Below are 72,089 nucleotides of genomic sequence, written 5' to 3' on the forward strand. Positions count from 1 at the left end.
TCACATAACTAACTGTTGGGCTGAAGTTTTGTTGAAGATTGCGTCTTTGGGCTCGTCAGTTTATTCATTTATTTGTATTCCGGTTTGGGCCTGTCCAACCGAGAGCCCATTATGTTTAATATATAAGTATATGCTTGCATGCATATTAGGTTAATGATTAGAAGATTAATCTAGAGTGTAACGATAGTTTTACAGATTTCTTTAATCGTTCTTGTAACCTACCAATCCTCTACAGTTGATGTTCTTAATCGAGCTCTTCTGAGGATTTTGTTTTAATCATTCGACATGTTTGATTCACTTTCGACTTGTTCTTATTTTCGTGTTCTTACAGTTTTATATTTACTTACCTGTTTAAGATCTAATCGATCTTCATAGATTAAAGGTTTTAAATCTCATCAATTGGTATCAGAGCAGGAGGCTGTGTAATCGATACACATCTTTTCTGTGAAAAGGTTACAATTAGGGTTTTTCCGTAATTAATAATATTTATTGAGCCGTCATCTCATTATTGACGTATCTTGATATTTATTGTTTTGCCCTAATCTGAGTTATTACAAGTCTGATCTTTTAACAGGTTTTTTCGATCATAATGGACGAGTCGCAATCAAATCCTATCAATATCTCTAACAACATCGGTTCGACGACAAAGATTCCAATCCTATATACCCATGACTATGAAGTCTGGGCGCATCACTTCGAAGACTACGTGATAGGATCTGAGGATAATGGATACCTCATATGGGAAGCTATCATTAATGGACCGTTCTCATTCAGCAACGTCCAAGATTATTAAAACTCAAAAGGAGTACAATGATCTGCTGAAGGATGTTAAAGATATCGCACAAGACGAAAAGGACAAATTCCAGTGCAATATCAAGGCGTTAAGGTTAATCAGATTCGCCCTTCAGTCCGACACCTTTAGGTTGGTCATCTCATGCACGACGGCAAAGGAAGTTTGGGATAGACTTCGCGAACTGTACTCTACAGACGAGGATCTTGAACATTCTATCCAAACCTTGCTCTTATCTGAGTTTGGAGAATTCAGGCAAGGAGCCGAAGAAACTGTGACCCAGATGTTCGATCGCTTCAATCATCTTCTCAGCAGGATGATCAAGCATGACATCGAAAGGAAGCTTATCGAGCAGAAGGTTACATTCTTAAATGGTCTAAGGTCTGAATGGAGAGTAGTGGTGTCCACAGTCAAAGCCCATGAGCAGTTTAAATCATATTCTTTGGCGAAACTGGTGGGTATTCTCAAGTCCCAGGAGAAGATTGTACTGCAGGAGAAGAACGTTGTGTCAAGCCTTGGTTCGCTGGCCCTCCTATCAAAAAGTAAAGCTGCGGTGGAGGATGAAGACCTTAACTTGGAGGAGTATGACCTCACGTCTGAGGATTATGCTATGATGGTGTCTAACCCCAAGAGGTTCATAAAGAAGAGATTCCCCAGCAATAAAAACCGAAACTGGCAGGGGAGTTACAGTTCAGAAAAGGTTAACAATGAACCAAAGGTTGAAGAGCCCAAGAAGGAACCGAAGGCTGATGGTGATTCTGGAGTAAGCTGTTACTACTGTGGTGGGAAAAACCACTATGCTAAAGATTGTGTCCTTAAGAAGATGGCTGAAAAGGATGATGAAAAGGATGAGGAAGCTGTGTTGCAGAAAAGGTTGGATGAGATGAGAAAGAAGAAGTCTGCCGCTAACCCTTCTATGAATGCTCTTATTGTGCAGGGTTCGGTTGCTGATGACGAGTTCGGTAGCACGGAAGTTTGGTCTACTGACTCAGAAGACGATGAAGTTAGGAAGCCTACTCATGGAAAGGCTTATGTAGCAAAGGAGGAGAGCAGTGGAGGACGATGCTTCATGGTGTCTGATGTATCTCAGATAAGGGGATACAACACCGATAGTGGAAGCAAGGAACCGAAGGTGCAGGAGGACATGTGCTTTACGGCCAAGCCACTCAGCCAGCAGTTCAATGAGCTTGATAAACTGATAAAGAAGGTACAATCGGTTTTTGTTTCATTTAAAGTACCACCATCCTCTTATGAGAAAGAACTAAAAAATGTTAATACAAGAATTTCTCATCTAGATAGTAGCTTAACTCAAACTCGAGTCACCAATTCTAACCTAACTGATCAATTAAGCAGGGTGTCATCGAAGAGTGAGGAGCGGCGCATGTGGATCGAGTTGAAGGAGTCTGAATTAGTTAAAATAAAAGACGAAAACATTTATTTACAAAGAGACAATTTAAAGTTGTTAAAACAGCGGAATGTTTTTTGTTTAATTGCAAAACGTCTATATTCTAATATTACTCAGCTTCACTTGGACTGTGAAATAGGCCAAAAGATCCATCGCATGATTTTGCCCTTCCTTGAGTTTAAGGAGGATGAAATTGATGCCGAAGCTTATAACTGTGAGAGTGTGATATCATCTGATGACGTCAATCCGACCTACATGTATGGACTGGACAAAATTGAGTCCTTCATTAAATCCAAGGACCACAAGGACATGCTTAAAAACCTTTTGGATGAAAATGATAGACTTAAACTGAGAACCGAAACCGTACAAAAATTTGACTCTTTAAACGCCAACGTAAGCTTAGAAAACAAAATTGATGTTGAAAATGCATCTGAGCTTAACGAGGACGACAACATGAGTGAAATTTCTGTAGAGGACACGGTTGACTGCTCAGAATTTGTAAAAAACGAACCTGAAAACCACAAGAATCTAATTTCTGAAAATTCAGTGGAGTTCGCTCGATTGTCCCAACAAAAGTCCCCGATCTTAGTAGAGAAAGCAGTTGTGTATCAAAAGGTCAGGACCACTCCGAATCAAGTATACAAGGTCACTGGAGTAACCGAACATCAGACGGCTGAACTCATGGCTATTGTGAACGAAGACAATGCTGATGGTTGTGATGAGTTCTTCTGGACGGCTCCAATCGATAATGCTGATGAAACAGTAGGCCTGTCAGAAAGAACTTCCTGGATGAGTAAAGGTAGATACATACCTGAACCCTTGAATAAGCCAGATAATTTCGATTTGCCAAGCACCAGTGGTACGAAAGACATTCCTCAGGAGGATGAAAGTTTGGCAAAAGAAGACGTTCCCTCTACTCCCTCAGCTCAAAGTGAAACTCCTTCAGTTCAAAAGGAACCAGCCAAGGAAAAACCGAAAATGAAGGCAAATATTCATCATCAACCAAAGCAGATGAGGAACAAGAAACGTGAGAGGAACCAAAGATACAGGAAGAATCTCTCTGAAAGGAGGCAATTCTGGCAATCCAAGAATGCATACTTCTCACATCAAGACAAGAATCTGAAGTATGAAAACAATCCTGTCGGAAAGCCTGAGAGCCACAATAATCGAAAGCCAAGGTTCGGTTCACAAGAGAATACCAACCGAAAGCAAAGGTTTGGTTCTGAGAATGACTCCAACCGAAAGCAAAGGTTCGGTTCAAAGAACAATTCCAACCGAATGCAAAGGTTCGATTCTGAAGACAAAAGAGAACAAAACTTTAAGGTCAGTCCCTCCAATGATCAAAAGCAAAAGGGTCACCTAGAGTCTCCAGTCAAAAAGTCCTCTTAGTTTAAACCCACTTCTTCGAGTTCTTCTAATTCTTCTACTTCCACCAATTCATCTCCATCTTGCTCTAAAGCTAATTCTATTCGTCCTCAAAAATCTCATTCGTCAGCTGAACAAAAGGGCAAACAGAAGGTCAATGAATCCAAACCAAAGTCCAAACCGAACGCACCCAATCCTAATAAGATAAAAGTTTTTACCATTAAAAAGAAAGATGAAACAACACTCATAAAAAGAACATATCTAGTTGACATCTCACTTATTGTTCCTGTTCCCATGAAAAGCTCACGTGGACCCAAGAAACTTTGGGTTCCTAAATCTGCTTAATTTTGCAGGTTATAAGTGACGAGCAGTTCGACGAAGAATGGTACATCGATAGTGGCTGCTCACGTCACATGACAGGGAAGAAAGAGGAGCTCAGGGAATATAGATCTCTTGCAAATGGTGGCAATGTCAAGTTTGGAAATAATTCTTTCGGCACCATAAAGGGATACGGGATGATAACAAATGGTGACTTTACTATAAGGAAGGTGGCTTAGGTGGAAGGACTCCAACACAACCTCATCAGTGTATCTCAGCTTGTTGGAGGTACAGGTCTCAAAGTATCATTCGATGATGAAGGTTCTGAAATTATTGAGAAAAAGACAAAGAAAGTAATTCTCAAGTCGGAGCGAAAGGGTGAAATGTTCCCTTTAAACCTTAAACCCATCAAAGGGAACCCAGCTATTTGTTTGCTATCAAAAGCTCAATCTGACGAAAGCTGGTTGTGGCACCGAAGACTCTCTCATCTCAACTTTAAAGATATCAACAGACTTGTCATTGGAGGTCATGTTAGGGGTCTTCCATTGCTCAAGTTCGATAGAAATCACTTGTGTGCTGCATGCGAAATGGGGAAGCAGAGTCGTCAAAGTCACCCATCTATAATTAACACAAAAGTTGTTGAACCACTCGAATTACTTCATATCGATCTGTGTGGTCCTTCATCTATCGAAAGCATCGGTGGTAGCAAGTCTATTCTTGTTATTGTTGATGACTTTTCACGATTTACATGGGTGTTCTTTCTAAAGCACAAATCTGAAGCGACTCACAAGCTGAAAGTGTTCATCAAGCAGATTGAAGTACAGCTCAGGAAGGTCGTTCGCAACATCAGAAGCGACAATGGTCTTGAATTCAAGAACAAGGAGTTTGAAGAGTTTCTAGTAGAAAAGGGAATAAGTCACAACTTCTCAGATCCCTACACACCTCAACAGAACGGAATAGTCGAAAGACGAAACCGATCTTTGTGTGAAGCTGCCCGAACTATGCTAAGTTTTGCTTCCTTACCTCTTTATTTTTGGGCTGATGCTATTTATGCTGCTTTTTTTACACAGAACAGGTCTTATCTCAACAAGCGATTCACGCTCACACCTTATGAGATACTAAACAACAGAAAGCCCAATGTGAAATTTTTCCATGTGTTCGGCTCACGGTGTTTCATCTTTAACTCTAAAGAACACCGCAACAAGTTCGATGTCAAAGCCGACGAGGGAATCTTTCTAGGCTACTCTCTCACATCCAAGGCATACAGGGTCCTAAACAAGCGTTCAAAGAAAATTGAAGAGACATACTATGTGACCTTTGACGATGGCTATGTCAAAAAGCTACAAGCCAAAGAAGACACCGCTGGGGAAATCTTTCCTCAAACTGGGCAAGTCACAGTCTCGATCGCTAATTTATACGATAAATTTCTGGAGCTCTTTGATGAACCAGAGAAAGCTTCTCTCTCAGAAGCAGGTGCAACAGACAACAAGGTCGACCACATGAAGCAAATTGTCGAAGAAGCTGCCAGGAGGATGAACGAAGGAGGATCGAAATCTGATGAACCTCCATCCAATGATGCTTCAGTCGAGGGGGAGCCAAGCTCAAAAGTCGAGGGGGAGCCAAGCTCAAATGTCGAGGGGGAGTCAAGCTCTACAACTGCAACCGAAAGTACTTCTCCAACCAAAAGTACTTCTCCAATCGAAAGTGCTTCTCCAACCGAAGGTGCATCAACGCCTGCAAGTCCAGCATCACAAGAAACCTCTGAACCTCAAATTTCTCAAAGTTCATCAATCGAGGGGGAGCATGATGATATGACGCCTGACTACGATAGCCAATCTGAGCCAGAAGACATAATTAATGCTGAACTAGACCCAACCTTTGATCCAAATTACCCTCCTCTTACCAAATGGACCAGAGATCATCCTATCTCTCAAGTGGTTGGCGATGTCTCTGAGAAGGTTCTGACCAGATCACAACTGAAGGCAAAACAGACATCCTTATTTTCAAAGGTTGAGTTTTGTATGTTTAACTCATTCGTATCAAAAGTTGAACCGAAGACAGTTAACACTGCCCTCGATCACTCTGACTGGGTTCAAGCAATGCAAGACAAACTGAATGAATTTGAAAGGAACAAAGTCTGGCGCCTCATTCCAACTCCACCAGATGCTTCGGTTTTTGGTCTTAAATGGGTTTTTAGGAACAAAATGGACAAGGAAGGGAATGTTATAAGGAACAAGGCTCGTCTGGTTGTAAAGGGATACTGTCAGGAGGAAGGGATTGATTATGAAGAGACTTTCGCTCCTGTGGCTAGGCTTGAATCTGTACGAATATTTCTTGCTTATGTTGCCCACAAAAACTTTGAAGTTTTCCAAATGGACGTCAAGTGTGCATTTCTTAATGGAGAACTCGAAGAAACGGTGTATGTGGAGCAACCTCCTGGGTTCGTGAACGAAAAATATCCAAATCATTGCTACATTCTGGATAAAGCTGTGTATGGCCTTAAACAAGCTCCGAGAGCCTGGTATGAAACGTTAACAAAATTTTTAAAAATGTCTAAATTCAAACAAGGTTCGGTTGACCCAACCTTCTTTCGCAAAAAGGAAGGTAACCACCTTATGATAGTTAAAATTTATGTCGATGACATCATCTTTGGCTCAACGAATCCCAGCCTAACAGCTGAATTCAGAAAGCTGATGGAGACTAAGTTTGAAATGAGCTCAATGGGTCCTATTAACTTTTTCCTTGGTTTAAATATCAGACAAGGACCCGAAGGCATCTTTATCAATCAGGAAGCTTACACGAAGACTCTCCTAGCAAAGTTTGGCATGATGGGAGACTCCAAAGTCAAAGTCCCAATGGCATTCGGCACCAAGCTAACTCCATCCCTAGACAAACCGGTTGTCGATATCACGCTCTATCGTCAAATGATAGGCTCACTAATGTATCTAACTGCTAGCAGGCCTGACATCATGTTTTCTGTGTGTTATTGTGCTCGATTTCAGGCAAACCCACGCGAACCTCACATGCTTGCAGTGAAGAACATTCTACGCTATCTCAAGCGAACCACCTCCTTAGGTCTATGGTATCCATCCAACTCAGGCTTCTTCGTTCAAGCCTATTCTGATGCTGACCTTGGAGGATGTGGACTCGACAGAAAAAGCACAACTGGTGGCTGTCAATTCCTTGACGGGAAGTTGGTCAGCTGGCAATCCAAGAAACAAACGTGTGTGTCATTGTCTACTGTCGAAGCGGAATACATTGCCGCTGCATCCTGCACATCACAAGTGATTTGGATCCAGAATCAACTTCGAGACTATGGACTCAATATGAAGAAGATCCCACTATATTGTGACTCTGAAAGTGAAATTAGGATCTGTCATAACCCAGTGCAACACTCTAAAACCAAACACATAGCACTGAGGTATCACTTTATCAAAGATCACGTGGAAGATGGAAACGTCGAAGTTCATTTCGTAAGAACCACTGATCAACTGGCTGACGTCTTTACCAAAGCTCTTCCTGAAGCATCATTCAATAAAATCTTGCAAGGGCTAGGTATGATGGAATCAGAGTCAGTACCTCACACTACCTCTCAACCTCAAACGTAAGAAGCGAAATCAACCGAACGTTCGGGTTCGGTTAAACCATCTGACTCGCTTATTACTTCAAAGGTAGTTTTTCTTGGTTGTATATTTCTTGTACAAAATTGTTTTTCTTTGTGTTGAAAGTATTTTCCAAATTGCATGTTTAAATCCCTTGGTTTCTCAAAATTTTCCAAAACCGAAACCTACCGAAGGCTCGGGTTCGGTTTTTCAAAATTTTGTTGAACCGAAACCAACCGAACGCTCGGGTTCGGTTTTTCAAAATTTTGTTGAACCGAAACCAACCGAATGCTCGGGTTCGGTTTTTCAAAATTTTCTGGAACCGAAACCAACCGAACGCTCGGGTTCGGTTTTTCAAAATTTTCTTCAACCGAAACCAAACGAACGCTCGGGTTCGGTTTTACATTTTTTTTACCAAAGTTTTTTTTTAAATCTTATTTTTTTTCTCTTACTTATTTTTTTTATTTTCTTTTATTTTTTTTCTTTAAATAAATCTCAAAAACTCCAAAAATATTTTCCTCTTTTATTTTTTTTTCTTGTGTGTTCGTTCATTTATGGGGGTATAATTGATGAATTACTTAAGTGTCCCTAGAAGCATGCTGCTGTATGTGTCCCAAGTCTCATAAGATTTTGAATAATAGCCTTCATGACCTGGTATAAACAAACCTTGTCTTCCCAATAAGGCTAACATATTTATTCTAATCGTGAGCTACCTCACTCTCTTCTCACATGAGTTAAGAGTTTTTCTGCTTGGTCCTTATTTTCGCAGCAGAGGTACTTTATCTTCTTGCACCATCTCTATTACACTTCTCCATTACATTCGTTTCATCATCGTAACCCTTGAGACTCTCAGAAATTACCACTGAGGTTTATGGTTACACAACATCTGTGTTTATGATCTTAGTTTCGTGTCACTACGAGCTGAGTGAAACCCAAAATTCAACACCAAATCTGCATTGACGGTGATCAATTAATTTGCTCAAGTTTTCACCAAAGAATTGACGGCTGTACTTTCATGAAATCTCAAATTTTATTTTGTATGATTCCTATGAAATTGTTAAACACCATAACTTTTCTACCCTTGGAATCCAGTTTTTATTTTATTTTTTTTGAGATTTTATATTTTTCCACGCCACTTTAAAATAAATTCCTACCTACTTGTTCAACAGACTACACTGGTCTCACAAGTACTTTGATCCCTTTCTTTCTTATTTCAAGATTAGAATTGTGCATCAAAGAGAAAGCCACCCCAATGTAGCCTAATTAAAAGAAGCCTTTCAACATTTCTTAAAAAGTGTTTGATCGTAATTCAACGGGATTCCACACTAACACTTTAAGGTCTCTCTTGACCTTGAAGGAAGAGATTCGTGCCCGGGATCATCAGTTTCGTGTCATTATTGACATCACAAAAAATCCTTAAAAGGGTTGCTTTATTTCTTTTCTTTTACACTCTTTGCACGAAAATCTTTGATTTTCCAAAATTCCGTTACTAATTAATTTCAGGCTGATTTATTACTTTGGTGGTTAATTATGAAGTTGTGGTAAAAAATAATCCACGTGGTTATTTAATTCAAAAAGATGCACTTTACAAGATAAGACAAAGGGTTGCTGACTCAGGCGGGAGATAAAAGGATTGAATTTCAACCGGTGGTAAAAATTCAAAAGGGGCGCGCGTGAATTTGAAACGGCCATACTTTTACTGACAAAGTGGACGCGTGTGCGAAATCCAAGCGTCATCTCTCTGGCATTAAAGGCGCGTGAGGAATTGAAACGGTTTTCTCCCTGAAACGGCGCTTGTTGGGCGGCGTGATCCTAGGAATCTGAAATTCTCTCTCCTACGTGATCATCGCACGCCTCAACTGTCATCCATCTATCACTAAGGAAACCTTTTCGTATTTCCATTGAAGATTTGAAACGATTTTTCTCTCTCCTATCACCCACTATAAAAGGCCGTCTTCACCACCATTTACCTCTTTACTGCCTCCGAAATTTCAAGAGAACTTTTACTCCCAAAAAGCTTTCCTGTTCATCATCTTCTTCATACCTTCAACAATGGCAGAATCCTCTTCCGTCCATGATACTTCACAAATCCTTCCCATTCGTCCGCAACAATGTCTGGTGATTGACCTCAACCCTCTGGCGTACGACTCCTACATGTTGCCGATCATTGAGTGCTTGAAGTACTCCCAAATAGCTCCAGCTCTCTCAAGGATTGAGTCTGTGCCAATGGTGGCTCTCTCACAGGTGTATGCGACTGCGTATTACGACAAAGCAGTTGAGCGGGTATTCTTTGAAGTTGCTGATCACAAGACCTCGATTTCTAGGCAGCGATTCTGCACAATGCTAGGGTTGGCTGTTGACCCATCGAGAATAAATCCGGAGACGATTCCGGTTGGGCATCTTTACAGCATGTTCTACAATATGGGGTACACGGAGGTCCTCACCTCCGTCGCAAAGTTCAAAAAGTCCTGCTTGCTGCCACAATGGAACGGCTTGTTTACAGTCCTCTTCAAGGGCTTGTCGGAACGAAGCTCAGGATCTGACGGTGTCAGTCGACTTTTCTTGTCGATCATGTACGCAGTCTACAACGGGGTCAACTTGGATTTCGGGTTGGTCCTCTGGCAACAGCTCATCCAGAGCCTTTCTTCATCATCACGACATTCTGAGGTGTCGCTGGCCCGGTTCTGGATCTTAATCACAAAGTGGGCGATGGACAAGTTCGACATTCCCACTGCTGCTGATGCATCGATGTCTTCTATTGGTACGTTTCATACCAAGAAGATCATCGTCTCTGATGCATCTAAATTTTCGTTCATTGGCTCCATTCCGGAGACAATGTATGCCGACGTGCCCTCTGACAGCAGGCTAATACGGACGATCAAGGAATTCAGGGCAACTGGTCCTAGGGAACTTACACCGGATATGCTCAGGTCCATCCACGATGCAGATAAACCGGTGCCCAGGGGCAAAAAGGTGGACAAAGGGAAGCAAGCGACCAAAGCTCCTAAGGGTCCTTCTCCCAAGAAGAGGAAACAGACAAAGGCTGCACAGTCACCACAGCCGAAGAGGAGGAAGACACAACCGAAGCGCAAGCTTGTTATTCCCTCTTCATCAAGTGACTCAGAAGATGAGCATTCGGGTTCGGATGGCTCTCAAGGAGGCGAAACCCCTCAAAGAGGCAACACACCACCTCGCTCACCTACCCCAGAGATGGAACTTCATAATTCACCAATCCCTTCACCTCCTCAAACCATTCCTACTTCCATTCCGACCATAATCCCCACTACCACTATTCCACCAACCTCTTTCCCTATACCACCACCCATTTTTACTGATACAACAACAACCACTGCAACGGTTACAACCAACGTATCTGATACGGGGGTTCATACCAGTGCAACCGAAACCCCACCCATAACCGAACCACCTCAAACCGAAACCCATACTCAACCACCACCCGAAACTACCCCACCCCATACTCAACCTGAACATACCCATACCACAACACCCTTAGCTTCACCACCTCCACCATCTCCAGATAATGCCTCTGATGGTGATAACCCTTTCCTTGGTGGTGATCACATGACCTTTGATTCGGTCTATTTCAGTCCGTTTCAAGTTCAGAGTGATGAAGAGGATGATGCTCCAGTGACAAAGAAGCATCTTAAGGAGCTCAACGAGAAGGTTGACTTACTTCTCGCCTCCTCTTCCAACCAACAGTCCTCTTTCTCTAAAGTTGCACTTCATAAGCTTGTTGATGCCTTCTCCAGGGCTCAGCATGATTCGGTAGCCTCAGCCACTGCCGCCATCGAAGCCTCAACCAAAGCCTGTGAGGCTGCGACTGAAAAAGTCGATAAACTATTCTCTGACGCTTCTATCCTGTTGAAGTCCTTACAGGAAAGCGCCGACGCCACAAAGACAACTTTGGAACCGGTTGTTCGGCAATTGGCCAAGTTCGTCTCAACGGAGTTGACCTCGTTCGCTGCCCTTCACCAATCCCTAAGCGACGACAACTCGGCCCTTCGTGCCTCCATCGATGAGCGCCTTGCTAAGCTTCAAGAGGATCTTGCGGCTGAAAACTCTTTGATGGATGTTCTGGCGAGCAAAACAACCGCCCTCAAGATCAAGAGCATGCAGCTTTCAAACTCACAACAACAATTTGAAGCTCTTCGATCCAAAAGGGAAGTCATCAAGACATGTGTTTCGGATGTACACACTGCTTTATTAAACATCCTAGAAGCACACGATCCTATTCTCAACCACTCGGTGAGGCGAACCCTTGCTGAAAAGCTTTCTCCTGCCATAGACCTACTAAGCAAAATAGAAGGCTTACCATGTTTCGTGTCCATTCCGAAACAAGGGGGAGAAGAGAAGAAGACCGGATCGAAACCACCTCCTTCCTCCAAAGCTACTCACACAACCGAACCACCTCCGACTGGTCAAGCTTCGGGTTCGGGTGTGAAGGACAAAGGGAAAAACATAGTTGAGGAAGAAGATGAAGATGAAGACGATGAAACCATTGCTGACATGTTGAAACGAAAGAACAGTCGCAATGTGGATGATGATGATGTTAATCGTGTGGCGCGAGAGGCTGAAGAAGCCGAACGCAAGCAGAAGGAAGCCCACGATCTCCTCGAGAGCAGGAAGACTCTCTTCCCTGCCTGGACTCGGGAGCGCTTGATTAAAGAGGCCATAGATACTCCCAGCATCTTATGGCTTGAGCCGGTGATTTCGTTCGACTGTGTTAATTCTGTCGATTCGCAGTTCGACATGCCGTTGACTCGAAAGGCATTCATCTTCCATGCCTTCTCAAATATCTTTGAAGTCCCTCATCCCAACGCTGAACTTGATAGGGAGCTCATTGATTTCTATCTGAAGGTTGCTCGTCCTCAGTACTTAACTTGGAGCGCCTAGAAGATAGTGAACGTTCGGGTACTGAAGCCTTACACCGAAGGAAGATTCATAAACGTTCGGTTCAAGGTGATTCGAGGGTCTGCGAAAACTGAACACCTTATATCTCTGGCGGATCTACCGAATTTAAATCCTCATGATTGGATTGTTTTGCAGAACATCCTCTTGACAAACGAAGCTGAATATGGTCCGATTATAGACCATATCAAGAGGATGATTGTCTGTTATATCATGGAGGTTGCCCTTATGGATCAGGAGGTCGCTACCGTCTTCAAGAAGAAACTGAAGATAGCTCCTGTAGGATCAGCTAGTGATCTCAACCAAATGAAGATGGGCAAGATCGACCCGAGACGCAACTCGGTTATGTTCACTAGAGCCGAAGGACAAAAATGTCTCTTCGCTTTAGCTGACAAACATCTTTACACCACAGCTTGTCTGGAGCATGTGTTATCGATCATTCGAAGGTGTAAAGAGAATGCAGCGGATGATGTTAAGTACTTCAACGACATGATCCAATGGTACATCAGGTTTAGGCAGACGATTCTGGCTCTAATCTCTCGTCTGTTCAACACTGTGAAGAAGAAGGTACCTGGCTCCGCTGTTGGCCCAAGTAACAAATGAAGGTCTCGCTCCAATTGACGCAGAGGGGGAGATTGTTGGGCTGAAGTTTTGTTGAAGATTGCGTCTTTGGGCTCGTCAGTTTATTCATTTATTTGTATTCCGGTTTGGGCCTGTCCAACCGAGAGCCCATTATGTTTAATATATAAGTATATGCTTGCATGCATATTAGGTTAATGATTAGAAGATTAATCTAGAGCGTAACGATAGTTTTACAGATTTATTTAATCGTTCTTGTAACCTACCAATCCTGTACAGTTGATGTTCTTAATCGAGCTCTTCTGAGGATTTTATTTTAATCATTCGACACGTTTGATTCACTTTCGACTTGTTCTTATTTTCGTGTTCTTACAGTTTTATATTTACTTACCTGTTTAAGATCTAATCGATCTTCATAGATTAAAGGTTTTAAATCTCATCACTAACTTATAGTCACATGCAACGTAGAAAAATTCTATGGATTCTTTTTCATAATAGAAACATACTTTGAAACTTTTAAATAACCCTAGCTCTTATAGAAAATTATAAAGGTTTAAACTACATATCTTATTGTTATTATCGCAAATAGGAATGTACTTTGAAGAACCTTCTTGGAATGTTAGCCCCAATAGTGTGGAAGCCTCTAATCAATCACACCTAAACACTAGGAAAACCCTAGTATCGAAATAAGAGAGGGGGAGAGGAGAATTTCAAATTTTCTTGTGATTGTGTAGGTTTCTGAGTCTTATGGAGGTCCCTATAGCTGTAGGAAACCATAATTTGAATTCAAAATAATAATATTATGTTGCAATTCAAATTCACTTTTCTTATTAACCAAGGAGGCTTCCAAAATCCCTAGAAGGGCACCTCAAAACCGTCCCTCCTCAGGAGGTTCTAGAATGTTTCCTTGTTCAAATTTTGAACAATTACACTCTTACCCTTAGACTTGTTAATTAATTCTAATTAATCTAAAACAATTAAGTAACTTAACTTCAATTAACTCCTAATTAATTACCTCTATTTCTAATTAATATATTAAGCCAATTCTATATTAACAAATTATTAATCTTTCCCTTAATATCAATCCAAGCCATTTCCTATTTGTTAAGGTAACCCAAAAAAGACTTTACTATTATTCAATCCATACACTAATTTAGTTAAGACCTTAGCTACCCTGATCCAACAAGCATTTATCTCACTGAACTTCTTTAATACTTTATTATTATAGTTCAAAGCTTTATAGTACCAACAAATTTGTTTTTAACTATGCTTATGATCGTAATCTATCTGCCAATTTGTGACAACCCAAACCTTTTTTCATTTCCGTTATCCAAATTCTGTTAATAAAATTTGAATTTTTATTAAGTTTCCGTCAAAACTTCATGGTTTAGGAAATCATCTAGTTTTATAAAATTAAATTTATATAAGTGAGTTGGAACCAAATCACGCGAAAACCTAAAGTCCTTGAAAAACAAACCCGTTTTCGGCCTAAGTGAGTGTACGGCCTGTCGAGTATTAAAGGTGCGTCATTGGGCTTAATGTTTGGTTTATTTTGTACATCCAGTTTGGGCCTGTCCAACCGTGATTATTTTATTAGGGTTTAGTATTTAAGGTGCATGCATGCATCCGTAGAAGATAACGCTTTTGATAATTGTTCTCATTGATTATACTGAAAACCCTAGCTCACCTCTACAGTGGAAATTCTTGATCGAGCTCTGCTGAGGCGTGACTACTTTGAATCATTGAGCAATATTTTGATTCTATCTTGTGTTATTTTGTTTGCTTGTTAGTTTGTCAATTTGTTTTAATGATTAACCTGTTGAAGATCTAATCGATCTAAGAGTTTCAAGATTCATCAATTGGTATTAGAGCAGGAGACTGTGTAATTCATACACATCTCTTCTGTATAAGAAGATCTTAGGGTTTTTCCGCTTTGATTGATTTTGCTAGATCCGTAATTCTCAATTGACGTAGTTCTTTAAATCAATCTTACCCTAACGTTATTTACAAGTCTAATCTTAGACAGGTTTTTAATCAAACATCGTCATGTCCATGGATGATTCTCAGTCAAACCCAATCAATATCTCAAATAACATTGGATCAACGACAATAATTCCTATACTGTACACTCAAGATTATGAGGTATGGACGCATTACTTTGAATACTACGTGATTGGTTCAGAAGATAATGGATACTTTATCTGGGAGGCGATAAGTGTTGGTCAATTCGCTCACTCAAGCACTTCAAGGATTCTCAAAACTTAGAAGGAGTATAATAAACTCGTTAATGATGTGAAAGACATTCCTCAAGATGAGAAAGAGAAGTTTCAGTGCAACATCAAAGCTTTAAGGATGATTAATTTTGCTTTACAATCGGACACATTTCGATTAGTAAGTTCATGCACAACAGCGAAAGAGATTTGGGATAGGTTGAAGGAACTATATTCTACAGATGAAGATCTTGAGCATTCCATCCAAACGTTATTGCTCTCGGAATTTGGTGATTTCACGCAGATGCCTGAAGAGAAGATAATTCAAGCTTTTGATCGCTTTAATCATCTCCTCAATAAGATGATAAAGCATAGGACAGTCAAGAAAGTAATTGAACAAAAGGTCACATTTATGAATGGCCTTAGAACCGAATGGATGGCTGTAGTATCTAATGTGAAAGCACATGAACAATTCAAGGCTTATTCTCTTGCAAAGCTAGTAGGAATATTAAAGTCACACGAAAGTGCAGTAACTAAAGAAACGAACGTGGTTTCCAGCATGGGTTAATTAGCTCTAATCTCCAAAGGAAAGAATGTTGCTGAAGAAGAAGAAGATTTGGATCTTACTGAGTATGATTTAACGAGTGAAGATTTTGATTTAATGGTGTCCAATCCTAGGAAGTTCATCAAAAGAAGATTCTCAGCCTATAAGAACCAAAACTGGTAGGGAAGCTACAGCGCCAAGAAGGTAAAGGAGGAACCGAAAGGTGTCTCTCTGACCGAAGAACCAAAAAAAGAAGCTACACTTGGTGGTGACTCAGGTTTAAATTGTCACTATTGTAGAGGAAAAAACCATTTTGCCAAGGATTGTATGTTGAGAAAGCAGTCTGAAAAGAATGACGAAGATGACGAGGAAGCAAAACTCGTACGACGTTTGGAGGAAATCAGGAAGAAGAAATCTGGAACTACTAACACTATGAATGCTCTAATTGTGCAGGGAAATACTGTTGATGACGAATTTGGCGGAGTTGAAGTTTGGTCAACCGATTTTGAAGATGAAGAAGTGAGAAAGCCCACTCATGGCAGGGCTTTGTTGGTAGAAGAAGAGAATGTTGCTGGAAAGTGTCTGATGGTGACCTCTGAGGTATCTCAAATGAGATGATATACTACTGATGGGGAACTAAATGAAGCGAAAGAGAGAGACGACAAGTGTTTTGCAGCGAAACCTGTCAGTGTGCAGATCAACGAATGTGATAACTTGATCAGGAAGGTACAATCTATTCTTGTTTCGTTAAAAATCCCCATCACAAACTATGAAAAGGAACTAAACAGATTAAAATCTAAATTTTCCAGTATAAGTGGCAGTCTATCTCAAACTCGCGTCACAAACTCTAACCTAACTGATCAAATCAGCAGGATATCGTCGAAGAGTGAGGAAAGGCATATGTTGATAGAGCAAAAGGAGAAGGAGTTAATTAGGTCTAGGGACGAAACAATTTATTTGCAAAGAGACAATTTGAAGCTTTTGAAACAACGGAATGTTTTTTGTTTAATTGCTAAAAGACTATATTCCAACATTACTTAACTGCATCTTAATTGTGATATAGGAAAGAAGATACATCGTATGATTTTACCCTTCCTTGAGTTCAAGGAGGATGAAATCGAAGCTGATGCGTACAACTGTGAAAATGTTATTTCGTCTGACAATATCTCTCCCTCTTACAAAATTGGTCTGGACAAGATAGAGTCCTTCATAAAGTCAAAAGACCATAAGGACATGCTTAAAATTTTGTTGGATGAAAATGACAAATCAAAAATTAAAACCGAAACTGTGCAGAAATTTGACTCTTTGAATGCCAAGTTGAGTTTAGAAATCAAAATAGATATTGAAACCACTTCTAAATTCAATGAGGGTGATGATATGAGTGAAATATATGTAGAAGATGAGGTGGGTTGTTCTGAATTTGTCAAGAGCGAACCCGAAACCAATAAAAATCTTATTTCTGAAAACGCTGTTGAGTTCGCTCGCTCATCAAAAGACAAGACTCAAGGCCTCAAGGAAAAAGTTGTAGTATCTCAAAAAGTCCAAACAACTCCAAATCACATTTATACAGTCAAAGGAGTCACTCCACATCAGACAGCCGAACTAACAACATTAGTAGAAGAAGATAATGCAGATGGATGTGATGAGTTTTTCTGGTGGGAACCAATTGATAATGCTGATGAAACATAAGGTTTATCTCATAAAACATCATGGAGAGTGAAGGGCATGTATGTGGCAGAACCACTTAATGAACCTGAGCGATTTGGTGTTCCAAGCACAAGTGGTACCAAAACATCTTCAGGCGAACCGGTCATGACATCAAGCAAAACAGATTCACTAAAGAGTGAAACTCCTGCTCAAGAACCAAGGAAAAGAGCTAACATCCACAAAAATCCAACACAAGCCTCAAAAAGAAAGCATCAACGAAATTTAAGATATAAGAAGAATCTGACATAAAGGAAACAGTTTTGGCGATCTCAAAATCCTAATTACGTTCGCTATGATAAGTCCTTTAAGTCAAAGGAAGAAGCAAAGGCAAACTCAGTGTCTCGTGATCAACACTATAATTACAACCGAAAAAGAAGTTTCGGTCCTCAAACTCAAGACAACCGAAAACAGTGGTTCGGTTCTCAGAATCAAGCTAGCTGAAAGAATAGTTTTGGTCTTCAAAATTAAGATAACCAATAAAAAAGCTTCGGTCCACAGAAGCACAGCAACCAGAAGAGAAGGTTGAGTCATCAGGCGGCCGACAACCGAAAAAGGAGTTTCGGTCCTCAAGTTGTGAGAAACCAAAAGCATGGTTTTGCTCCTAAATCAACCGTTGAGAGGAACCGAAGGGAAGGTAATTTTGGGTCTCGACCAAGTCAGGGCAATGATCAAAAATCTAATGCTACTCCCAAGTCCCATCCTTCTCACTCTCAGTCACAAAATGATCGAAAAGGTAAAGGAAAACTCTTTCCAGAAGACGAAAACAAGACAGCGTAAGAATCCAAACTGGAGAACCAAAAGGCTGCTAACGTCGAATTAAATATTCTCAAAAACGATAAAATAAAAGTATTTACCATAAAAAGAAAAGATGAAACAACACTAATAAAAAGAATCTTTTTGGTCGATGTTTCTCTTACTATTCCCTGTTATGTAAAAGGCTCACGAGGACCCAAGAAACTTTGGGTTCCTAAATCAGCTTAATTTTTGCAGGTTATGCTTGACGTGCAGTTTGATGATGAATGGTATATAGACAGTGGTTGCTCGCGTCACATGACAGGAAGAAAGGAAGAACTGAGGGAATTTTGGTCCCTTCAAGATGGTGGATGTGTCAAGTATGGAAATAATTCCTTTGGCACAATCAAAGGATATGGTATGATCACCAATGGTGATTTGTCATTTCGAAATGTGGCATATGTTGAGGGTTTTCAACATAACCTCATCAGTGTTTCACAACTGGTAGTCGGCACAAGGTTAAAGGTTTCATTCGATGACGAGGGCTCAAAAATCATTGAAAAGAAGACGAATAACATTCTACTGAAGTCAAAGCGAAAACGAGAGATGTACCCTCTGAATCTCAATCCCATATGGGGAAAACCAGCAGTTTGCTTGCTAACGAAAGCTAATTTAGACGAAAGCTGGCTTTGGCACTGAAGGCTCTCCCATCTCAATTTCAAAGACATCAACAAGCTTGTACTTGGGGATCATGTACGCGGTCTTCCTGTTCTGAAGTTTGAAAAAGAACACACTTGTGCAGCTTGTGAAATGGGAAAACAGAGTCGAAAGAGTCATCCTTCAAGAGTCAATACTAAAGTTATTGAACCACTAGAATTACTTCATGTTGATCTATGTGGTCCTTCTTCAATCGAAAGCATTGGTGGTAGCATGTATTTAATTGTTATAGTTGATGAATTCTCTCGATTTACTTGAGTGTTCTTTTTTAGGCAGAAATCAGAGGCCACTCCCAAGCTTGGACTATTTATTAAATAGATAGAAGTTCAACTGCGAAAGGTGGTTAGAAATGTCAGAAGCAATAACGGGTTGGAGTTCAAGAATAAAGCTCTTGAATATTTTCTAGCAGAAAATGGAACTACTCACAAATTCTCTGCTCCATATACTTCGCAACAGAATGGGATTGTCGAAAGGTGAAATCGTTCTTTATGTTAAGCAGCCGGAACCATGCTTAGCTTCGCTTCTCTAACTCTATATATCTGGGCAGATGCTATTGTTGTTGCAAGTTTCACGCAGAACAGATCTTATCTCAATAAACGTTTTTCTATCACCTCATATGAGTTCTTGAACAACCGAAAGCCCAATGTAAAGTTTTTTCATGTGTTCAATTCAAGATGCTTTATCTTCAATTCAAAGGAGAACCAAAACAAGTTTGATGTTAAAGCGGATGAACGGATTTTCCTAGGTTATTCGTTAACCTCTAAATCATATAGAGTTATTAACAAGCGTTCAAAGAAAATTGAAGAGACTTACTATGTCACCTTCAATGATAACTACGTCAAGAAACTATCAAGAACCGAAGGTTCTATGGAGGAAATATTTCCAAAAACTGGTCAAGTTATGGCACCAATATCAAATCTCTTCGACCAATACATGCTGTTATTCGATGAACCAGAAAAGGCTATTCACTCTGAATCCCAAGCTGCTGACAACAGGGTGGACAGCCTGAAGAAGATAATTGATGAGGCAGCAAAGGCAATGACATATGATCAACCAACAGCAACCGAACAACCTGAGTCATGTGAAACTCCAAAAATTAGTTCTTATGTTCAGGGGGAGGGCTTGTCTTCTCTAAATAACCAAGAATCACCATTCCAGGGGAGAGTCCATCAGATAGTCCAGTCCAAATGGAGAATTCTGAGCCTGATGCTAAAGAAGAATCATCATTCTTGGGGGAGAATGTGAATCTAAACGATGATGACATTCAATTAGCACTCGAAGAAGAAGTGAATGCTGAACTAGATCCCTCTTATGATCCTGATTACCCACCACTCATCAAATAGACTAAAGACCATCCTCAAAAACAAATTATTAGTGAACCATAACAAAAGGTTGTTACACGTTCTCAACTGAAAGCGAAACAAACTGCACTACTCTCAAAAGTGGAATTTTGCATGTTTAATTTGTTCGTCTCCAAGGTTGAACCAAAGACGATTCAAAATGCACTCGATCATTCTGATTGGGTACAGGCCATGCAGGACGAACTCGACGAATTCGAGCAAAACAAAGTGTGGAGATTAATTCCAACACCTAACGATGCTTCGGTGGTTTGACTAAAATGGGTCTTTAGGAACAAGGTGGAAAAGGAAGGGAATGTAATTCGTAATAAAGTGATACTTGTTGTGAAGGGTTACTGTCAGGAAGAAGGGATAGATTATGAGGAGACCTTCGCTCCTGTAGTAAGGTTGGAATCTGTAAGAATCTTTCTGGCACACACTGCTCACAAAAACTTTGAAGTTTTTCAAATGGATGTAAAAGGCGTCTTCCTGAATGGAGAACTAGAAGAAATGGTGTATGTTGAGCAACCACCTGGATTTGTGAATGAGAAATATCCTGATCATTGCTATGTTCTAGATAAAGCGGTATATGGTCTGAAGCAAGCACCGAGAGCCTGGTATGAAACTCTAACTCGCTTTCTCAAAATGTCGAAATTTAAGCAAGGTTCGGTTGACCCAACCGTCTTTCGCAAGAAAGAAGTCGAACAGTTAATGATAGTTCATTTTTATGTCGATGACATCATCTTCGGCTCCACGAAACCTAGTCTAACGACTGAATTCAGGACGTTGATGGAGACTAAATTTGAAATGAGCGCAATGGGTTCAATTAACTTTTTCCTTGAATATTAGATAGGGACTAGAAGGCATATTTATTAACCAGGAAGCTTACACCAAGACCCTGTTGGCAAAGTTTGGTATGATGGGAGACTCTAAGGTGAAAATTCTCATGGCGTTTGGCACAAAGCTTACACCTTCTCTGGATAAACCGGATGTTAATACGACCCTCTATCGTCAAATGATAGGATCGCTTATGTATCTAACAACTAGTAGACCAGATATTATGTTCTTTGTGTGTTATTGTGTCAGGTTTCAAGCTAATCCAAGAGAACCTCATATGATTGCTGTGAAGAATATTTTCCTGTATCTGAAGCGAACCTCGTCTCTTGGTCTCTGGTATCCAGCAAAATCCGGATTCTTTGTTCAAGCCTTTTTTTGATGCAGACCTTGGTAGATGTGGTCTGGACTGAAAGAGCACAACTGGTGGATGCCAATTTCTTGATGGCAAACTTGTAAGTTGGCAGTCAAAGAAGCAAACCTGTGTGTCTCTCTCAACATTCGAAGCTGAGTACATCGCAACAACCTCCTGTACGTCACAAGTCATTTGGATTCAAAGCCAGCTTAGAGATTATGGATTGAATATGAAGAAAATTTCTCTTTACTGTGACTCAGAAAGTGCGACAAGAATATGTCACAATCCAGTGCAATACTCTAAGACCAAACATATTGCACTGAGATGCCATTTCATCAAAGACCATGTTGAAGATGGTAATGTGGGAGTTCATTTCGTTAGGTCCTCTGATCAACTGGCTGATATTTTTACTAAGTCATTACCAGAAGCAAGTTTTAATAGAATATTACAAGGTTTGGGAATGATGGAAGCTGAGTCGGTACCGAAACCCCTTTCATCTCTCTGAAAATTAGACAAGCAAAATAGGGCGTCTGCTCGGTGTATTTCGGGTCTGTAATTTTTGGGAACCGAAATGTACCGAATGCTCGGTCTATTTCGGCTATGAAATTTTAGGGAACCGAAATGAACCGAATGCTCGGTCTATTTCGCTTCCTATTCCAAGGTTAGGTTTCGGTTGTCAATCTTATATATTTTTTTCAATATTTTTACGCATCTTTCCTTGGTCTTTCTCTTTAACTGCAATCTTTTTTTTTCTGTATTTATTCTTTTTCAGAAACTTCAAAAATACAAAAATACCTTTTATTTTATGTTTTTATTCTTTTTCAGAAACTTCAAAAATACAAAAATATCTTTTATTTTATGTTTTTATTCTTTTTCAGAAACTTCAAAAATACAAAAATATCTTTAATCTTATGTTTTTATTCTTTTTTAGAAACTTCAAATATACAAAAATATCTTTTATTTTCTGTTTTTATTCTTTTTCAGAAACTTCAAAAATACAAAAATATCTCTTATTCCTGTATTCTCGTATGGTTTCTTTTCTTTCTCAAGATCACCGACACCACATGCAAGGGAAGGTACAACTTCTATTATCCATGAACTAATTAGGTGTCCCTAGAAGCATGCTGATGTATGTAGACCAAAGCCTCCAAGACTCTGAGTGAAGCCTTAATGATTCGATTCACACTAATCGTTTCTTCCCAATCAGGTTGCTAAATTTACTCAAGTCATGAGCTACCTTACTCTTCTCATATGAGTTAAGAGTTTTCTACTTTGTCATCCTTTTATAGCAGAGGTACTTTCGGTTCTTTCACCATCTCTTCTTATTTCTCCATCACATTTCATTCCACCAATGTAACCCCTGAAACTCTCATCTATTACCACTGAGGTTTATGGTCACACAAAATCTGAGTTTATGATCTTAGATGCATACACCACGTGCTGAGTGAAACCCAAAATCCAGCACCAAAAATGTATTGCTGGTGAATAATTTCTATTCAAGCTATTACTTGTTACCTTATGAAGTCTCTTTTCATTTTTGAGTGATCTTTATGAAATTGTCTGACACCAAGGCATTTCTTCCCACAAGATCCAGCTTAGTTTTTGTTTTTGAGACTTCTATTAAGTCTTCCAGGTTGGTTGAAGATAAGCCACCTTTTAGCCTAATAGTTGAAAAGAAGCCTTTTGATGTTTATTTATAGACACTCGATCGTATTTTCTCGAGAAACCACACAAGCACTTCAAGTCTCTCTTGACTTTGAAGGAAGCGATTCGTGCCCGGAATCATCTGCTTTATGTCTTAAGACATCACTCACGTCCCATATACTCTTTGCTTTATTTCTTTATCTTTGACACACTCTTGCACGAAAATTGTTTTTATGATTTTCCATTACTCAAGGTGTTAGCCCTACTGGTTCGTTTACATTTTATGTTTGAGGAACTAACCGCACTGCTATCTCTTTGATGTATGGAGCGAAAGTGGTCATGTTGCAACGAAAGAATGCTCTATGCTTAACAATGCATGTGTTGGAAGTTGAAGCTTGTTTTGAAAAGAGGATATGTGGATAAGAATTTGAACCGAGTCATCGGATAAGCATTAAATTGGGCGCATGAAGTTGAAACGGTTCCTAAACCCACGCGTGATGATGTCTATCTGGGGAAACCAAGCTGTCAAATCGCGCTTTTTCAGGCGACATTTCAGAAATCATATCATCATTATGGACAATTTTTTCTCTCTCCTAGCAACGGTATATAAAGGGTTTCTCACACCTCTTGTACCTCCCTATCTTCTTTGCCCTCTCTTGAATACAACAAGCGCTTCTTTGTTCTTCATCTTCCTTATCTCAACAATGGCGGAATCATCTTCTTTGCAAGAACATACAGCTTCTTCAAACTTGCTTCCTATCAAACCGAACCAGAATCTGATCATCCAACTTAATCCTTTTCTATAAGATCACTACATGCTACATGTGGTAGAGGTGCTCAAGTATTCACCATTGGTGATAGCCCTTACTCAAATCGAAACAGTGCCAATGTCCCTGTTATCACAAGTTTATACTACTGCTTCCTATGACAAGAACAAGGAACACATCTACTTCGAGATCTTTAATCATAAGACCTCCGTCTCTAAAGCCCGCTTTAGTTCTTTACTAGGGATTGCTATCGATGCATCTGTTATTTCTCCTGATTTCATAACTACAACTCAGTTATTCTCGATGTTCTATGATATGGGTTATATTGATGTCATCACTACCGTGACTAAATTCAAAATGTCTTACTTGCCACCGCAGTGGAACTCATTCTCTCTCTAGAACTTCTAACCATACACCCTTCAAATCTTCAAAGATTGTACAACCTTCAAAAAGGAGTTCACGGCCGTACACCCCTGCCCGGCCATACACCCCTGTTCACGGCCGTACACACCTTCTAAGTGGTGAAAAACTCGTTCCTCGATTTAACCAAGTCCTATTAACATTCCTTAACAGAAAGCAAGTGTTCTTCTAGCACTTTATCTAATGAAATCGCTAATTTAGATACATATATGTATTTACTTGATATTAGGATTCCGTTAAGTGCCACGTACAACAACTCGAGGAATCTTTGTTTCCAGTTCGACGCTTTCACACAAAAAAAAAATAAACTGTGAGTTCATACCCCTACGCTTTTATGTTTTTTTAAACGTTTTCAAGGGGAATACAAGTCAAGCACAACAGATTTTTCTGAACTAAAACAAAAAGGTTTTCAACGAGTTAAAACTTATGCAATTGATACAAACAACGTTTTTCATAAAGCATACATATATTTTATCCCTTTTGTAATATGCGGAGCATAAGGGACGTTTTTCTAAACATAATTGCATAGTTTTCAGAATGATTCACGAACATAACATTTCAGTCAAACTATAATGGGTATAGTTTGGGAAATTCAATACATAGATTTTACCGATTCAGTTTTCATACACGAGTAAACATATAAACTTTGACAGATTTAGTGTATGATATACATTACTACAAGAGTACAACATTTAATAATTATTTAAGTATAATTATTACCTTATATAGTATTCAATGGATTTAAATACAAGAGAACAATACAGAACTACACGTAAACTAGATTATACAAGATTGTGAGACTCTACTTCAAAACTGTACCCTTTGGTGTACTGAATTAAATTCTATCATAGTATAACCAGAGTCTCCTGGAGGGAGAGTGTGATATTTGTGAATAGATCTATTCGGGACTGACAATCCCACACCTGAACTACTAGCTACAGTTAGGCAGGCATGCCTGGGGTGACAAATTTCATTTAACCGACACTTGAACAACGTCGAAAAGGTCACTAGGTCATATCAAGCATGTTTATACGACTCACAATAACTATAAACTAACATTTGTTTACAGGATTTCATTCTTCATTAGTTTTACTTTCATTAATATAACTATCATACATTACACTAGAGGGTTTCTAGGGATACAATACATGGTTTTATTTTAAGTAATGAAACTACTATACATATTGGCGGTAGCCAGGGTTTTCAAAAAGAACAGACTTTACATACTGGTGGTAGCCAAGGCTTTCAAACGGAACATACATTACATGCTGGTAGTAGCCAGGGTTTTCAAACAGAATATACCATACATACAGTAGTAAACAAACATACAAACTATCATGTTTCTTATACTACAAAGGACACAACATCAAACATTCATAGTTAGTTCTATAACCTCTTAGTTTATGCATCAGGGTTACATATGAAGAATACTCGATAGGCCGTGGAGTATGTGGTTTCCACCTCATTTCATGTTCCTTGTTTGGTTGTGGGCTTAGGGCAGATCCACATAATCCACTGTCTGTTCGATATTTGTTTATACGTGACTAGTATGAACTAAGTGGTGATAGAAGGAATTGGTATCATCCTACTTCTACTAAAGAAAATATTGGATTTTCTTGGAAACATACGAACATTCTCATGGATTCATCAACACATTTTCATTACAAAAACATCGCTTATGAACTCACCAGCTTTATGCTGATACTCTTTTTAAAACCGCTTGTATTCTCAGGACATCAGTAGACAGGTACTCTCGCCGGCTTTTGAGAAGACGGAGCATGTGGAGTCTCTTCTTTATATTTTTGCTACTTTTGGTGTATGCAAACTATGTTTCAAAAAGATGTAAATATTTATATCTTAATGTAATGGTTGTGTTTTCTTTGATTGATATGATGCAATTATTGTGATACTACATATGACGCCCTCCACCCCCAAACGTTTCCGCCGTTCCGGTTTGGGGGTGTGACACAATTCCGGAGTCCTTCATCTCAAACTCTATAGATAACAATTTCATTAGTATAAAGATTCCTACATGTTTGGTTTTCCTACTACATTTCCTCAAAATATTAAACTACTCCATACAGAAATTATAGTGATCCATATTGCATCTTATGTACCCATTCATATTCATAAAGCTTTCAAACTTAATGTACTACCACCTTGGAGCTTGTTGTAACCTATATAGATGCTTCTATGAATTACATGCAACTTACATACCATATGATCTTTATTAGTTGCTACAAAAACCTTATGGTTTTTCCAAGTAGATATCTTTATGAGGGTATACATGCACAAAAAAACATTTCTTCATATGTATATAGTTTCTCTATGTGTAAATCTTTTGCAACCACAATACCAAGTACCAATCTAATTGTAGTCACCATTACAAATAAAGAGAATATCTCACTATAATCAACTTTGGATTTCAGTTTGAAATCCATAACCACCAATTTTTCCTTTTATCTCTTTTTGCCATCAATTTCATATTCGAACATGAATACCCACTTGTTCAACAATGTTTTCATCCTTACTTGGTAATTTGACTAAGGAGCTAGTCGATCAGTTCTATCAAATTAGCTCAACTCATCCTTCATTGGATTTCTCCAATGTATGTACCTTTCATCTTCAAGTCATATGGAGAAGATTTTGGTTCCCCATTCACCGTCAACAGCAAGTAACTCACTAATGGAATATATATTACTAGAGGTTTTCTTTCAATAAAATATCTTTAAATGGTAGGGTTTCCTAAATCTACCTCATCTATAACTGCAATTTTGAACTCCCATTATCCACTATCCTCCCATGATCTCCGGATCTACCATATTCAGATGTCATTCTCTGTAACCCCCTCAAACACCATTTGATCCTTGCCCATGGGTTTCTTCTGTCCTTCAATATCTTCTCCAAGCTTGTCATTATAAAATCATTTTCTTTAAACATGAGATTCCTATTTTTGTGGGCCCTCCCACTCTAAGCACCCTATAACCCACCTTCTTCTAAATCAAACACATACACACACACAAATATATATATATATATATATATATATATACACAAAGAGAGAGAGAAAGAGAGAGAGAGAGAGAGAGAGAGAGAGAGAGAGAGAGCTAGGTTCAAATGTGGATTTACATTTATTGTGCGGATAAAATAATTTTCTTTAAACATGACATTCCTATTTTTGTGGACCCTCCCACTCTAAGCATCCTATAACCCACCTTATTCTAAATCACACACACAAACACACAAATATATATATATATATATATATATATATATATATATATATATATATATATATATATATATATATAGAGAGAGAGAGAGAGAGAGAGAGAGAAAGAGAGAGCTAGGTTCAAATGTGGATTTACATCTATTGTGCGGATGTATGGACAGTGTTATTCTGTGAGAACGAAAAAGAAAATATGATGTTTGATAATATGAATACGTTCAATCTTACATAACTATTGTCATTATCACACATTCTTAGTAATTAAATCATCTATAAGGTTATTATAGAGCTTTTATTATTATTCTCATTTTGTTAGAATGTTGATTGAGTCGTATTCTGTAAGAATGAAAATGAGTGAAAAACGATGCATGAGAACAAAATTGAATAAGAATTATTAAGAATGCATGAAAATGACGATAGTTTTGTCAGGTTGAACGTATTATCATTACTAAACAATCTATTCTCTTTGTAATTGTCATAGAATTGCACTGTCCACAAGTCCTCACAATAATTGTCCATCCACATTATAACCTAACCCTATATATATATATATATATATATATATATATATATATATATATATATATATATATATATATATATATATATATATATGACATTGAAAACCTAGTTATCAATCGTTATATAGGCAAAGCATACACATAAACCCAAGCAACAAAATCACTTTGGACCTCCGTTCTGTCAGCTACGGATTGACTGCGGATCGACAAATCAGCTAGATGATGGTTCGTTAGCCAGCCACTTATAGATCATCTATAAATAAGCTAGCTAATTGTTAGCCAGCCAGTTGATGGTTCGCCAGCTAGTTGATATGACTAACTAGCTTTTAATTAGCCAGCTCAAGTCATGTTTAACAAGTGTTTAAATCCTGTTGATAGTACATAAGAACTTTATATTCTCTCAATAGGCTTACAACTCAAGCTAACAATGAATATGCAATTAGAAGCTTTATACTGTACAACTGTACTTTATATTCAGAACAAGCAATTATACATGTATATAGCATTGTAACAAGTATCAAAAATGGGTTTTTACATCTAACAAAACTAAATTATCATACGCAAATTACAGCTTTGACAATATTTCACAAAGAATGATATACTAAGCTTGCTACCTACCCTCTGAAGCAGTGATGGTCATATTGTGTACAGAGAAATCTTTAGCTTTGATTTCATCCGTAGTTGACTTTGACTCCACTTTGGCAGTGGTGATAAATGCTGGCCTGTTTGGAGTGGGTAATGGTATGGCATCATTAAGAAGCATGGAGATCATATCGGATGTTGTTGGCCTATCGAATGCACTTTCTTGTACACATAGAAGGGAAACATGAACATCCCTCAAGAATTGTTGTACAACAAAAGTATTTCCCAATGCAGGATCCTTCGATTCCAATGTATCCCCTTGTTGCCATAACTCCCATGCCTAAATCATTAGGAGATGATTATTAACATAATGTCTTTTTTTTTACTCTTTACCAATAAGTATAAGATGTTAAATGGTGAATTTGACTACACTTACATATCCAATAAGATTGAAAGTCCGGTCAAGATGAACAAAGCTGCTATTTCTTCTTCCACTGACGATTTCCAAGATCAAGACTGCAAAGCTCAAGATATCAGACTTGATAGAGAAAGTCCCTTTCATTTCATACTCAGGAGACATACAACCACTGATACAACATGATTGATATGACATTTCAATAAATTGACCATGGAAGCATATAACTCAATTGTAAGCTTTTGTTAGGCATGTATTCGTATATTAACATCTTTTCTTCACCATGAATGCAACAACCAAGGACCCGAGCAAGATTTGTATGCTGGAGCTTAGCAATGAGTACTAGTTCATTCTTGAATTCCACAAGCCCTTGCCCTGATGTTCTTGAAAGCCTTTTGATTGCAATTTCTCTCCCATCACTTAGTCTTCCCTGTTTTTATGATATCTCTTTTTTTTCAGATTAAAAAAGATACAAATGTAAAAAAAAAAAAAAAAAAAAAGAACACATGCATCTAATTAGTTTAAAGCAACGTAAGCTTGTAAACAAGTCCAAAACCACCTTGTCCGAGCTTATTCTAAACTGAGAAATCATCAGTGGCAGCCATGATAGAGGCAATGCTAAATAATAACAAGTCATTTCCTTTCCCACCATTGTTCTCAAGCTGATGTATATCCTTGAAGCTTTCAGAAATTGTCAACTCCATGGAATATTCATCTCTCTTCCATCTCTCATGTTCTACAATCAGAATCAGTGACTTAAGAAAATATACAACTATATCATACAAACAGAAGCTAGAATTATTATCATTGCTAAATTTATACCTTTCCGTTTACGCTTTGTCTTCTTTATATACCATAATATGCCAAAACATATGATTAATAGAGGAATGATAACGCCAGTTAGTATCCATACCCAATTCTTGCTCTTGTATGTTTTGTTACCTGTATATTGACTTGTTTATATTCTAAAATGATCAAAAGGTAGCTAAAAAATCATTGGAAATTAACATTATTACATATATTTGGAATGATTTGATGTTGGTTGATCAGATACTTTTAAGTAGATATAACTAAAAGTAGGAATTATCCTATCATTTTACATTTAGAAATAATTAGACTTATAGGAGAAGATATTATAAAATCAAAAGTTAAATATATTTGTAAATTTAAATTAAAAATCCTGATATTACAATAAGAACAACAAATGTGGAATATATTCCTTTAGATAAAGAAGAATTTAAAAATAAATACTAGAAATGATAGAACATGGATTAATTAGGAAATCGAAAAGTCCGCATAGATCAGCAGCTTTTATAGTAAGAAATCATTCTGAAATAAAAAGAAGAAAAGCTCGAATAGTTTATAATTATAAAAGACTATATGATAATACAGAAGATGATGGTCATAATATCCCCAATAAAGATTCTTTATTAATCTTGATACAAAAGAAAAAAGTTTTTAGTAAGTTTGATTTAAAAGTTGGATATAATCTGTTACAGCTTGAAGAAAACATTAAATCATGGACAACATTTACATGTTCTGAAGGACAATACGAATGGAATGTTTTAAGCTTTGGGCTTAAAACGCTCCATCTATTTTTCAAAGATTTATGGACTGTATTTTTCTTAAATACAACTTTTGTTTAGTATATATTGATGATGTTTAAAAGGAAAATATCATTTCTTGGTTTAGAAATAGGAAATGAAAAAATTGAATTACAAAGTCATATATATCTTCAAAAAATTTAAACTTACCAAAAAATTTTGAAAATCTAAAACAGATACAAGCTTTTTTGGGCTTGGTTAATTATGCCCGAAAATTTATTCCTAATCTTTTAAAGTTAGTTGGTCCATTATATAGTAAAACAAAAAAAAATTAATAAAGACATTTCAACCAAGAAGATATTAAATTAGTTAAAGTGATTAAAGAAGCAGTTAAAAATATTAAATCATTAGAACTACCATTAGTCACTGATTATATAATAATAGAAGTTGATGGATGCAAAGAAGGATGGGGAGTCATTATCCTTTGTAAATCCGATAAATATAACCCAAAGGATACAAAAAAGATATGCTCATATGCTAGTGGAAGCTTGAATAAGACAGGAATGAATTGGACTTCTATATACTATGAGATACAAGTTTTAATAAATGCTTTAGAAAATTTAAAATATTCTTACATAAAAAATTTAAAGTTATAACAGATTGTGAAACTATAGTTCATTTTATTAAAAATGATCAAAGTAAGCAAATAAATAGGACATGATGGATAAATTTACAAAATACAATACAAGGAAGTGGATATAAAATAAATTTCGAACACATAAAGGGAGAAAATAATGGAATAGTTGATATGCTATCCAAAAATATTAATAGACTATTTTCTATAGGTGGCTAGTCAAAACAAAGGAAAGAACAAATTAATACAGCCTACACAGCAAAATAGGAGGTCCTCTTCTATAATCATTTTTTCAAAAGAAGAAAGAAATACAGCATCAACAGAAAAATTGATGGATTCAGCAATAAAAACAAAATAGCCACACAAACTCATACAACAGCACTCGATTCCTTATATAGGAATAGCGAGTACTATACATAATCATAATAACCTCTTGCAAGGATCTAGACCACAAATGGACATTTCTCAAAATATTCAACATTCATATTATTGGACAGGATCGTCAAGAAACAAATAATATACACAGAATAGAGAAGTTGTTATAGCAATTGGTAATTGCACTTAACCAGTTTGCTTTGATGAGTGCAAAAAGTTTAAGCCCATGATAAGAGTAAACTTGACAGAAGACCAACAATGCTGCTACATAACTTATGGCATATTCAGTTCCACAGGCTTCATCAATTTCAGTTCAAATTCTTAATGTTTTAAGTTTTTATTTTCATAAACAGTCACTAATGACCCCTGAGAAACAAACGAAAAAATTCACACAATATTTTATTATCGGGGGCACAAAAGTTGGAATTTTCAATAATTGGGCAACAGTTTTAAAATATACACGGTGTGAAAATCCCCTTTACAAGGGACGTTGTAGCTTCCAGGAAGCTATGAATATACCTCGAGAACATTTTGGATTAAACAACTTATAAATAAAATAGAAAATCAATTATTACAACTTGAGCCTAAAATAAATACATTCGAATTTTTTTTAAGGTAGCTAAAACAATAGTTGAAAGTTAAAACTGGAAAATTCTAAAGAATATATTAAAGCTTTAGAAGTCGTTAAAAAATATGAACCATAAGATAATAAAGAAGAAGTTACATGATTTACTAGATATTCTGGCACAACAAAAAGTGATAAAACATATCATATAGACTATGAGATACAAGCTTAAATAAATATTTTAGAAAAATTTAAAAGATTCTTACATAAAGAATTTACAGTTAGAAGAGATTGTGAAGCTATAGTTCGTTTTATGAAAAATGATCAAAGTAAGAAAATAAAAAGGACACGGTGGATAAATTTACAAAGTACAATACAAGGAAGTGGATATAAAATAATTTTTGAACACATAAAGGGAGAAAATAATGGAATAGTTGATATGCTATCCAGAAATATTAACAGATTATTTTCTACACAGATGGCTAGTCAAAACAAAGGAAAGAACAAATTAATACAACCTACACATCAAAAGAGGAGTTCCTCTTCCATGAGCATTTCTTCAAAAGAAGAAAGAAATACAGCATCAACAGAAAAATTGATGGATTCAGCAGTAAAAACAGAATATCCATACAAACTCATACAAAAGCACTCGATTCCTTATATGGGAATAGCGAGTACTACACATAATCATAACCTCTTGCAAGGATCTAGACGGCAAATGGGCATTTCCCAAAATATTCAACATTCATATTATTGGATAGAATCTTCAAAAAAATATTTGATATACACAGAACAGAGAAGCTGTTATAGCATTTGGTAATTCCACTTTACCAATTTGCTTTGATGAGCGCAAAAAGTTTAGGCCCATGATAGGAGTATACTTGACAGAAAACCAACAATATTTGCTAGATAACTTATGACATATCACACAGTTTCACATGCTTCATCATTTAAAGTTCAGATTATTAATGCTTTAAGTTTTTATTTTCATAAATAGTCACCAATGACCCCTGGGAAACAAACAAAAAAATTCACACCATATGTTATCATCAGGGGCACAAAAATTGGAATTTTCAATAACTTGACAACAGTCTTAAAATAAACACAGTGTCAAAATCCCCTTTATAAGGGATGTTGTAGCTTCTAGGAAGCTATGAATATAACTTGAGAACATTTTGGGTTAAAAGATCACATTTGTGAAAAATTCTTTTGTCGTATAGAATTATTGATTCATGCTTTTAAGGTTGTGCCGTCGTTTCACACTTTATGTAACAATCAAGTTATTTAGGATCGAATATTATGTCCTGTAATTTGGTATCGTGTCAGTATGAAAGTGTAATTGTTACGCTACCCTATGCATATATAAAGGGTTAGAACCTATTGTAAAATAATTGAGAATTCATAATAAAAATATTGTTGTTATCAAATTCCCTCATGTCTCTCTAAACAATCTCTTTCTGATTCTCTTCGCCTATCTCTTATATTCCTAGTTCCTTTCATACACTTAATATTATATCCCTCATAAAATAAATAAATAAATAATTCAAAAGCTGCTTCTACACATGCCACTCTGGTTGCTTCTCCTAGCTTTGTAAGTTTACTCTTTAATATTTGATTTCTTGTTCATATTTAGTTTATGGTTTAACGGTAAACCCAGAAAACCTCCGATATCACCGCTAATGCCTTTGTACATCCTACAAAATTAAATTATCATATACAAATTACAATACAATCAATATTTTACAAAGAATGATATATTAATTGTACAAGAGTAGCTACACTCATAAACTATCGACCCTCTACAACAGTGATTGTCATATTGTTTACAGAGCAATCTTTTGCTTTATTTTCATCCAAAGTTGACTTCGACTCTGATTCCATTCTGGCAGTGATGATGAATGCTGGCCTATTTGGAGTGGGTAACGGTATGGCATCATTAAGAAGCATGGAGATCATATCAGATGTTGTTGGCCTATCGACTGCACTTTCTTGTACACATAGAAGGGCAACATGAACAACCCTCAAGAATTGTTGTACAACAAAATTATTTCCCAATGTAGGATCCTTCAATTCCAATGTATCCCCTTGTTGCCATAGCTCCCATGCCTATATCATTAAGAGATGATCAATATATTTTTTTTACTCTTTACCAATAAGTATAAGATGTTAAATGGTGAACTTGACTACACTTACATATCCAATAAGATTGAAAGTCCGGTCAAGATAAACAAAGCTGCTATTTCTCCTTCCACTGACGATTTCCAATATCAAGACTCCAAAGCTGAAGATATCAGACTTGATAGAGAAAGTCCCTTCCATTGCATACTCAGGAGACATATAGCCACTGATACAACACGATTTATACGACATTTCAATTTATTGATCATGAAAGCATATAATTCAATGCTAAATTTGATATTGTAAGTTTGTAACTAAGACAACTTACTATGTTCCAACCACCCTATTAGTGATTGCCTCGGTCTCATTCTGCTTGAATATTCTAGCCATACCAAAATCAGAAATCTTGGGGTTCATACTTTCATCTAAAAGAATGTTGCTAGCTTTTAGATCTCTGTGAATAACTCTCATTCGTGAGTACTTATGCAGGTATAACAACCCTTGAGCAATTCCTTCAATTATGTTGAATCTTTTACACCAATCCAACTCTGCCTTTCTGTTTTCATCTACAACCCAATGAAAGAAAAGAGTCTGTAACGAATAGAATATCACAAGTAAAACCGTTGTACAGACTTATGTTAAAAACGATAAGTACCAAAGAGAAAGAAATCTAAGCTTTTGTTAGGCATATATTCGTATATTAACATCTTTTCTTCACCATGAATGCAACAACCAAGAACCCGAACAAGATTTGTATGTTGGAGTTTAGCAATGAGTACTAGTTCATTCTTGAATTCCACAAGCCCTTGCCCTGATGTTCTTGAAAGCCTTTTGATTGCAATTTCTCTCCCATCACTTAGTCTTCCCTGTTTTTATGATATCTCTTTTTGTCAGATTAAAAAAGATACAAATGTAAAAACATAACACATGCATTAAATTAGTTTAAAGCAACGTAACCTTGTAAACAGGTCCAAAACCACCTTGTCCGAGCTTATTTTCAACTGAGAAATCATCAGTGGCAGCCATGATAGAGGCAATGCTAAATAAAAACAAGTCATTTCCTTTCCCACCATTGTTTTCAAGCTGATGTATATCCTTGAAGCTTTCAGAAGCTGTCAACTCCAGGAAATACTCATCTCTCTTCCGTCTCTCATATTCTACAATCAGGATCAATGACTTAACAAAATAGGCAACTATATCGTACAAACAGAAGCTAGAATTATCATCATTGCTAATTTTATACCTTTCCGTTTACGCTTTCTCTTCTTTATATACCATAAAATGCCAAAACATAGGAAAAAGAGAGGAATGACAACGCCAATTAGTATCCATACCCAATTCTTGCTCTTTTCTGTTTTGTTACCTGCATATTGACTTGTTTAGATTCTAAAATGATCAAAAGGCAGCTAAAAAATCATTGGAAATTAACATTATCACCTGTATTTGGAGTGATTGGATTTTGGTTGATCACATAGTTTAAAGTAGAGTTATCACGAGGATTAACCAAAAAGTTATTGCTTCCAGTCCAAATAACACAGCCAGTTCCATTAATGTTACTACTATTAAACCCTACACAAGTGCAATCATTCCAACACTTAACAAAACAATCACTAATACTTAAACTCGAGTTGTCATCAATAGCACTTCTTGTCATATCCTGAGCAAAATCTCCATACTTTTCACTAAAACTATCACTCTCTCTTCTACACTTAGGCAAACTCGACTCTACACAACCATTACCAGAATCATACCCATAACAGAACTCAGGGGTCCAAACAGTAGAATTATTAATATCAGTAATTTGTCCTTTTGCCGTTAAAATCCACATGGGTAAAGCAGCAATATTATCGGCCTCATAGCTAAAGTATCGTGCTTCGTTGGTGTATACAGAAGAGAGATTATATCTAGATTGGCTACTTGGGCCGTTCAATGCAAACATATATTGAAATACTTGATTGTTTAGATTCCCACTACTCCAGTAGGGTTTTCCTCGTTGTCGAATCATTAATCTTTGCGACCCTTCATCGATAGGTTCCCAACTCAAAGTAAAAGCTCCTGAAACAGGAATATCATTGCTCACCCAAGAAGTCAAGGTCCAGTTCTTCCCTGTTGTCATGTCATACCCAAGTTTCATACCAGGTAAAAGTACATTGGTCGGATGATCAAAACTCTGCCACAAAACCCTTTTGTCAATTTCATCAATCAGCCTAAAATTACCATTCTCTTCAAGAGTTGCAGTCACATTAGGGTTTGGACCCATTTGAACATCGGTAATACTCATAAGAGTTCTCCCTCCTGCAATGATGATCAAGTCTCCAGTATTGACATCAATGGAGAGGTCATGGTAACCTGAAGTGGATATAATTGGCGTGTTTGGATTCGCTACCCATATTTTTCTTGATTCAACATCCTCGGTGTACCAAATTCCCAAGTACCTATAATCTTCATCGAAAAACCCTAATGTGAAATTTCCACGGATGGAAACAAGCCGGTCATTTGAGTTCAGTTGGCCACCATGTTTGATTGTTGAAAATGAATCCGAAGCAGGACAAAATCTAACAGTGTAATCAGCATCAGTACAGGTATATATTTGACTGTAGGCTCTCGGGCATGCTGCTACAAACAATGGAGCGTAGGCTGCTACAAACTTGCATGTGTCGGCTGTTGAGAACGAGCGGTTGCAACAATACTCAGGCGAGCCAAAGGCCTGACAAGCGGTCATACACGCTCCTCCACCGGTCAAAGTCAACTCACGTGGACAACGTTGATTTAAGTCGTCAACACATCCCGCCTTGCTACAACCACCTAAGTAAGACGCTGGTCTGCCAGTCGGCTCCACAAGTATTGGCAAGTTGTAGCCATCAACGAGGTTGACGTCATAGAAGTCTTCTCTCCCACCTGTGATGAATTCTACAAGTGTAACAGGTGGCGTGGGTAAGCTTCCATTGCACTTCATTTTCCCGGTGCCACAATCACCTATGGTGCACGACCCATAACCGGATACATTGAAGCTGCAACCTGTCCTACCCCAGATACGACCAGACCACCCAACTGGAGCTTGAAAAGATCGTGAATTACCTTTTGTTAACTCAAATCCGATGATATTGGAATCAGGCAAGCTTGTAGTTCCAGGCCAAACAGTGAACCCACAGTCATTTACGAAAGTAAAAGTAGTCCCCGAAGCTCCTGTGAAGTTATATTATAAAATTGCATTGAGAACAAAATCTTATATTGGCTTGTGTGTATGTTTTCGATACAAAGGTACAGATTTACCATTAGAAAAGAAGAAGAACAAAAGAAAGCCCAGAATTTGAGGAACCATTCCTACATCAAATTGTGAAGATGATGATGAAGGCGAACAGGAAGAACCCATTGTTGAAGCCAAAAAGTTCAGTCTCATTGCCGCTACATTATCATACATGCCGAGCACGCATAGAAAATCCAGAATGTGTGCAAAAAAATCTGAATTACAACCTCGGACGCGTTAATATCATTTAAATTTGTCATTTGACACTCTAAAGTTTTTTAAAAAAAAGTCTGAAATTTCTTGAATTTAACAATTAGCAAATCGTATATGACTAATTTCCAATCAAGAACAATTCCACCAAACATACAAACACCTATGTAGAGAAAACGTTATAATTGCATTCTCAAGAAAATAACATTAGAATTGCCAACTTCCCATAAGTTTCTCCATAGAAATTGTGAGTTTGTGATTTATTCTAGTCATCCTATGTTAGGTGAGAAATTTATATATGCCCCAATCAAGAAAAGAATAGTTAGAAGTGTAATTTAATTTACTATTTTGTTTCCTTTAACAAAGGATGAATTTGGAATTTCTACCAAGGTTATCAAAATCATGATTTTGCTCATACCTACGATCCTAGGTATAAAAAACAAGTCGGATGGTATACGGATCGTATCCAGGGTAAAATCGCGAGTAAGATCGTAGGATCGTAGAATCGGGATCGGATCTCACTTCCCTTATTTTTTTTATTTTCTTTTTAAAAGAAAAAATAATCAAAAAAAAAAAATTTAAATGATTTTAGTACATTACCACTTTTACTCTTTAGTGGTTTACCATTTACCTTTTTTGTTGTGACTAATATTTTGAAGTTTTATTAGGTTTCGAATGGAAAACTGAATGTTGGAGATATTTTTGGTGTTTTAAATTTATAATTAAGTTAAACTTTATTGGATCTTAAGATCCAGTTCCCAATCCTGATCTTGTATATAAACCCAAAAACAATCATACATAATATTCCAATCTTGACAATTTTGATTTCTACTTCGTCATTTAGCATATAATGTAGTGTCATCTCTTTAAGTGTACCATATAGCTCACATGTTCTCAGGTCAACCAAATGAAACGGGGAGTTGATAACATGCACAAAAGTAAAAATTACTTTCGCTTGAGATATATTTAACAAACCCTTACAGTTAAATCAAACCTTAATCAGTTTATTGCTTAAACCTTACCTAAAATAAAAAGCTGTTTGCAATTTGCGGAAGCATAACCCACTAATTACGAGGGAAATCGGTAGAAATAGAGCGATACATACACAGCCATGATTAAAGAATCAAACTGCTGGATCATTTTTGTCTAAGTTTCTTCTCCAATTTCTCTCCTAGTTATTTGATATTGATGTGGCCGCTTGCATAACAAATGCAGTACACACAAATTATCAGCAAAATACAAAGAAGTATTACCTCTTCGACAGTTGGACTCTTTCGGTTGCAGGCTTGCTGCTAACAAATACGAAGCAGCCTACGAACTGCAATGCAGAGAGAGAGAGAGAGAGTGTGTGTGTTTTTCTTTAATGTAGCTTCGTTTATCCTAGGGTAACAACAACCAGCACTCATAAGCCAACAAATATAGGAGAGTGACAACTATACACTGACTGCATGGGGACACATATAGTGTTTGATCTTCGGACCCTTACGAAATCAGCAGAGTCCAGCATGTTCAATGATCTCAAGCTCCTTCATATGCATAGCTTGAGGCAATTGAGATTGAGACTAACAATTTGCGAATGAAGTTCCGAGTGGGAGTACTAATCCTAGCTCCATTAATGTACCCGAGAAAAGCAAAAGCCAACGAGAGTGCAAAGGCACCGATAATCTTCATAGGTGGGTCTACTCTCAAAAAAGGGGTTATATGATACCACTTAATGTGGTCGAGTTCGATATCTCTTTTTACACCAATGTGGCACCATCCAATCTCCTTTTTACACGTAAAAAGGTTCAAATATTTGAAGAAAATGTAAAAAAGGGAATAGAAACTTGTAGGACGAACAATTATAAAATCTCTTTTCTAGCTAAAAAGAAGTCAAATATTCTCCAACCTTCTCATTGATATTAACAAAAGTTAGAAGGATATGTAATTTCTCTTTCCAAAATAATATATTATTTTTTTAATTTATTTTTTGACATTATTATATTATAACACGTTTGAATTACCTTCTTGAACATATTATTTACACAAAATTACATAAATCGTTCGTGTACTTCAATCCTTATTAATTTTCTATACAAATAGTTTATGTGGTTTCTAAAATTGCATGGATGGCCCCTGTGGTTTTCAAAACTTACACAAATGGTGGTGTGAAGGTGTATCCTCTAATGATGCAACATATGATCAGGAATAGAGATGGTCATAGTCTTTATGGTGTGAAGGTGATAACCTTGTGGGGATTTTGACAATGTTTGAAAAGGGTAAAGGAGGTTGCCTCCTCCGATTCTCTAATATGTGATGTTTGTAATGTCCCACTTTTAGAATAAAATTTTCATTCTTAAAATAAAATAAAACTCATTTTCATATAGATATATTTAATGTACAACAATTTTCATATAGATATGTTAAATGTAAAACCATTTGTTTATAAACTGTAATAACAAATTATAGTTATAAAGAAAAGTATCGCAGAATCTCAAATCATAAACGCGTTGATGCGTATGTATCTAAAAAATACATTTAATCCACAACTGTAATGTAGGTTCTCTTAATCTATGACGATTAATAATTGAAAGGATTGAAAGCACACAAGATGTATCACAAAGGTTTTTCACTAAGAAAAGGTTCTCACTAAGAGAACAAGGATAAAGCTCTCTAGGGTTCGATAATCAACTAATGATACGAACCCTAGTATATAAGAAAAGTAAATACGTGTGAATCCCTACAAATTAGGCATATCATCCTAATCTACGTAAATAATAGAATATATCTAATATCCCTAAGATATCGGATCTGCTAACTAACTATGTATCTCTATCTATATGTACAACATGCTCAGGGTAAAAAATGAACATATGTTGAACAAGATGAAAACCCACTGGAAGGGAGTTGTCAATAACATTGATACCAAAAGGGAGTAGAAATTTAATTCCTTTGAAAGAATGTCTTTTGGGTACCAAAGTAGATGCTAAGGATGAGGATGAATTATTGGAAGACTTTGGTACTAAATCAAGGTCTTAACCTTTATGATGAGATGTTCTAGAACAAGCCTCGGTTCCCCAATATATTTACCCTTTTGTTTGTTGACGAATTCTAGAAGCTGCAGCCACTTGTTGTATCTAGATTTTAGTAGATCTTGGACAAACAAGACTTCAGTGTATTAGCCTACAGCTACACCCTTATCACCTCTCCTGGTAATATGCACTGTAAGTATCTTTTCATCTCTAAGCTTAGTTCATTTAACCTTAATTATTGGGTCAGGATCCATTCACTACAAGAAAAATCCAATATAGCTAAGAAAGGTTGCTATGAAACGTATACATGTTGGTATTCTGCAACGGATCGTGCTATGGAATGTCGTTCCATAGCTAATTTGCTAACATAATTTATATGGAATTAATTTTCCGTAGCAAACATGGGAATTGCTATAGAAACTATTATTGCCTTGAAATCCGTTGCTATATTGTTACCGATATATCTTTGGAAAAACCATTCGAATCAATTTTGCAATGAAAATTTTTACGAAAATACTTTTCGTTGTAATTCTAAAATGGAATTAAATATTGTGGTTAATCTGCAGTTGAATTTTTCTATGGAATAAAATTTCATAGTCGTTTTGCTATGAAAATAGCATTCATAGATATTTACTTACGGAATTGTGTTACGGAATTTTATTTGTTTGCTATGGAAAAAAAATCCTAGCTAAGTTGTTAGGAATTTCGTTACGAAATTAAATCCCAAAGCAATTTTGCTAAAGAGTTCAAATTTATAGTTATTTAGCCATGAAATTTGCAACGACAATGAAATTCGTGGAAGTTTAACTATAAAGCCAATATTCGTTGCAACTTTTGTTACAAATTTTGTTAGAAATTAATTTTTTGTAGCTATTTAACAACAAATATTAGCTACCAAAATCAATTACATAGATGATTTGTTATGGAGTAAATGTTCATTGTTATTGATTTTTAGTGGCACTTTTTGATAGTATCATTGTAGTTCTATTGGGATTTGGGAGTTTTTTACATAACCATATTAATTTGAAAAAAAATATTTACTTAAATGGGGTAGTCTGAAAATTAATTACAAAGTAATTGTAAAATCAAAATAAAAAACCTTATTCTTTTTCTAAGAAACGTACGATGATAACACTATCTTTACTTGGTCTTTTCTATGCCTCATTCTGATAGCCATACAACCCCATATTTAATCGTTGGAAATTTCCTATAACTGCTTAACACCACCATTGTAGGTAAGCTATCACATCGTTGGTTGTTTTTATTAGTTTGTTTAACATCCGCATTAATTTTTACTGCTTCATATTCTTTTAATCAATACTTTCTTTGAAATTTGAAGATGAGAAAGAGATTTGTCACCATATGTCACAGACTTATCTGGAACTTATGGAAACTCAGGAATGATCGTGTGTTTAAAGGAGTATTCGCAAAGTCCGCAACTGGTGTTGAAGCCGTAAAATCAATGGTGTATTTCTGGTTACTTGGGAAGAATGGTCAACAGATCCGTTTTGGGGATGTCTTTAATTGTCATTTGTTGTTCTTTTGTATTTGTTTTAGTTTGAACAATGTTCTTTTCTGTTGGTTTGTTCCTTCGCTAGTTTCTTGCTAGTCGTGGGTTCTTTTTATAAAAATTGTCGTTTCCAAAAAAAAAAATACTTTCTTTGAATATTAATTGTTTTGGCGTCACTTTTCCAATTGCATATTGATTCTTTAAGTCTTATATATTAATTGTGTTTGGGTGACTTTTCCCAATAAATGCATCTATTTGTCTCTTTTGGGGTTACTAACTTCATATTTTTAATATCTTACTATCATATAATTAAGGTGTGATTTCCTTCGCTTTTTTATTTTGTATGTGTCATTAAGATTTTATAATCAATGCCGTACTTTTTGCATGTTAAAGTCTTATGTTATTTGAAATTTTGTTTCTCTTTTCTTCATAAATTTTTATCAATATGACATCAAAACTCGTTTGTTTTGTTATCGGTATGGAGAAATTTTGACGGAAAACAATCAATGTTGAATGTGCAATACAATTCAATGAACTGATAAACTAAATCCATATTGCGACATTGATTGACAAGGAACAATACTATATCAAAGTAATATGCAGATACCCATTGATTATTAGAAAGGTAATGAAATATGTTCCACTCCCAATCAATGATGATAATGACGTTGAGATCTTGGTTGATGTGTTTAGTCTCCATCAAGAATTAAGCAACATTAATCTATATTTAGAGACTGAAGTCAATAAAAATAAAAATCACACGAATATAACACCACATGGAGGTAACAAAAGTCATATTATACATTAATTTTAACTTTTACTTATACAGTTGTTTTGTTGATTTTGTTTGGTATATTAACTATAGAAATGAAAAATAAGTTTTGATAGAGCAATAAAGGAACTCCACTCTGGTACTCCTATGAATCATACTTTTGTCATACAATAAATGATTCAGAATGAGGACTTTAACACAATTTCCTAATGTACGCTTGTGAACAACGGAATGAACATCAGATTTGAGTGCTTGTGCCTCTCTTTCTGTAAGTATACGAATCAATATATTCAACAATATTACTTAATTTTTGAGTATTCTGCTATTTGGCTCATCTACTTGGGCATCTGAGTTTTCACAATTCCTCATCAAGCATATTGGCATGAGGATTGCTTCCAAATTCATAGTTAAAACAGAAGAAAAAGTATCGTCCTCACTAACAAGTTTCGAAATGGAATGAAAATTAAAGAAGGAAAAAAAAATAATCCTTGTGGATTGTGTAGAGAAAATGGTCATAATAAAAAAACATCGTCTTCTAAGCCTAGAAAACGACATGCTGATATGTAATATATGGTGATAGATCAAATAGGAATTATTCAAGTTTTTGGTCGTTTTCATTAAATTTACTATTTTATATTAACGATGCTTGATTATATAATGTTTATCCAAGTTACATTTACATTTACACCTTTTGATGTTTATTTTATTTTTGTTATGATTTTATTCAAAAAAAAATTGTAAAAGCTTAATATAAAATGAATTGTAGATGATAAAAAAATTAAGAAAAAAAAATTTGTATTTTTTTTTTGATTTAGCTCAAGATTTTTTAATACCTATGTTACTTTCTAATAACCACTCAATCAAAACTCAATCAAACCAATGTAGTTGATGCGAATGATTTTTACTATAAGAAAAAAAATTAATATAATAATAATAATAATAATAATAATAATAATAATAATAATAAGATTATTTACTATTTTAATTTTATAATATAAAAAACATTTTTTATTGTATAAGTATTAATAAGGGATAATGTCATAAAAAACCTTAAGTTTGACAGAAAATGTCGGTTTTAGCCTTCGGTAGATTTTTGGTTCGTTTATACCGCAAACTTGTCATTTTTTTGTCGGTTTTGCCCTTGTTACCTGCAATAGCAGGTTTCCAGGTTATTCTGGCTTATTTTTTGCGAAAAAACCCTTAAGTTTACAAATATTTTGCAAAAAAACCCTTAAGATTATAAACATATAAAATATAAATATATATTCAAAATTTTATAAAACTAAATAGTTTTCTACTGAAACATATTTTAAGCTTTATGTACGGTAACTTTTATATTTGTTCAATATAAAGTTTTTATATTTAAATTTTAAAAAAGTTACCTAGTTTTATCAAAATGTAAATATTTATTAATTAATACTTCAACTTTTCAAAGCAACATTAAAAAACGTCTGTTAGCTAATAATAATATGACATTAACATTAGTTATATTCAATTAATTTTTTTAAAAAAAAATAAAAATATTTTATATGTTTAAAAGATTTATATTTCAGAAATAATAAACTATCATATTTTTTTTATAAAAATAAATATATTTATATAACAAATTAGACAAATATATTTATATTTTATATGTTTAAAATGTTTATATTTATTTTTGATGTTTAAAATGTTTATGGTATTTTTATAAAAAAAGTGATAATATTATTATGTATTTAAACATATAAAAAAATATGATATGTTAGTATTTCTGAAATACAAACCTTTTAAACATATAAAATATTTTTATTTATCTTTAAAAAAAATTAATTGAATACTTGATACCATATTATTCATATTAACTATTTTAGCATAATTAATTATTAACTAACAAATGTTTTTTTAATTTTGTTTTGAAAAGTTGAAGTATTAATTAAGAAATATATTTAAATTTTGTTAAAACTAGGTAACTTTTTTTAAAATTTAAATATAAAAAGTTTATATCAAACAAATATAAAATAATTCATAATTAAGAAATATATTCAAAAAAAATTTATAATCTTAAGGGTTTTTTTGCAAAATATTTGTAAACTTAAGGGTTTTTTCGCAAAAAAATAATTCATAATAACCTGGAAACCTGCTATTGCAGGTAACAAGGGCAAAACCAACAAAAAAATGACAAATTTGCGGTATAAACGAACCAAAAATCTGCCGAAGGGTAAAACCGACATTTTTTGCCAAACTTAAGGCTTTTTATGACATTATCCCTATTAATAAATAGATAGTCATGTGATATTTAACATACGTTTAATTCAGTTTAAGTAAGTGAAAGTTAACAAAAATAAATTTACCATGTTTTAGTAAATTAACTAGTGATGAAACCCCGCGCTGCGAGGATCGGAGGCCGTCGATTATTGTAGAAGCTTGATGTTTTTTTTTTGGATGTTTCATCATTTACAAAAGAGCCAAAAGAAATAGGAAAATAACAACTGAAAATTTTAACCAGCATACTCCAATGAGCATTGTCAAGAACCAACACAATGAAAAGTTGAACCTTTATTTTGAATGGAAAAATAAGTAAAATAAAGATTCAAGTTATAAAAGTAGAAAACATTTGAATGACTCAAGAATACACAAACAAAAATATCAGTATAAATATCCAAAAATCTTCAAACATGCAAGAAACAGGCCATTTGATTCAAAAGTAGGTTCAAACAATCAAAAATGAGAAACATGGAAGAAAGCAACAATAATCACCCCTAATCACCTTAAATACATTTACAATTGGTTTTGATGGGTTGGCATTACAGCTCGGAGGATTCAACCTAAGAACATGGTCAGCAAACGGTTTATAAATCTGAACACTTTATATTTCTGTCATTCAAGAAACCAAATTGTTGCGAGATGCTTGTACAAGGAATGTAGGTAAAAATGTCAAATGACTGAACTACCCTCATGAGAAAATGTCTGGAAAAGCTAGATTTGATTACCTGTATAAAATCGGGGACTGAAAGAAGTGGCTTGCCTCCAGCCTTCTAATTTGTAACCTGTAAAACCAAAAATTCTTCAATTTGCACAATCATGTGTAAATTGTAATAGGGAAAAACTAAACCTAAAGCACAATAACTTGTTTACTTGTATTAGAAGCATAATAAGTGCAAAGATAACCTTTGCAACTTCTGTAAAAAAATTCACACTAATAGCATTAAAGCTCAACTTCCCATCCATCTTACATATGTACACCAAAATTGGCTGTGGGAAAAAAAAAGGTATGTAAGCTAATGAGCAACTTGAACAGCTTCAATGGAATGAATATACATGGTATGATTGGAAGAGAAGAAATGAAGAAGGAAGAATCACCTGTAATCCAACTAAGATACAATCACCAACTACCAAGAAAACATTAAGAGTTCGATGCTTCTTTGATAGTTTACTTTGATGCCTATCATGACTGGTGTAAAAGTGAGAATGTTTTTCACGAAAAAAACCTTTAATGGGGTCAATATCAAGTGCTTAGCCAATAAAATAAAAAAGAAACAGTCACTTACTCGTATGGAATCAACCAACAACACTATAATTCACCAAAACTACAAACAATCAATGAAATCTGATCAAGTAATAAGAAATCATTAAATTGCTGAGGTCTAATAACCTAAAATGATTTTTAATATGGTTACCCAAGGTCTAGTAACATAAGTTGATTTAAAAAACTAATATGATGATTATAGATGATGGATGAATCAGATATAAGTAAACAAAAAAAAATGTACCTTTTGTGTTGTTTCATCAAAATTGTAAACCTGCAACAAAATCAGAAATTAATTGAGTGAAAAGGTACCAATCCCACACCAGAAACTCACTATAGTTGAATATATTTATACAATAATATGCGCAACATTTCGATTGTGTAATTAAAAAACTTAAATTGCTTGAAGTGATGGAAATTATTGAGCTGCTAACCAATGTTTGTTGTTAGGTTTACTGTCACTTAGGTAAGTTCATTGCAAAATATCAAGAAAATATAGTCAAAGAAATAAAAAAAAAAAAAAAAGAGTTTTTTTGCCAAACATGGAAGAGATGATTATGTTTTTCTTACTTGGTGATGAAATGGAAGCTAACACTCCATCCTTTGTAAACCTGCAAAACAACCCATATGCAACTATTAAAACTACTACATGCGTGTCCGTTTATGTATGTATGTGTGTGTGTGAGAGAGAGAGAGAGAGTCAATTTCAAGTGGAAAATTAGAGGGAAAGCGAAAAAGAGTAATCATCGGCCGGTATAGTTTCTATCTTTGATCCAGTTATTGGAATTCTTCTGCCTTCTCGTTTTGATCTGGTTCTAAGTCGGGGAAAACGGTCAACACCTTGATGTAGATCAAAGAGAGCGTCTTAAACATTCCTCCATGTAGCCATAATAAAACAAACATATTAACCAATAAATTATATCTAAAGTATATTTGAGAAAATTTCAGCAGATTGCCCAGAATTGGAGGAACATAAACAACTAATGAATAAGTTCATGAATAATAATTGTAATTAAATTAAAAAGAATAACGATAGATTTACCTTCGGTTCACCCAGCGCAAACATATTCTCTTCAATTTCGGAAATTTCCATGATTTACGTTGACAAAAATATGAGTTTGTTGACTTTAGATAACCTGAAATGATTAGCATACGATAGCAATTACATTTCCGTTAGCTGAGTAAGAAAAATCAAGGAAAATCATGAATATGATAGAATCACCAGATATTTTGTTTTGAACCAAATAACGACGAATTGAGGGGTTGAACCAAATTTAAAAAAAAATAATTAAAAACAATTATATGAACTCAGAAAACAGGAAACTACATAAATTTTATCAGTAAATTACAAAAAAAAAAAAAAAAAAAATGAATTTGACAACAACCAATTTGGAAAAACTTGATCGGTAAATTACATCAAATAAAACCAAAAATAAACAAATACTTCAACCATTGCTAGAAATCTCTTCAATGAAGGATACAAAGAAAACATAAACAGGGTTTTCAAATTTAGTACCCAAGCATAACTGACCTTGCAAAGAAGATTCATCTGACAAAATTATATGGATGCCATTGGAGGAGAAGACGATGTGAATATGGAAGAAGTAGTTGGGCGGCGATTGTGGGCGGATGATGGAGCGGTAAGCGATGAACTGGGAGTCGGCTGAAGTCAGCAGTCGACTTGTGACCGTCCTTCCCCTTTTGTTGATGGTAGCGAAGGACAAATACCTGGGATTGGATCTTCGGTTAGACGCAGAGCATGAATCGAAACTCTTGGCTTGTCGGTTTTCTTGGTTTAGGGGAAATCGCCAGCAAAGGCCGATAAGAAGTCAGAAGCGGAGATGAGGCGGTAGAGGATCCGGAAGAAAATGAAGCGGTGGAGAGGACACTGATCTAAATTGAATAGGGGTAAAAAGCCGACTCAAAAATCGATGAAAAAAGCGCTGCTTACCACATGTATGGACACCGATCTTATTCTTATTGGCCTACATGGACGTTTTAAAAAAACAAATTAAAATAAAAATCAAAGTGGTCCAATCAGAAACAACTCCTGTTCATGGTGTAGTTTAGAATTAGTATATATATAAATTAGTGGTAAATATTTTTTGAAAATACCATGGCTTGGTACAAAACTCTGGGATTTAGTGGTACTTTTCTACTATGTCACTATAACACTTGTAGGTTTTAGTGGTATTATTTTCATACCACTATTTAACGACTGAAATAAATATTAGTTTCATGGTTTTAGTGACACATTCTTTTAACACACAAAAATTATATTATTAAATTCAGTTTGATTTTTTTTATTTCAAATGGAATATAAAATAATAATAATAATAAGATAAATAAGATAATAAATGGAAAACACAATATCATTATTTCAATTCAAATTTGTCTAACAACAATATTTTCAATATTTAAAACACAAATGTCTTAAAAAAAAGTTTTCTGTCAAAATAAATATATATTAGGGAATAAACATAAAACTAAATTGCCCTCCAACTAAATATTAGCATGCAACTTCAAAAGCTTCCAAGTGGGTGTCAATGCTTACTCTACAAGGATTTTCAAGTTTCTCCGTTGTTTTTGCATCTTTGCACCTAAAAGCCATGGGGGTTTAGAGGGGGTCAAAGTGGGCTGTTGTACATGGCTCAATTTTTTTCATTATATATTTTTATTTAAAAATACAAAATTATAATAAAGATAAGGGCCTTTTTTTTTCTTGTTCGTCTTAGGTCTTTAAGAATATTTCATTTTTTAGGACCGGCCTTGCTAAAAGCTTTACCAATGCTCCATCTCCATGGACTTCCATTTCTTTGCTCCATCTCTTGTTCCCTACCTTTGAAACCTATAATTATAAACGGAAACAAAAACATTAACCAAAAAAACGATCCATGAAGCTATTAGTGTCTACTTGGTCAAAGTTACACACACAAAGAGAGAGAGAGAGAGAGAGAGAGAGAGAGAGAAAAGGGGGGGGGGGGAGAGAGAGAGCATTAGAATAAAACATACAAATTATGCATACATGGGAGGATTTGAGCAACTATTAGGGGGGGGGGGGGAGGGGGGACACATAGAGACATAATAAATTGAATATTTTCTTTTTTCTAATATTATATATTTTTAATTTTAACAAACAACAATATATATATATATATATATATATATATATATATATATATATATATATATATATATATATATATATCACATGTAGAGGAGTAAACTTCAACAACGCATGTCGATCTGCTTAATCTTGATGGTTTAACAACTTTTTCAAGATCAACGATCCTAGATGACAACATTTTCGTGTAATCGACTAAAAGATTGGAAATCTTTGGTGACTCTCCATTGGATCTATTTACTTTTAATTCTAGATTTTTGATTCAATTATCTTTTAATTGAGGCCAAAATCTGATTTGTTTTTATGCAAAATCAAGCTGAAAAATATCGATCTACATTTTCTTTTGATTTAGCAACCCATTACTGTTCATCTGGTCCAAATTTGAGTCCGAACATTGAGAGTTACTGTTCACCGATTGATTCATTGAGTTTGTAGCCCAATTCTATGTGATCAAATTCGATCTGATACTATTCATCTCAATCCCAATTTCTTTTAATTTAGTCCACATAATTGACTGATTATTGTTCATTTGATTCAGACTACAGCCCACACTATTCACAGATTCTCAAAATCAATTTTCATGTATGTTTCATGATTTCGGTTACTCGTAAATTGACAATCTAGAAAATAAAACTTGTGCTTAAATGTTAGATTAGGTCTTATCGATTATGTATTGATTCTTAATTCCGTATTATGTCATTTTCGATGCGATCCTACAAAGACGAGGGCAAGAATTTTAGTTGTTAAGAATAATCATGAAATGGTGAGTACATATGGAACTTTTAACATGGGTACATGTAATACTTGCTATATTTTACGAAAATGCTTCTACTATGAATCAACATGCTATACACGATATTTTTCTATAAATTGGTTAATGAGTCGTGATGTTCTTTATATTTTTCTTATTGATAAGAACTTATATGACGCATACCATAACATCTTGTGTGTGTGGATCGAATACATTTGGAAATTATATTGTAGAATGAGCATGCATCCATATGAGTGTGCTTTCATTGGTTTGGAAGTATTTCTTCACACCAATCTCCTTAAGGGTATGATGACATTATAGTACCTAACTCGCTCTAAGAGTACGGAATTGCGATGACATGAACTCCATAATAACTAAATTCGGAGTGATACGATCTTTTCAAATGGTAGGAAGTCAGATACGTATCTGATAAGTGTATCGGACAATAGGGTCCGAACTACCCAAAACTCTTATGCTTGGAAATCATGTGTTGCATTATATGATGTTGTGTTATGCATAAAAGTATGTTTATTAACTAATTATTTATGAAAATGAATTTAAATAAATTATATTGGGATTTAAAATGACTAAATATTTTTTTTTGAAACCCTATAAACTCAAGAGATGAAAGGCTTACATATTCTTCTACCATTTAATATGACAAGTACTCATGTGCAAAAGATATGGATTCCTTTGGACACTAGCATGGATTTTTGGGACATTTGAAGACATACTTTTTGGAACTTATAAATGGAAACTATTGCCTCATCATTTTGAAAATTATAAATATTGTAAACTTTATGAATGCTTTCCTATGATTGCTTGTGGTAGTTTGTAAACCCCACAAATTATTTTCTCACAATTTGTGAAAAACTTATTTGGGACCAATTTCTACATTTATGAAATGTTTTATAAACCGAAACATAAACAAATATAATTTTGAAATGGTAAGAAATTTGGGGGTTATTAGCAAGCTTCGATAATCATACAGATGCAAAGAAAATAAAGAACACACATATATAATTTGGTTTATACAATGAGAGTGGTTGTCAAATCACATGACTATATATATATATATATATATATATATATATATATATATATATATATATATATATATATATATATATATATATATATATATATATATATATATATATATATATATATATATATAGAGAGAGAGAGAGAGATTATGAATTATAAATAAGCATGAACCTAAACTTGATTGTGGGTTTACGCTTACATGGCCTAATACGTCATCATCAACATGTTTATCCTATGACTATAAAACTTAATCAATATTAGCCTCCACCATAAACTTGTCACTAAGCACCACAAAACCTTATCTTATATATCATAGATGCCCTGCAACGTACACTATATATTAGCCTTTATAACTCAACAATCTCTCACATAGAGACGGATCAACTACATATGTTGCCATCCAAATTGCTATAAATTCGATAGCACCATCTCTTTATGTAGATCATGCATTGCCTTCAAATATCTAGAAGTATAATTGAAGCCACACATAACTTCGACTTATGTGTCATTACTTCATTGGTGAACATGTCTACTAATTTTTCGGATCAAGGATATTCTTCAAGTCTTAAGTACCATCATTTATCAAATCTCTTATAAATTGGTGCTTCGTCTATTTTTTTGTTCTACGATCAATCATTTGATTCTTTTCAAGGTGAACTATACCTTATATATAAATATAGGATAAACTCTTCTTGTTTCATGCCCAATTAAGATAGGAATTTCATCAACAAAAAACCTTCGTTTAAGCTTCTACTATGACCATATACTTTTTTTATGGTTGAAAAAGAAAAACTATTATGTGATCTGGACATTTAAGTAATGGATTCACTTTCAATGGTGAATACATAACTTGTAGTGTAGTAGCCACTCGAGTCCTTCCCAACGCCATTTGATTGGATTTACATTATGCTATCAAGTGTTAACCCCTAAGGAACTTCAACTATTTTCATTCTTGTCTTCATATATGTATTTGGTGATTTATCATGTGAGATTCTTAAATGACCCCGAAAAGGTGTTCATCTAGCTTTAACATTGATGTGTTTTCTAGCTTACTTCAATGTACTTGCAGAATGTCACATAGCTAACTTATAGTTAAATGCAACGTAGAAAAATTCTATGGATTTTTTTCATAATAGCAACATACTTTGAAACTTCTAAATAACCCTAGATCTAATAGAAAATTATAAAGGTTTAAACTACATATCTTATTGCTATTATCAAAAATAGGAATGTACTTTGAAGAACCTTCTTGGAATGCTAGCCCCAATAGTGTGGAAGCCTCTAATCAATCATACCTAAACACTAGGAAAACCCTAGTATCGAAATAAGAGAGAAGGAGAGGAGAATTTCAAAATTTCTTATGATTCTGTAGGTTTCTGAGTCTTATGGAGGTCCCTATAGCTGTAGGAAACCATAATTTGAATTCAAAATAATAATATTATGTTGCAATTCAAATTCACTTTTCTTATTAACCAAGGAGGCGTCCAAAAGCCCTACAAGGGCACCTCAAAACCGTCCCTCCTAGGGAGGTTCTAGAATGTTTCCTTGTTCAAGTTTTTAACAATTACACTCTTACCCCTAGACTCGTTAATTAATTCTAAGTAATCTAAAACAATTAAGTAACTTAACTTCAATTAATTCCTAATTAATTACCTCTATTTCTAATTAATATATTAATCCAATTCTATATTAACAAATTATTAATCTCTCCCTTAATATCAATCCAAGCCATTTCCTATTTGTGAAGGTAACCACAAAAAGACTTTACTATTATTCAATCCATACACCAATTTAGTTAAGACCTTAGCTACCCTAATCCAACAAGCATTTGTCTCACTGAACTTCTTTAATACTTTACTATTATAGTTCAAAGCTTTATAGTACCAACAACTTTGTTTTTAACTATGCTTATGATCGTAATGTATTTGCCAATTTGTGACAACTCGAACCTTTTTCCGTTTCCGTTTCCGTTATCCAAATTTTGTTAATAAAATTTGAATTTTTATTAAGTTTCCGTCAAAACTTCATGGTTTAGGAAATCAAGTTTTATAAAATTAAATTTATATAAGCGAGTCAGAATCAAATCACGCGAAAACCCGAAGTCCTTGAAAAACAAACCCGTTTTCGGCCTAAGTGAGTGTACGGCCTGTTGAGTATTGAAGTTGCGTCATTGGGGTTAATGTTTGGTTTATTTTGTATATCCGGTTTGGGCCTGTCCAACCGTGATTATTTTATTAGGGTTTAGTATTTAAGGTGCATGCATGCATCCTTAGAAGATAACGCTTTTGATAATTATTCTCATTGATTATACTGAAAACCCTAGCTCACCTCTACAGTGGAAGTTTTTGATCGAGCTCTGCTGAGGCGTGACTACTTTGAATCATTAAGCAATATTTGATTCTATATTGTGTTATTTTGTTTGCTTGTTAGTTTGTTAATTTGTTTTAATGATTAACCTATTGAAGATCTAATCGATCTAAGAGTTTCAAGATTCATCAGTTGGTATCAAAGCAGGAGACTATGTAATTCATACACATCTCTTCTGTTTAAGAAGATCTTAGGGTTTTTCCGCTTTGATTGATTTTGCTAGAGCCGTCATTCTCAATTGACGTAGTTCTTTAAATCAATCTTACCCTAACTTTATTTACAAGTCTGATCTTAGACAGGGTTTTTATCAAACATCGTCATGTCCATGGATGATTCTCATTCAAACCCAATCAATATCTCAAACAGCATTGGATCGACGACGAGAATTCCTATACTGTACACTCAAGATTATGAGGTATGGACGCATCACTTTGAATACTACGTGATTGGTTCAGAAGATAATGGATACTTGATCTGGGAGGCGATAACTGTTGGTCCATTCACTCACTCAATCACTTCAAGAATTGTCAAAACTCAGAAGGAGTATAATCAACTCGTTAATGATGTGAAAGACATTCCTCAAGATGTGAAAGAGAAGTTTCAGTGCAACATCAAAGCTTTAAGGATGATTAGGTTTGCTTTACAATCGGACACGTTTCGATTAGTAAGTTCATGCATAACAGCGAAGGAGATTTGGGGTAGGTTGAAGGAACTATATTCTACAGATGAAGATCTTGAGCATTCCATCCAAACGTTATTGCTCTCGGAATTTGGTGATTTCAAGCAGAAGCCTGAAAAGAAGCTAATTCAAGCTTTTGATCGCTTTAATCATCTCCTCAGTAAGATGATAAAGCATAGGACAGTCAAGAAAGTAATTGAACAAAAGGTCACATTTATGAATGGCCTTAGAACCGAATGGATGGCTGTAGTATCTAATGTGAAGGCACACGAACAATTCAAGGCTTATTCTCTTGCAAAGCTAGTAGGAATATTAAAGTCACATGAAAGTGTAGTAACTAAAGAAACGAATGTGGTTTCCAGCATGGGTTGATTAGCTCTAATCTCCAAAGGAAAGAATGCTGCTGAAGAAGAAGAAGATTTGGATCTTACTGAGTATGATCTAACGAGTGAATATTTTGCTTTAACGGTGTCCAATCCCAAGAATTTCATCAAAAGAAGATTCCCAGCCAATAAGAACCGAAACTGGCAGGGAAGCTACAGCGCCGAGAAGGTAAAGGAGGAACCAAAAGGTGTCTTTCTGACCGAAGAACCAAATAATGAAGCTAAACTTGGTGGTGACTCAAGTTTTAATTGTCACTACTGTGGAGGCAAAAACCATTTTGCCAAAGATTGTATGTTGAGAAAGCAGTCTGAAAAGAATGACGAAGATGACGAGGAAGCGAAACTCATACGACGTTTGGAGGAAATCAGGAAGAAGAAAGCTAGAACTACTAACACTATGAATGCTCTAATTGTGCAGGGAAATACTGTTGATGACGAATTTGGCAGAGTTGAAGTTTGGTCAACCGTTTTTGAAGATGAAGAAGTGAGAAAGCCCACTCATGGCAGGGCTTTGTTGGTAGAAGAAGAGAATGTTGCTGGAAAGTGTCTGATGGTGACCTCTGAGGTATCTCAAATGAGAGGATATACTACTGATGGGGAACTAAATGAAGCGAAAGAGAGAGAAGACATGTGTTTTGCAGCGAAACCTGTCAGTGTGCAGATCAACGAATGTGATGAGTTGATCAAGAAGGTACAATCTATTCTTGTTTTGTTAAAAATCCCCATCACAAACTATGAAAAGGAACTAAACAGATTAAAATCTAAATTTTCCAATATAAGTGGCAGTCTATCTCAAACTCACGTCACAAACTCTAACCTAACTGATCAAATCGGCAGGATATCATCGAAGAGTGAGGAAAGGTGTATGTGGATAGAGCAAAAGGAAAAGGAGTTAATTAGGTCTAGGGACGAAACAATTTATTTGCAAAGAGACAATTTGAAGCTTTTGAAACAATGGAATGTTTTTTGTTTAATTGCTAAAAGACTATATTCCAACATTACTTAATTGCATCTTAATTGTGATATAGGAAAGAAGATACATCGTATGATTTTACCCTTCCTTGAGTTCAAGGAGGATGAAATCGAAGCCGATGCATACAACTGTGAAAATGTTATTTCGTCTGACAATATCTCTCCCTCTTACAAAATTGGTCTGGACAAGATAGAGTCCTTCATAAAGTCAAAAGACCATAAGGACATGCTTAAAAATTTGTTAGATGAAAATGACAAATTAAAAATCAAAACCGAAACTGTGCAGAAATTTGACTCTTTGAATGCCAAGTTGAGTTTAGAAATCAAAATTGATATTGAAAACACTTCTGAATTCAATGAGGATGATGATATGAGTGAAATATTTGTAGAAGATGAGGTGGGTTGTTTTGAATTTGTCAAGAGCGTACCCGAAACCAATAAAAATCTTATTTCTGAAAACTCTGTTGAGTTCGCTCGCTCATCAAAAGACAAGACTAAAGTCCTCAAGGCAAAAGCTGTAGTATATCAAAAAGTCCAAACAACTCCAGATCAAGTTTATACAGTCAAAGGAGTCACTCCACATCAGACAGCCGAACTAACAACATTAGTAGAAGAAGATAATGCAGATGGATGTGATGAGTTTTTCTGGTGGGAACCAATTGATAATGCTGATGAAACATAAGGTTTATCTCAGAAAACAACATGGAGAGTGAAGGTCAGGTATGTGGCAGAACCACTTAATGAACCTGAGCGATTTGGTGTTCCAAGCACAAGTGGTACCAAAACATCTTCAGGCGAACCGGTCATGACATCAAGCGAAACAGATTCACTAAAGAGCGAAACTTCTGCTTAGGAACCAAGGAAAAGAGCTAACATCCACAAAAATCCAAAACAAGTGTCAAAAAGAAAGCATCAATGGAATTTGAGATACAAGAAGAATCTGACATAAAGGAAACAGTTTTGGCGATCTCAAAATCCTAATTACGTTCGCTATGATAAGTACTTTAAGTCAAAGGAAGAAGCAAAGGCAAACTCAGCGTCTCGTGATCAACACTATAATGACAACCGAAAAAGAATTTTGGTCCTCAAACTCAAGACAACTGAAAACAATGGTTCGGTTCTCAGAATCAAGACAGCCGAAAGAAGAGTTTCGGTCTTCAAAATTATGATAACCAAAAACAAAGCATCGGTCCACAGAAGCACAGCAACCAGAAGAGAAGGTTGAGTCATCAGGAGGCCGACACCCGAAAAAGGAGTTTCGGTCCTCAAGTTATGAGAAACCAAGAGGAGGGTTTTGGTCCTAAATCAATCGTTGAGAGGAACCGAAGGGAAGGTAATTTCGAGTCTCGAACAAGTAAGGGCAATGATCAAAAATCTAATGCTACTCCCAAGTCTCATCCTTCTCACTCTCAATCATAGAATGATCGAAAAGGTAAAGGAAAACTCTTTCCAGAAGACGAAAACAAGACGACGTATGAATCCAAACTGGAGAACCGAAAGGCTGCTAATGTCGAATTAAAAACTAAACCTGAAATTCTCAAATTCGATAAAATCAAGGTATTTACCATAAAAAGAAAAGATGAAACAACACTAATAAAAAGAACCTTTTTGGTCGATGTTTCTCTTACTATTCCCTGTTACGTAAAAGGCTCATGAGGACCCAAGAAACTTTGGGTTCCTAAATCTGCTTAATTTTTGCAGGTTATGCGTGACGTGCAGTTCGATGATGAATGGTATATAGGCGGTGGTTGCTCGCATCACATGACAGGAAGAAAGGAGTAACTGAGGGAATTTCGGTCCCTTCAAGATGGTGGATGTGTCAAGTATGGAAATAATTCCTTTGGCACAATCAAAGGATATGGTATGATTATCAACGGTGATTTCTCAATTCGAAAAGTGGCATACATTGAGGGTCTTCAACATAACCTCATCAGTGTTTCACAACTGGTAGTCGGCACAAGGTGAAAGGTTTCATTCGATCACGAGGGCTTAGAAATAATTGAAAAGAAGACGAACAACATTCTACTAAAGTCGAAGCAAAAAGGAGAGATGTACCCTCTGAATCTCAATCCCATACAGGGAAAACCAGCAGTATGCTTGCTAATGAAAGCTAATTCAGACGAAAGTTGGCTATGGCACCGAAAGCTCTCCCATTTCAATTTCAAAGACATCAACAAGCTTATACTTTGGGATCATGTTCGCGGTCTTCCTATTCTGAAGTTTGACAAAGAACACTTGTGTGCAGCTTGTGAAATGGGAAAACGGAGTCGAAAGAGTCATCCTTCAAGAGTCAATACTAGAGTTATTGAACTACTAGAATTACTTCATGTTGATCTATGTGGTCCTTCTTCAATCGGAAGCATTGGTGGTAGCAGGTATTTAATTGTTATATTTGATGACTTCTCTCGGTTTACTTGAGTGTTCTTTTTGAGGCAGAAATCAGAGGCCACTCCCAAGCTTGAACTATTTATCAAATAGATAGAAGTTCAATTGTGAAAGGTGGTTAGAAATGTCAGAAGCAATAACGGGTTGGAGTTCAAGATTAAAGCTCTTGAAGATTTTCTAGCAGAAAAGGGAACTACTCACAACTTCTCTGCTCCATATACTCCGCAACAGAATAGGATTGTCGAAAGGCGAAATTGTTCTTTATGTGAAGCAGTCGGAACCATGCTTAGCTTTGCTTCTCTACCTCTGTAACACCAGTCAAAATAGGTCAATAACAATCACATGTGATTATGTCAATCATGTAATGTGATTTTGTTAAACTAGTAAAGTGAAAAACTTTCTATGTAATTCATGATAAAGTATGAACTTTCATACATAATTTATGATACAACTCAAAGTATATGTCCACATGATTCCAAAAATATAGAGAACGTCTAAATCTGACTTCGCGTGAAGAAGTTATGATAAACCCTAACACTATAAATTTCTATAATAAGAGGAATTTAAAATAGACTTATAATTATCTATTTGAATCTAAAAGAAAGTTGTAGTACTCAGATTTACCTACGCGTGGATATAAAGAACGTCAAAAATGGAGTTCGTATGCAAAAGTTACGACCTTCCGAAGTTACAGCTGTCTGAGAGCACGACACGTGTCAGAAACCCTAATCTGACTGGACTCATGACATGACCACCAAAACTCACTACGTGGGCAGTCAAAATGCCACATGTCGAAGCTAGAAGTCTACGGAATGATAACCCAAAATCTCACAATGTGAGCAAGCTTTTCTCACGACGTGAGGACGCTGCAAGACACTATTCGAGGCTAGAAAACACGCGTTAAAGCTACGGGATGACTCTTTCCATAGCTCACGACGTGAATCTATCATTCTTACGTTGTGAGAGGCCAAAAATCAGCCTATAAATAGCAAGTCCGGCCTCCTCTCCCCTTGCACCATTTCTTTTCTCTCTCTCTCGCTTGCTGAAGTCGTTTTGCTTCCCGAGCCCCGACGACCTCGTACCGTTGACCGTTTCTGCTTAGATATATGATAGTATATTAGTATCAACATAGATAGTTATAATAACTGGGATATAGTTATTTTGTATCTGAAAGTATACAACTATCGTAAAGTTGTTAGCATGTTATTGTTATAGTAGTATACTAAGGTAGATCTTGAGTTATACTTAGGATTCTATATATATTTCGTGTGCGATATAGTTCTGAAGTGGTATTCAAAAGTTCTATATATAAAGTATGTTGTCATTATTGGTTTTATGTCAAGATAAAACTTGATATGCTATATGTTGTTATTGTCAGTTTTATGACAAGATAAAACTTGGTATGTTATATGTTTTTGTTGTTCTTGGTTTTTTGTCAAGATAAAGCCTGGTTTTACGTCAAGTTATAGCTATTATACTACCTAAATGTTATGAAGTTAGGAGTACTGTTTAAAAGCATAGTCTAGTAACTTAGGGTTTTAGACATGAAAATGCTTTTGTTGTTAGGACTATAGAACGTCGTCAATGTCTACATGAGCTACCTCATTCATCAACTAAGATTGGGGATCTTAGTGGAAGTCCTTTGACCTGTAACCGTTAATCCCGTGTGAGCGAGGAAGTCGTGTATGAATAAGATACGGGTTGATGACCCCACTCGTGGTTGTTGATTACAACCCAAGACAAGCGAGTGACGATCCGTTCCTTTTATTTGTTTTTGTTCCGGCGTCGATGAAGCGCGCGGTATTGTTTCTCATGGTAAATCATGAGTGTATCGTTCCTCATGGTAAATCATGAGTGTATTGTTTCTCATGGTAAATCATGAGTGTGTTTTGTCAGAGGTTTTGTTGTCAAGTAGCGGTTACAGACTCATGGTAGCAACTTGTTAGAAACATTATACTTTGTCGTATACAAGTATTAATGTTAAGTATAAGTTTCCCCCTACTTATACCCTAGGTACTGCTTGTATATTAAGTAGATAATTATACCTAACACACATACTCGTATAGAACTGAAATAGATTTATACGTAGCATTTTTACTCGTATAGAATTGAAATAGATTTATACGTAGTCGATTTACTCGTATAGAACTGAAATAAGATTTATACGTAGCAACTTTAGTTTGTATGGAATTACAAACACTTATATTCATAGTATATGAGACTTATAGGTATATACTTATTTGGTAAGTAAACTTTTACCTAGGATATATATAGTAAACGTTGGAGAGTCAAAATTATACTTTCAAAACTATACTTTTGAACTTGAGAAAAAGTGTTATTTTTATATGGAGTCAAAACCTGTGAACTCACCAACTTTATGTTAATGTATTTTAAATTGCATGTGTTTTCAGGAAGTTGATAACTATGATACGAGAAATGACGTTACACTGCCCGGTGTTTCCGTCGACGGTCGGGGTGTGACAACCTCTATATATCTGGGCAGATGCTATTGCTGCTGCACGTTTCACGTAGAACAGATCTTATCTCAATAAACATTTTTTTTGTCACCCCATATGAGATCTTGAACAATCGAAATCCCAATGTAAAGTTTTTTCATGTGGTCGGTTCAAGATGCTTTATCTTCAATTCAAAGGAGAACCGAAACAAGTTTCATGTTAAAGTGGATGAAGGGATTTTCCTGGGTTATTCGTTAACCTCCAAAGCATATAGAGTTCTTAACAAGCGTTCAAAGAAAATTGAAGAAACTTACTATGTCACCTTCGATGATAACTATATCAAGAAACTATCAACAACCGATGCTTCTGTGGAGGAAATATTTCCAAAAACTGGTCAATTTACGGCACCAATATCAAATCTCTTCAACCAATATATACTGCTATTCGATGAACCAAAAAAGGCTATTCACTCTGAATCCCAAGCTGCTGACAACAGGGTGGACAACCTGAAGAAGATAATTGATGAGGCAGCAAAGACAATGACATATGATCAACCAACAGCAACCGCACAACCTGAGTCATGTGAAACTCCAAAAATTAGTTCTTATGTTCAAGGGGAGGGCCTGTCTTCTCCAAATAACCAAGAATCACCATTCTAGGGGGAGAGTCCACCTAAAAGTCCAGTCCAAATGGAGAATTTTGAGCCTGAAGCTGAAGAAGAATCATCATTCGAGGGGGAGAATGTGAATCTAAACGATGATGACATTCAATCAGAACTCGAAGAATAAGTGAATTCTGAACTAGATCCCTCTTATGATCCTGATTACCCGGCCACTCATCAAATGGACTAAAGACCATCCTCAAAAACAAATTATTGGTGAACCATAAGAAAAGGTTCTTACACGTTCTCAACTGAAAACGAAACAAACTGCACTACTCTCTAAAGTTGAATTTTGCATGTTTAATTCATTCATCTCCAAGGTTGAACCAAAGACGATTCAAAATACCCTCGATCATTCTGATTGGGTACAGGCCATGCAGGACGAACTCAACGAATTCGAGCAAAACAAAGTGTGGAGATTAATTCCAACACCTACGGATGCTTCGGTGGTTGGACTAAAATGGGTCCTTAGGAACAAGGTGGACAAGGAAGGGAATATAATTCATAATAAAGTGAGACTTGTTATGAAGGGTTACTGTCAGGAAGAAGGGATAGATTATGAGGAGACCCTCGCTCCTGTAGTAAGGTTGGAATCTGTAAGAATCTTTCTGGCATACGCTGCTCATAAAAACATCGAAGTTTTTCAAATGGATGTAAAATGCGCCTTCCTGAATAGAGAACTAGAAGAAACGATGTATGTTGAGCAACCACCTGGGTTTGTGAATGAGAAATATCGTGATCATTGCTATGTTCTAGATAAAGCGGTATATGGTCTGAAGCAAGCACCGAGAGCCTGGTATGAAACTGTAACGCGCTTTTTCAAAATGTCGAAATTTAAGCAGGGTTTGGTTGACCCAACCTTCTTTCGCAAGAAAGAAGACGAACATTTAATGCTAGTTCAAATTTATGTCGATGACATCATCTTCGGCACCACGAAACCTAATCTAACGGTTGAATTCAGGACGTTGATGGAGACTAAATTTGAAATGAGCGCAATTGGTTCAATTAACTTTTTCCTTGGACTGAATATTAGACAGGGACCAGAAGGCATATTTATTAACCAGGAAGCTTACACCAAGACCCTGTTGGCAAAGTTTGGTATGATGGGAGACTCTAAGGTGAAAGTTCTCATGGCGTTTGGCACAAAGCTTACACCTTCTCTGGATAATCGGATGTCGATATGACCCTCTATCGTCAAATGATAGTATCGCTTATGTATCTAACAACTAGTAGACCATATATTATGTTCTCTGTGTGTTATTGTGCCACTTTCACGCTAATCGAAGAGAACCTCATATGATTGCTGTGAAGAATATTTTTCGGTATCTGAATCGAACCTCGTCTCTTGGTCTCTGGTATCCAGCAAAATCCGAATTCTTCGTTCAAGCCTTTTTTGATGCAGACCTTGGTGGATGTGGTCTGGACCGAAAGAGCACAACTGGTGGATGCCAATTTCTTGATGGCAAACTTGTAAGTTGGCAGTCAAAGAAGCAAACTTGTGTGTCTCTCTCAACAACCGAAGCTGAGTAAATCGCAACAACCTCCTGTACGTCACAAGTCATTTGGATTCAAAGCCAGCTTAGAGATTATGGATTGAATATGAAGAAAATTCCTCTTTACTGTGACTCAGAAAGTGCGATAAGAATATGTCACAATCCAGTGCAACACTCTAAGACCAAACATATTGCACTGAGATACCATTTCATCAAAGACCATGTTGAAGATGGTAATGTGGGAGTTCATTTCGTTCGGTCCTCTGATCAACTGGCTGATATTTTCACTAAGTCATTACAAAAAGCAAGTTTTAATAGAATAATACAAGGTTTGGGAATGATGGAAGCTGAGTCGGTACCGAAACCCCTTTCATCTCTCTGAAAATTAGACAAACAAAATATGGCGTCTGCTCGGTCTATTTCGGGTCCGTAATTTTTGGGAACCGAAATGAACCGAACGCTCGGTCTATTTCGCTTCCTATTCCAAGGTTAGGTTTCGGTTGTCAATCTTATATATTTTGTTCCGTATTTTTACTCATCTTTCCTTTATCTTTCTCTTTAACTGCAATATTTTATTTTCTGTTTTTATTCTTTTTCAGATACTTCAAAAATACAAAAATATCTTATATTTTATGTTTTTATTCTTTTTCAGAAACTTCAACAATACAAAAATATCTTTTATTTTTTGTTTTTATTCTTTTTCAGAAACTTCAAAAATACAAAAATATCTTTTATTTTTTGTTTTTATTCTTTTCCAAAAACTTTAAAAATACAAAAATATCTTTTATTTTCTATTTTTATTCTTTTTCAGAAACTTCAAAAATACAAAAATATCTCTTATTCCTTTATTCTCGTATGGTTTCTTTTCTTCCTCAAGATCACCAACACCACATGCAAGGGAAGGTACAACTTCTATTATCCATGAACTAATTAGGTGTCCCTAATGATTCAATTCACACTAATCGTTTCTTCCCAATCAGGCTGCTAAATTTACTCAAGTCATGAGCTACCCTACTCTTCTCATATGAGTTAAGAGTTTTCTGCTTTGTCATCCTTTTATAGGAGAGGTACTTTCGGTTCTTTCACCATCTCTTCTTATTTCTCCATCACGTTTCATTTCACCAATGTAATCCCTGAGACTCTCAGTTATTACCACTGAGGTTTATCGTCACACAAAATCTGAGTTTATGATCTTAGATGCGTTCACCACGTGCTGAGTGAAACCCAAAATCTAGCACCAACAATGAATTGACGGTGAATAATTTCTATTCAAGCTATTACTTGTTACCTTATGAAGTCTCTTTTTATTTTTAAGTGATCTTTATGAAATTGTCTGACACCAAGGCATTTCTCCCACAAGATCCAGCTTAGTTTTTGTTTTTGAGACTTCTATTAAGTCTTGCAGGTTGGTTGAAGATAAGCCACCTTTTAGCCCAATAGTTGAAAAGAAGCGTTTCGATGTTTATTTACAGACACTCGATCATATTTTCTCGGAAAACCACACAAGCACTTCAAGTCTCTCTTGACTTCAAAGGAAGCGATTCGTGCCCGGAATCATCTGCTTTATGTCTTAAGACATCACTCACGTCCCATATACTCTTTGCTTTATTTCTTTATCTTTGACACACTCTTGCACGAAAACTGTTTTTATGATTTTCCATTACTCAAGGTGCTAGTCCTACTGGTTCATTTACATTTTATGTTTAAGGAACTAACCGCACTGCTGTCTCTTTGATGTATGGAGCAAAAGTGGTCATGTTGCAACGAAAGAATGCTCTATGCTTAACAATGCCTGTGTTTGAAGTTGAAGCTTATTTTGAAAAGAGGATATGTGGATAAGAATTTGAACTGAGTCATCAGATAAGCATTAAATTGGGCGCGTGAAGTTAAAACGGTTCCTAAACCCACACGTGATGACGTCTATCTGGGGAAACCAAGCTTTCAAATCGCGCTTTTTCAGGCGATGTTTCATAAATCATATCATCATTACGGACAATTTTTTCTCTCTCTTGGCAATGGTATATAAAGGGTTTCTCACACCTCTTGTACCTCCCTATCTTCTTTGCTCTCTCTTGAATACAACAGGCGCTTCTTTGTTCTTCATCTTCCTTACCTCAACAATGGCGGAATCATCTTCTTTGCAAGAACAGACAGCTTCTTCAAACTTGCTGCCTATCAAACCGAACCAGAATCTGGTTATCCAACTTAATCCTTTTCTGTAAGATCACTACATGCTACATGTGGTAGAGGTGATCAAGTATTCACCATTGGTGATAGCCCTTACTCAAATCGAAACAGTGCCAATGTCCATGTTATCACAAGTTTATACTACTACTTCCTATGACAAGAACAAGCAACGCATCTACTTCGAGATCTTTAATCACAAGACCTCCATCTTCAAAGCCCACTTCAGTTCTTTACTAGGGCTTGCTATCGATGCATCTGTTATTTCTCCTGAACTCATAACTACGACTCAGTTATTCTCGATGTTCGATGATATGGGTTATACTGATGTCCTCACTACCGTGACTAAATTCAAAAAGTCCTGCTTGTCACCGCAGTGGAATGGATTGCTAACTCTAATCAACAAGGGTTTGGCGGAACGCGTAGCTGGGTCGGATGGTACTAGCAAAGGTTTTATGACCATTCTCTATGGTCTCCATCATTGTATTAATGTGGATTATGGTTCTCTTATCTGGTCGCAACTTGTGCAAAGTTTCAACTCCTCTACCAGACATTCAGAGATTTCATGTGGTCGATTCTGGACCATAGTGACTCGATGGGCTATTGAGCATTTTCAAATTCTGGTTATGACTGATGTTATGCTTTCCTCTGTGGCCACTTTTCACACCAAGAAGATCATCTTCTCTGATGCAACCAAGTTTTACTTCAATGGTTCGTTACCTGAAACTATGTACAGATGTGTGACAAGCGAAAGTAAGGTAATGGCTGAGTACCGGAAGCTACCTCCAACGGGTCCAAGACAACTAACTCCTGAAATGCAAAAAGCATTAGATGTTGTTGAGAAGCCTGCCAAACGAGGGAAAAAGGCAGATTCTAAGAATGTGGGAACCGAAGGTCCATCTGCTAAGCCGGTCAAATTTAGGAAGCGAAAAGCTGAAAAAGCTGCAGCTTCGGCTACAAAGAAAATTAAGAAGATGGCAAACCGTCGCAAGAATCCTTCTCCTTCTAGCTCTGATCATGAAGATGAGCAGTCAGTTGATGAAGAAGCAGAAGTTAAACATGACGATACTACAATAGGTAACACCCCTCCTCGTTCTCCAACTCCCACTAAACACAATAAAGACAAGGTTCCAACTCCTCCTCCATCTCCACCAAAGTCTACTGCTCCAGTTTCGGTTGCTCCTACACCTCCACCAGTTAGCATCATACCGATATCTACAACTCCACTCCCACCACCAATTATTTCTCAAGTCACTTCTACTTCTACCCCAATCACTACCACTTCACCTACCTCTCCGGTAATAGTCAACGTATCTAATACGGGGGCTAATACTGAGACCGAAACCCCTGTTACAGCCAAACCTCTTTCACCCTCACCCTCAAGTGATTCTGCTCCTACTCTTGGTGGTGATAATTTTGAGTTTGACTCAACATACTACAGTCCTTACCGACTTCCCTCTGATGATGATCATGAAGCTTCTATTCCAAACCAACAACTGTAGGGTATTCATGATAAGCTTGATCAACTGATTGCTTCTTCGGCGAAAACTAATAATGTGGTTATGAAGGCTTTTTTGGACACCGCTCTTGAGCAGTACACGGATTCTATTGATAAATCCACCAAAGCGGTTGATGACTCCACGTCTCTCTACAAGAAAGCAACAACCGATGTGGAAGAGCTTATTCAAGATTCTAGGGTCTTTCTTGATTCCCTAAAGGGTCATGCTGATTCAAATGCCGCCAAGGTGAATCTCACGGTTAGTTCCTTCTCCCAATCTCTTCAAGCAGAGACTGCAAAATTTTATTCAGTTAGGTCTGACATTCAAACTGAGAACCATTCTTTTATTAGCTCAGTTAATTCTCGCTTAGAGAATCTTCAGGCTGACTTGGCAATGGAACACAAATTAATGGATGATCTAGCTCGCAAAAATACATAGATTAAAGTTCAACAAGTTCAGCTTTCTCAGGCGGATAAGGAAATTGTTTCCTTAAGAACCGAGCATGTTGTTCTAAAAAGTTGTGCCTCTGATGTTCTTATTCTTTTGAGTAATGTTATTCATGCTCATGATCCAATTCTTACACTCACAATCAGGAATCATTTGACATCCAAACTTCTTCCGACAATTGAAATCCTAAGTCAGATGAAGAGTGTTATGGAGTCGATCGTTACTCCGCAACAAGGGGGAGATGGTGTTGTGAAAATTGTAAAAACTCTTCCGGTCCCTCCCAAACATGCTGTCAAAACTGGACTAGGGATGGACTGATCAAAGAAGCAATTGAGTTTCCCAGCATGTATTGGCTGGAACCTGTTGTCTCTTTTGATTGTGACAACACGAGGGACTCTCAATTCGATATGCCTATAACCAGAAAGGAATTTGTATGCCACTGTTTTGATTCAACAATTGAAGTTCCCTCTCCTCATCCTCAGGTTGAGCGTGATCTTATTGACTACTATCTTAAGTTCGGTCAACCTCAATATCTGACATGGAGTGCTCAGAAGATAACCACTGTCAAGGTGATGAAACCCTCACTTGCTGGAAAATTTTTCACTATTCAGTTTCGAATAACCAGAGGATCGGGCAACTTAGTTCATACAATTTCTTTGGTGGATCTTCCTAACCTAAATTATCACAATTGGATTTTACTGTTTAATATTTTGCTCACAAATTCGAAGGAGTATGAGCCAATCCTTGGTCATCTTAAGAGGATGCTAGCCTCTTATATTCTTGAAGTTGCAAAAATGGATCAAGAGGTGGCTCATGTTCTGAGGAAGAGACCGAAAATTAAGCCTACTGGAAAGCCTGGAGATGTTAACAAAATGAAGTTGGTTCAAATTGACCTACTAATCTTACTGTCATGTTCACAAGAGCCGGAGGTGAAAGGTTTTTGTTTGCTCTTGTTGATAAACACTTGTTCTCTACAGACTGCTTGGAGCATATTCTTGATATTATTCACCGGTGTAAGCAGAACAGAGAGTCAGACAAGAAGAATTTCACGGACATGCTTCGGTGGTATATTACTTTTCATCAAACTCTGATGGCCATAATACCGAACGTGTTCAAGACTATCAAGAAATCTTCTGTTGCTCAACCGAACTAAGCTCTCGTCTCAATTGCGCAAAGGGGGAGATTGTTGAGTATTAAAGTTGCATCATTGGGCTTAATGTTTGGTTTATTTTGTATATCCGGTTTGGGCCTGTCCAACCGTGATTATTTTATTAGGGTTTAGTATTTAAGGTGCATGAATGCATCCTTAGAAGATAACACTTTTGATAATTGTTCTCATTGATTGTACTGAAAACACTAACTCGCCTCCACAATGGAAGTTCTTGATCGAGCTCTGCTGAGGCATGACTACTCTGAATCATTAAGCAATATTTGATTCTATCTTGTGTTATTTTGTTTGCTTGTTAGTTTGTTAATTTGTTTTAATGATTAACATGTTGAAGATCTAATCGATCTAAGAGTTTCAAGATTCATCACGGCCGCACACCCGTGTACGGTCGTACACCCGTTCACGGCTGGTGCCAGGTGGACCCCATCACCGACCATACCCCCAGCTTATAAATAGAGGACCCCCACCCTCATTTGAACACTCTTGGCTGAAATATCTCTCATTCTCTCTCTAGAACTTCTAACCGTACACCCTTCAAATATTCAAAGGCCGTACACCCTTCAAAAAGGAGTTCATGGTTATACACCCCTGTCCGTCCGTACACCCCTCTTCACGGCTGTGAACTCCTTCTAAGTGGTGAAAAACCCGTTCCTCGATTCAACCAAGTCCTGTTAACATTCCTTAACCGAAAGCAAGTTTTTTTCTAACACTTTATCTAACGAAATCGCTATCATCCCGGTGGGTACATGGAGGTTGTCATGAACGAAGCTCACAAGAGTAGATACTTCATCTAACCAGGTTCAGATAATATGTATCTAGATCTCAAACAACTCTATTGGTGGTCGAACATGAAAGTAGAAATCGCTACCTTTGTGGGCAAGTGCTTGACTTGCACCAAGGTGAAGGTGGAATATTAGAAGCCCTCAGGTTTATTTCAGAAGCCAAAATACCTGAGTGGAAGTGGGAGCGGATTACTATGGATTTTATCACTAAATTACCCAAATCTCCCAGTGGGTGCGATACCATATGGGTAATTGTTGACCAATTGACCAAATTCGCCCACTTCCTGCCAATCAAAGAAACTTTCAAAATGGAAAGACATACACGAATCTACATCCAAGAGATAGTTCGTTTGTACGGTGTGCCTGAGTCCATTATCTCCGATCGGGATAGTAGATTCACCTCGAGATTTTGGCAGTCACTGTAGAAAGCTCTTGGAAGACATGTTGAGAGCATGTTGAGAGCATGTGTAATCGATTTTCGTAAGTCGTGGGACGTCCATTTACCCTTGGTTGAGTTCTCCTACAACAACAGTTATCATACCAGTATCAAGGCTACGCCTTTTGAAGCCCTTTTATAGTCGTAAGTGCAGATCCCCTATGTGCTGGGCTGAGGTGGGTGACACACAGCTAGCCAAGGGACAAGTCCCAGACAGCATTTTCACCAATCTAGAAATCATCTGAGAGACTATCGAAAAGATCGTACAAATCCGGAAATGACTAAAAGCTTCACGAGACAGACAAAAGAGCTACGCCGATAGGAGACAAAAACCCTTGGAGTTCCAGGTTGGTGACCGTGTTCTATTGAATGTCTCACCTTGGAAGGGCATGATACACTTCGGAAAGCATGGAAAGCTAAATCCAAGATTCATTGGACCATTCGAGATCCTTGCTAGGATCGGTCCTGTAGCATACAAACTTCGTTTACCCCGAGAACTTAGCAACGTACATCCTGTCTTCCACATCTCGATCATTAAAAAGTGTTTATCCAACGAAACCCTTGTTATCCCTCTCGACGAGATCGAGATCAATGAGAACCTTAACTTTGTGAAGAACCCATCGAAATCATGGATCGAGAGATCAAACAAAGCCGCATACCAATAGTGAAGGTTCGTTGGAATGCCAAGCGGGGACCAGAATTCACTTGGGAGCGCGAGGATCAGATGAAACAGAAATATCCACATCTCTTTCCGAGTCCATGAATTGTAATCTATGTTTCAATTTGTGGACGATTTTCCCTCTATCGGGGGATGATGTGACAACCCAAATCTTTTTCCGTTTCCGTTATCCAAATTCCGTTAATAAAATTTAAATTTTTAATAAGTTTCCGTCAAAACTTCATGGTTTAGGAAATCATCTAGTTTTATATAATTAAATTTATATAAGCGACTCAGAACCAAATCACGCGAAAACCTGAAGTCCTTGAAAAACAAACCCGTTTTCGGCCTAAGTGAGTATATGGCCGCACACCCATGTACTGCTGCACACTCGTGTACGGCCGTACGCCAATTCACGGTTGGTGCCAGGTGGACCCAACACCAACCCTACCCCCAGCCTATAAATACAGGACCCCCACCCTCATTTGAACACTTTTGGCCGAAAACTCTCTCATTCTCTCTCTAGAACTTCTGACCATAAACCCTTCAAATCTTCAAAGGTCGTACACCCTTCAAAAAGGAGTTCACGGTCGTACACCCCTGTCCGTCTGTACACCCCTGTCCGGCCATACACCCCTGTTCACGGCCGTACACACCTTCTAAGTGGTGAAAAACCCGTTCCTCGATTCAACAAAGTCCCAGTAACATTCCTTAACCAAAAGCAAGTGTTTTTCTAGCACTTTATCTAACAAAATCGCTAATTTAAATATATATATATATATATATATATATATATATATATATATATATATATATATATATATATATATGTATTTATTTGATATTAGGATTCCGTTAAGTGCCACGTACAACAACTCGAGGAATCTTTGTTTCCAGCTTCACACAACAAAAATAAACTGTGAGTTCATACCCCTACACTTTTAAGTTTTTTTAAACGTTTTCAGGGGGAATACAAGCCAAGCACAAAAGATTTTTGTGAACTAAAATAAAAAGGTTTTCAACAAGTTAAAACTTATGCAATTGATACAAACCAACGTTTTTCATAAAGCATATGTAACGCCACGATTCTCAGGTATTGTTAATATGAGTTTTTGGAATAGGCCCTACTCGACGAGTTGGTTTACCTAATCGTCGACTAGCAGCGAGAAGGATCGCAGGTTAAGTGATCTACTCGACGAGTCCATATTGGGACTCGGCGAGTAGGAGCTGGCAAGTGAAACCCTAATTCCCGGGGTTTGCACCCCTATTTAAAGGGACCTTAGCCTCCTTTGGACCTCCTTACAGTTCCAAAGAACCCTTGAGAGCCTTATTCGTGTGTGTGTGCCTTGTGTGTGTGTTTGAAGCTTGAAAGAGAGTCCTTGGAAGGAGAAGACTTGGAGGAGAAGGAGATTGAAGCAATTGGAGTGTGGGAATCAACACTCATCTCAGATATCAACTTCAAAAGGTACCCAAACCGTCATTCTCCTTATAGATCTCCTATATTGGGTGAGTTTTAGGGTTTTCATGGAATATCAAGTTGGTATGATGAGCTATGGGCTAGATCTGAAGTTCTAACTTCAGATCTGGACTCTCTTTGGATTCTAGAAGCATAAAGTTGCAGCTTTAGTTGTGATTGAGGTCCCCTTTATGCATAAAGACCCATCAATAGCTTAGATTTGCCATTTTGAGCCTTTAAAGCCATGCATGTAAGTAAAGTTTGCAACTTTACATGATAAGCATGCCTTAGAAGCTTGGATCTATGATTTGGAGCCACTGCATGGCTCAAAATCGATCTGTATGGAAAGAGGACTGAATGGACTCGGCAAGTCGCATGAAGATGGCCATTAAACTCGACGAGTTGGTTGAACAACTCGGCGAGTCCGATGAAGATTGTCATGAGACTCGACGAGTTGAAGAACAACTCGGCGAGTCGAATGAGTTTTAACCAAGAATATGTTCGCGTGTATATCTGTCGAAGTCGCAGGAAGGGAACTCGACGGGTGACCTTAAGGTCTGATCGGGATTCGAAGGAACTCGGCGAGTTGGATTGTGCTTCAAGGGACTTGGCGAGTAGCTGGGTGTACTAGGCGAGTTGAGGTCAACA

General features: G+C 36.4%; 1 protein-coding gene across 1 annotated transcript; it reads right to left on the minus strand.

The window, feature by feature from the left end:
- Positions 1 to 33,764: 33,764 nt before the first annotated feature.
- On the minus strand, positions 33,765 to 39,350 carry LOC111880420 (G-type lectin S-receptor-like serine/threonine-protein kinase At1g67520). Its single transcript, XM_023876849.3, has 9 exons — positions 38,949 to 39,350; positions 37,512 to 37,700; positions 35,676 to 37,424; positions 35,482 to 35,601; positions 35,196 to 35,395; positions 34,894 to 35,104; positions 34,567 to 34,804; positions 34,314 to 34,464; positions 33,765 to 34,226 (listed from the first exon to the last, which is right to left on the minus strand). Exons 2-9 carry the CDS (start codon positions 37,657 to 37,659, stop codon positions 33,909 to 33,911), a joined length of 3,135 nt encoding a protein of 1,044 aa, XP_023732617.1. The 5' UTR covers positions 37,660 to 37,700; positions 38,949 to 39,350; the 3' UTR covers positions 33,765 to 33,908.
- Between the last annotated feature and the right edge of the window lie 32,739 nt (positions 39,351 to 72,089).

Source organism: Lactuca sativa, chromosome 6 (genome assembly GCF_002870075.4).
Source record: "Lactuca sativa cultivar Salinas chromosome 6, Lsat_Salinas_v11, whole genome shotgun sequence".
Lineage (NCBI taxonomy): Eukaryota > Viridiplantae > Streptophyta > Magnoliopsida > Asterales > Asteraceae > Lactuca > Lactuca sativa.

What these genes read in the sequence shown, in the direction of transcription:
- LOC111880420 (XM_023876849.3), bottom strand. Translation starts at nt 37,659, where the DNA reads ATGTATGATAATGTAGCGGCAATGAGACTGAACTTTTTGGCTTCAACA. An exon ending in GTTCTTCTTCTTTTCTAATG is followed by an intron (nt 37,425 to 37,511) that starts GTAAATCTGTAC and finishes ATAACTTCACAG; the next exon opens with GAGCTTCGGGGACTACTTTT. An exon ending in CTTAGATTTCTTTCTCTTTG is followed by an intron (nt 34,805 to 34,893) that starts GTACTTATCGTT and finishes ATTGGGTTGTAG; the next exon opens with ATGAAAACAGAAAGGCAGAG.